General features: G+C 36.5%; 4 protein-coding genes across 5 annotated transcripts in view; all 4 read right to left on the bottom strand.

Annotated features, from left to right (window-relative positions):
* Positions 1-5,463, bottom strand: part of LOC128856168 (facilitated trehalose transporter Tret1-like) — a 12,788-nt gene extending 7,325 nt beyond the window's left edge. The window contains exons 1-3 of one of the 2 annotated variants that reach the window (XM_054091540.1): positions 5,229-5,463; positions 3,511-3,740; positions 437-567 (exon numbers count right to left, since the gene is read on the bottom strand). In XM_054091540.1, the coding sequence (XP_053947515.1) occupies positions 437-567; positions 3,511-3,740; positions 5,229-5,298 (431 nt within the window). In that variant the 5' untranslated portion in view covers positions 5,299-5,463. The remainder of the gene's footprint in view (positions 1-436; positions 568-3,510; positions 3,741-5,228) is intronic. The other variant, XM_054091541.1, reaches the window with a different exon arrangement.
* A 32,532-nt stretch (positions 5,464-37,995) lies between these two features.
* Positions 37,996-53,101, bottom strand: LOC128861157 (uncharacterized). The gene is made up of 12 exons (XM_054099080.1): positions 52,892-53,101; positions 50,891-51,120; positions 50,700-50,830; positions 50,246-50,613; positions 49,771-50,183; positions 48,925-49,113; positions 45,930-46,047; positions 42,251-42,480; positions 42,058-42,188; positions 40,189-40,550; positions 38,384-38,796; positions 37,996-38,327 (listed from the first exon to the last, which is right to left on the bottom strand). The coding sequence occupies exons 1-12, from the start codon at positions 52,953-52,955 to the stop codon at positions 38,127-38,129; spliced, it is 2,850 nt and encodes a 949-aa protein (XP_053955055.1). The 5' UTR covers positions 52,956-53,101; the 3' UTR covers positions 37,996-38,126.
* Positions 53,102-61,528: 8,427 nt separating this feature from the next.
* LOC128861511 (facilitated trehalose transporter Tret1-like) lies at positions 61,529-65,653 on the bottom strand. The gene is made up of 6 exons (XM_054099691.1): positions 65,376-65,653; positions 64,652-64,881; positions 64,457-64,587; positions 63,940-64,292; positions 63,474-63,874; positions 61,529-61,846 (listed from the first exon to the last, which is right to left on the bottom strand). The coding sequence occupies exons 1-6, from the start codon at positions 65,443-65,445 to the stop codon at positions 61,646-61,648; spliced, it is 1,386 nt and encodes a 461-aa protein (XP_053955666.1). The 5' UTR covers positions 65,446-65,653; the 3' UTR covers positions 61,529-61,645.
* A 5,315-nt stretch (positions 65,654-70,968) lies between these two features.
* The window catches only part of LOC128861504 (facilitated trehalose transporter Tret1-like), a 6,409-nt gene continuing 5,288 nt past the window's right edge, over positions 70,969-72,089 (bottom strand). Inside the window, exon 6 of the mRNA XM_054099677.1 lies at positions 70,969-72,089. This exon is cut by the window's right edge and continues 479 nt beyond it. The gene's annotated coding sequence lies outside the window, so the exon portion shown is untranslated.

Genomic DNA, 72,089 nt, shown 5'->3' with positions numbered 1-72,089 from the left:
GCACTGTGCTATCGCAATGGATTGGCAGTGGTCTAAGTGAGTTCGTTTAGAGATCGACAGCCACTTCTTCCTGCCTACCTACATAATTATAAATCTATGTTTTTTTTCGTTTATATAACTTATAAAGGTCCTTTTTTTGATTAAATCAAAACAAATCTTGAGTTATACATGCATTAGGGGTGCCCATACATTTATTAATTTTTGCAATATGTTTGGCATATATTTTCACAATTTTTTTTTATGGAAATAGTAATTTGAAATTTGTTGCTTTATATCAGTGTAAAAAAATAAGCTTTTATTTTCATTTTTTTAAATTAATGAATTTTTGTACTTTTCTTTTAAGATTTATGCGATTTTTTGTTGGGTCTTAATGAATAATCCTCGATTCACATCTTATTTTTACTTAGTCTTCTATTATTTTCGCTTGCATACTTACTCTTTATCTGAGAACTCGCTTATGAATATTGGAATAACCACATAGAGGCCGCTGCTCGTAAATCCAGCAAAGAAACGTGACGCATACAAATAGTCGATGCTCTGTGCCGCATAGCTTAAGACCCAGAAGAGCTATATGGATTTGAGTGATTAAGAATTATTATTTCGTTATTCAACTATATTATTCTTATTATTAAATTAACCTATTAGAGAGAGAGAGAAAAAATAGAGAGAATAAAATGCTCGAGAGACCTACCAGAAAATTATAACTGGCTTGAATTGGGGTTCAGGATGAAGATGATTTCCTGTTGGTTTAGGGATGGTAGTATGGTGAATGACACTCAAAATAGGCCTAAATTATAGAGGGAACACTTTTTTAAGCTGCAAAATTGTGATAACGGAGGAAATCACCGACAAGATGAGTACATCAGTCCGTTCAGGACACACTAAGTCTGTCAGCTTAAGTGCCGCTGTCGACCGTCGCGTGAGAACTGTGAAAGATTTCTATGAGCTCTTTTAAGAGCTTTTCTAAGGTAACTTCCTATCCTGGATGAATATCCATCTTTTTTCTGACCATAGAATTATTAGCCGAAAATACTGATACCATCAGTCGCAACAACTTCACTGCCAGTTCAAAGCTTTCTACACTTGCAAAAGAAACGATACGATTAAACTTGGTTCTAGAACAAAACGAAGTATCTCCTATCATCAAACAAATAGTCAGCGCATTTCCATCTTAGTGTTAAGTTCACTGTAGGAAGTTATAATTTTCATGTAGAAGTGGACTTCATATACTTGGGTAGACGCCCTAATAGCATAAGCAGCGTCAGGGTAGAAAGAACTGCAAACTCATATTGCCAGGATAATCGCAGCATATAATTGGGGCTGCCCCTGAAGTGTTCGAGAGAAAGATGTATAGAACTGTGTGCTTCGGAAAGAGCGAGTCTCGCAGATGGTGAAGAAGAAGAAAATTATTTACTATTAACACTTTGCCTCATGAATCGAGCGACGATTGTGTGTGCCCCTTTCGATGAAAGCTTTTCTAGTGTGTTGATACGAGTTTTTCACTTTTAGTCAGAAAAAGTCATTACGTGTCTGATACGAAGTTCTCATTTTAGGCACGGAAGTAGATTCACGTCTCCCACACCTTGCTTTAAGGTAAAGGGTTTAAGATATAAATAATAATTAATAATTAAAGATAACAATAAAACAAAATCCATTCTAGATTTTTTTGAACATAGTTGGAATAATCATTTTGAAGAAAATTCCACTAACCCTCTCTCATATAAAGCCTCGCTTGGTCTACTCGTTTGAACTATGTAGAAGGTTGTATAAAAGGCTCTTAACAAAGCTTCCGAAACTTTTGTCAAGGAGATTATCGTTATATGCGGTCCAAGCCTGATCCACTCCTATTGGCTAAAATTGGCTACACCTGGATGATCACAGGCCCGAATGAAAAGTTTGCCTATAAGGAAAAAGTTTATGTTATAGTAAACGATGCCCTGACAAGCCCACCGAGCTCCAAGCAATACTTTTCTGCACGTCAATCCCAAATTGGCCGCTGTTTGCGCCAGCGCAACCGACCACAACTGGTTTAGCTTGACCTTGTCCTAAGTGGCCCGCTTTTTATTAACATTCACCCTCCGCTTCAAAATTCAGGAAAATTTTGTTGAGATTTAGTAGTAGCTCACAAATGGAAATTCAATTCGTGACGGGTTTTTCGATAATTCGTCGGACCCTCATATATCGAGCTTCTTTTTGTATTCAGCCTTATACAAATAGTTCCAAATAAATTTTTGTGCAATTTTTATCCTCAGGCCACTTGGGCACTCTGCACAATTTTAGCTGCCTGGTTTGTCGCTCTGTTTTCGAAGAAAAATTATGTAATGTGCCGGATTTTCTATTTGTGTGTTCATTTTTGATGCGCCCCGAAACAATATTCAGTCAAGAAATCCACGAACCGAATCGAATCGTTAAAGCAAAAGGCGCTAGGTGAGTTAAAATAAAGTTTGGTATTCGAAGCAGCTGATAAGAAAAACTAAGCTGAGTCTTTTCAACACAAAACACAAATGTTTATGAGCCACTGTTTTCGTCGAATTCTATGTGTCTGGTGGATCAAAAACTGGGTCTCAATGCGGATCTACTCAGTAAATGTACCCAAAGTCAGCAGAGCTGCTTTGTGCTGTAATCCATAGGGAGCACGAAATAAGGGGCTCATGGTAACGTTGCAAAATAGATGACGTTGATCGAATAGATGGAAACCTGACATGGGTTTAACCTGTGCAAAAGCTGATAACCGAAATCAATGTGTCTCATTTGTGCTAAAACTATGAGCCCAGTGATCGGCGCGATTGCAATAAATCATCATCAAATGAATTATATCTCTTTACTACTCTTTATACCAAACTTTTTACGCGATGAAAAATTTAAGAGGCCAGACAAACCAATTTCAGTTCAGTCTTAAATTTCGTTTGGAATGAAAACTTGATTTCGATATGGAATTAATTTTATTAAACAAATTTAAATCGACTATGGTCGTCTATAATTTATGGATCTTATTTTAAACTGTGAGTACAGCTTTCTTGGGCCAAAATGTTGCTTGTTAAGTGCGGAGAAATAAAAAAGCAGGGACTTCACAGACATGAAAAAGAATTGATAAATGTTTGTGTAAGGATGAAGAATTATGTCTCAACATGTAATGTTCTTTTTTTTGCGAAATTATTTTACGACACTAAGATCCCAGCTGAGGTGTCCTTTCAACCATTCTAATATTCTTAAAAGGCTTGGGTTTTGTGTGCTATTACTTTTCAACTAACCTAGACATTTCAAGTACATCTTTACCGGAAAGATTTTTTGGATTTACTTAAGGGTCGAGTTGGCTCACAGCTTATTAAGATTTTTTCCGAGTAATAAAATACAGTTCTAATGGATTCTAAAAATATTGCAGTTTTGAGCATTTTTTAGTCTTCACACATTTTTTTGTTACACAGTAACATCTATCGTGGGATCTGGGTTTTCATGTTAAAAAAAAATAGTTCCACTTATTTCACTAAATTAAATTTACACCAAACTCACTATATGGGGAATCGCCAATAAGTACATGTTGAGCTTCCTACCCAAACGGTCCAAAGTTAGTCCAAAGAAAATATTACCAACCAGAAAGCCAATACCAAAAAGTGAACCAATCCAAGAGACTTGTTCTGTGGTAATCGTAAAATTTAGCGGTGATTCAGACGATTGCAGTACCTGAATGATGGGTGAGAGCCAACCCAGGCTAATGCCATGTGTGAAGGTCATAATATGAGCTGGAAAGAGACGAACACATTACACGAAAATATCAAATATGTAAGTATTTATATAATAAATATGAAAAATTGTTTATTCTAAAATCTTAAATATTCAAACTAAACTGGAAGTATTTTTTTAGTCGATTTTTTTAAATGGTAGCGAATTCCTAGCACATATCCTATTTTATTTATTCTTTCCTAAAGTTTTAACAATGTGAAGCTTACTTTAGCCCCCGTTGAAGACCTTTTTTAAAACCTTTGGTTGGGCACTCGGGTCTAGCCTTTTTTAGTCCTGTTCGAATACCCTTTTTAAAAGGATAAAGCGATAGAAACTTAAATTTTAAGAAGCTACCTGAAAGCTCGAGACATTATGTTAAATTGACGTCCAAAGTCTAAAAAGTCTGGCCAGACCCGAATGCCCAACGCAGGGTTAACTGATTTTGTTAGTCGATGGAAATTAGGAACATCAACGACGTTCCCACGGCAGCCGGTTCTTCGTTACTGGGACGACCAGAATGTAACTCCTCCAAAGTCTGCCGCTCCAGTAGTATTCTCCGTACATGTATGGGGAATGTTTATGCTGCTACAAAAACAACAAGTATAGTAGTGAAGTAAAGGCCGCTGCTCGCGCTGCCATGGCCACCATTTCAAGGCAGTTATTAGCTATTTCACAGACACAATGAACAAAAGTCGAAAATTTTGACTCGCGCAATAAAAAAAAAATATATTTTTAGCACAGACCTCCAGCACATACCTCCAGTACATAATTGAAAGTCTATTACCCAAACGCTGGTAAGATTCGTAAAATTCTTGAGGCAGTAAATAACAAAACTTTAATAGCAGCGGCCGCCGTGACCGAATGGATTTGTTCGTGATTAACATTCGGTAGCGGCTGTGGGCACGAAATCCCAAAGCGATAAAAAATAATAATTGACGCGTTTCCCGAGCTCCTCCTCCTATTTATGGTGTGTGTTGATGTTGTTTCACAAATGGAGGGGCCTACAGACCTACCATTGCCTGCCGAGGGGTGATCGCTATTAGACACAACTTTTTCTATTATTCAAAGTTCATGCACGGAGATTCGCACCCTCGAATGGTAGTCACACATCAAAGCAATAAAAAAGGTTTCTTTCTAATTCTGTACAAACCTTTGAGTATATGGTTGCTATCAAAAATCTCTTCATAAAAATCTATCTTCCATTTGTGGCGAAAATGTCAAGATGCACACCCGAAATTGGAGTAGGAGCTCCGCCCAACAACCAACAATGGGTGCAATAATATAATATAAATATCACCCCTTCGCTGGCAAAAAATTTCTTCGGCAATTTAAGAAAACTTGACTGGTTGAAAAGCGAACGAAGCTGTCAAAGTAAAGTCTTATAGGCGACTTTTCACAGGACTTTTTTCTACAGGCGTTTTTTTTTTACATTTTCCTCTACTTTCAGCGTCTCTTAATTTTTAGCTTTTAACTTCACTAATAGCGTATTTTTTTTTAATTTTGCTTACCAACAGTTGCTACCAAAATTTGCATACGATACCGTTTACTCCACATCGAGATGTTCGCTGAGCTGGACATATTTATTCTATTTCTTTGATTATTATTTGGTTTTAGAAACAAAATCTCAGTCTTCGCTTCGGCTCACTTTCAAATCAAAGTAAGTACTTCGGTAATTAACTGCTCTAACTATGCTTCTGTCTGTTTTCAGCTTCTACTTTCGTACATCTGCCACATATCAATCACGGCGACTGACAGCTGACGCGGCCTTCCATCGCTCGTTTTTATATCGAAGTTTATCTGTGTGCTTAAAATTTCAATTTTTTAATTATAACATTTGCATAAGCGGCAAGCTGGCAGGTCAATTACACATACATACATACAAGTAGACGTGCGGATGAATCTAGATTTGGCTGGAGTTATATTGGAATCTGATTAGATAAGTTTATACCGGAGTATATAAAACTTCTTCGAAAACATATTTAACTCTTTGATTGGCAGCAAAATTTGTAAAAATTATTCAAAAATACACACAAACCAAAACAGATTACTTCAATTTAATTTTGTTAATAGGACATTTGTGTATTAAAATACAGAAATACAGTCAGAGATTTGCCATTGCTATCATGTATCAGGCTTAATAACTAACAAATACTTGAGATTGAACCAACCGAAATTCTATTTAAGGTTCATATTTGCCATCATCGCCCCTCAATGAGTTAAGCTGTTAAATATAATACATATATTAATTTTTTATATCTCCTTTACAGTAAACACATCTATACATACACACAGCCCCAGAAAATGTTGCTAAGCTCGTTAACTCACCAGAATCCTATCGCAATAGAATTAACAGTATAGGAGTAAGCTATGTGTGTACAAATAAACAAATAAAAACTTTCACATTTAAATGCGTGAAGATCTCCTAAAACAAACAAACTTTGTAAACACTAAAAAGAAAGTAAAAAGAAATAGTAGTATAAAAGTTGTATAATTTTACATGGAGTATATGCTTGAAAATTATATATATATATTGTATATAATATATAATTGGCGCGTATTCCCTTTTTGGTTGTTTGGCCGAGCTTCTCCTCCTATTTGTGGCGTGCGACTTGATGTTGTTCCAAAAATGGAGGGATCTACAGTGTGAAGCCGGCTCCGGTATCCATGCGTTGAGACGTGGGTTTGCCTGAAGTCCTTACTGCCTGTAGGATGACGTGGAATCATCTCAGCACCTTTTTCTCAGCTATCCTGGTCTCGTCGAGCTAAGATTCAGATATCTGGGATCTAACTTTTTTCCTACACCTGCGGATATTGCAGGTTTAATCATTACACACATAGTGAATTTTCTAACCAGCTTGAAGGGGTTATCTAAATGGAATTAGCCATCGTTTGTTTGTCGTACTCCAATCTAAAGTCCCTTCTTCCTTTATGTCCTGTTTGGTTTTTCACCCCACTGTTTTACACAATTTACCCAAGTAGCTAGAGGTCGCGTGATTAGAGCTCTACGCACGACAAAGGTAATAGAGAAATTATCGCAATAGCTTCGGAATGAGATTTTTTGCCTCATGCCTTTATCCACTTGGCATTTCCTGCATAAAGCGGACATTTCATTTTCTATATTTAATGATTCAGTATTAAATATTTTAAGAGCTGGCGCCTTAGAATAAATACGCTCATGACCTTGGCAACATAGCTCCTGAATCTTTATTCTCCGCGCTTGGCCCAGACTTGTCATCACCAAAAGGTAAATTAGAGGTACCTTAACCGAAGTCTTAACCATAACGATATTTACTGAGACCATATTTATTTGATATTGTTTGTTTGGCATATTATCATTTATTTGTTCATTTCGAAAGTGCAAAAACTAAAAGAAGATAAAAATATGAGCAGTGACAAGGAAGTTGGTAATTTATTCATTAATACAAGGAGCAAATGCAGCAAATCAACAATCAGCTGCTTATTGTTACGGCGAAAAACCAAAATTCAATTGGCCTGTACAGTTACGGTTATGACTACGGCATTATGGCATGCCATCTCTAATCGATTACAGTGTTACACAAAGGTTGGATCGATCAGCAAGCATCGGTGGCTATCGTTATGGCACCTCTAATTCAACCTTAACAAGCAAAATAATGAATAAATATTGGTAGAATATTTCTCTCTAATACTTAAAGGCCACTTCATCAGTGTTGCCAGCTTTTGAGTTTCAAGAAGCACCAGTACTTGGAAAGAAAAGAACTAAATTATTTTCAAATCAAATAATACTTTTTTCTATTAAAAAAAAAAGTAAAAAATAAACATTAAACACAAAATATATTCGTTAATAACGATTGCGTAAAAAAAATGTGGACATTTTGACTGAATTTCGTATTCATAATAACAAAATTTGCTTTTATAATAATATTCATTTATAATAATATAAATATTATCTATGCCAAACAGGCGCTCAACTTGCGAACTTGAGTATGGCAATGACAAAAGCCGAATCGTCAAATTTTCCTCAATCTCAAATGATCATTCAGATCAGTGATCCTATTCTACAAGTCGATTCGAAAGTTGATTCTATTTGAATTTTGTTTCGACTCGAATTTGTGTAAGCGTTCTATAAAAGTTTCGCTAACTCCATGCGAAAGTTGAACCACCCTGTTGCAAGAGCTTCTTCTTCGAACCAGTTCTTGGCCACCTCTGGAGTACCTCAGAGTAGTATTTTAAGACCTTTATGTATTATTTGTATTCTGTTTATTAATGATAACTGTTCGCGTTTTTCCTGTGTAAAATTTCTTCTCTACGCGGATGATCTATAAGTTTATGTTGAAATAAGAATGTTTAGTGACTCTGCCGTCCTACAGTCTGAACTGAGTAATTAATTTTCGTGCTGCATTATGAATCGTCTATTTCTTGATAATGAAAAATGTAATGAAATCACATTTTCGAAGCTTCAAAAACCCCTTAATACCTCTTATCATATTAACTACACATATCTTGCTTCCTCTGGTGGGATTAAAGATTTAGGGTTTTTTGTAATATGTCACTCTTCGCACTTTACTGACCCATATACTTTTAAATTATTATACCTTACCTTTGTTCCAAATTAGATTTCGCTGCTTTTATTTGGGTACCTTATTATGCAGTCCCATGATTCAATTATACAAGGTTAGGTAAGTAAGCAGCTTTCTCGCTTCCTCTTGACAAATCGGCTCCCTTATTTGAAAACATGTTGCTTCTTTACAAATATACGTTCATGACTTATGAAAAAACTTTTAAATTGTAGTAAAAATTAAACTTTTGGTGCAAATTATTATGTCGGCAACACCGTTTCCATTTTGACGCTTCGCCTTATTCATTATTCGTTGAAAATCGTAAACATTCAAACTGTAAACATTTGAGTAAGTATCATATTACGATAAAATTGAATTAATTTTCAAATTAATAACGTTTTTAATTATTTGGGTCGATGGTGGTCTTGCTTCTGAAATAGTCGGATAGACAAGCAGTTATCAAGGTCACCTCGGATATATGGGAAACCTTGAAAATAAAGTGCGAGGACATATACAGACTGAACGAGCTGGCGAGTACAACCACTACAATATTCCAATTATGTGGGTGCCATGAAAGAACGTAAAAAATAAAGAAATATTTAAAAGAAGTACTTTGGTGAAGAAAATCATTCATTTCAAAATCTTCGGCAGTCTAAAATGTTCATTGACGTCCCACTTAGACCAAACTTCAAATTTCTTTTTACTATTGACGAACTGTTTTAACAGTTGCTCTCTAGATCCTAAAAGCTCAAGTGGAACTTAAGCTAGGGGGCATTTGGGGCTATTGTTGATATAATCACACGATCCATTCCTTTGAACAATTATGCTTTGGTAAGACAATCTTCATGAAGGTAGTCCTATCGAGTTCAGCCCTAAGAACATTACTCGCTGTATTTATGCGATGGTCCACCTGCTTGAGCTTCAGAGACTTTAGGGATCATGGGACAATATGGACTGTTTGGAACATTGCTGTGATACAATAAAAAAAATATTCGCTATGATAAATGTAGCATTCACATGCAACGAGTGTATCCTAGCATTGGAGTTCCAGGTGGTACTCCCTAATAGATATATTTCAGACCAACAGTGTATCATTAAGTATAAAAGGGTATTTTATCCCTTAGCAGCACTCACAATATATGTACCTATACTAGCAAATTGTGCACTGAAATACGTAGATCCATAAATTGAGTCGGCGATTGTAAATGCTTTTTTCATAAGATAGCAAAATAATAAAATAAATTCCTAGTTACTGTAAAAGAAACGGACCCAGTTAGTTTCGTCGGCCTCAACATTACCACGATCAACTAATATTGAAGTATTTCGTGCTGTTAATAGAAAGCGTTAAGTTATTCAGAAATGAGTAATATATGCATTCATTCACCTAATAAATATCTTCGTAATCTAAATTTAAATTCCATAGGACTAGGATTGTCATACAACCCGCCTTTAGCACGCATCGCCCCGAAAAAATGCTCCAGTACATCCTGGTTTAATCGATAAGTCAGAATGTACTGAAAGCAGTACTTTTCCTGAACATAACGATATAAGTCCCTGAGGGACTTTTTGCTTAGTTGTATGCCTCTTTGAAAAGGCAACATTGAAATTCGTCCATAAGCGCGTGTTTCATCGTTCAAGGCGTCCATCTTACTTATAATTTCATCCTGCTGGCCCAAGTTCATCCCATACGGCTTTTTTGCAGCAGCAGTTTGAAAATTCGAAAACTTTGTATTGAAAATATCGAACCAATCAGTCACCGTATCAATGAACTCTGCTGTTTCCATGGGCTGATACATATCGAACCCCAACGCATAACACCTTCGGATTGCACTTGCTGTGGTGTGCGAAAACAACTGTGCTGCTAACTTCACCTTCTGGCGGCCTGTATGATGCACGGTTAGATGCAGCTCCGTCAGCTTGTGCGTTATTCGAGCATCGGACAATGACGTATACGCAAGAATCTGAGCGATAGGTCTTGCCGTTAAAAGCGTGCCTTTGTATAAATACCCGGTGTCGATGAAATGATTTCTTAACAGTTTCAGCAAATGTGGAACATCTGCGAACACGAAAACCTTTCCGTCTGTCGCTGGGTGGGCAAACCATGTTTGATCGAAATATGAATAAGTATCGACGATCTTAACCGGTGCAATAAACAAAAGAAGAGAACAATGAGCATTCGATAAGATAATTGTAAGTAAAGTATGCAATGCTTTGGGCGTCTACTTGTGTTTCTGCGTGTATATAAATTTATCTTTTTTTAACACAGATTTTATACTTGTAACTTTGCAGGTAATCTCATTAAAAAATCAAATCTATAATTAGCGGACGTGATGAAATAAAAGTGGTTTTTCCACGTTAAGAGTTTCCACTATTCTCAAGTTGTTTTATTTATTACTTCAGTGTAGGTTTACAAGTGTCACATATAGTTTCCAAACCGATGCATGGTCAAAATACATATACCTATATATGACACAAATCCATGGGAATATTTAAGTTAAAAATATAAATAATTAAGTACCACTTATAAAATAACATAAAATTATTCTATGGCTTACAACGACCTTTTTCAATGTTTTACTACATTTTCCGAAAGGGGATAAACTTATGCCCTTTTTTCCCTTGCTTCCAAATTGCATCAATGGATTAAGTAGCATCCGAAATCAGTTGTCAAACTTTACTTAACCTTGTATAATTGAATCATGATGCAGTCCTATAAATCGAGTGGAAAAGGTTCCAAAAAGTTTTTTGCGTTTTGAACTCCATTCACTCACACCATCATACGAATATCGCTGTCGATTGATTAGTATTTTACCATTAAGAGACAAAGGTAGACTTCAGGCGGCATATTTATCTTTGATCTTTGATCTCGTTAATGGAAAATTGACTGCCCGGCTCTTATAAAAATAATACAGTTTAATGTTCCGTTGGCTCTAGCAAGAAATTGTTTAAAGCTAATGCGCCTTTAGTTAGAACGTTGTCTGACTATGATTATCTCTCAAACTTTGTGGATTTATATCTTGTATCTAATGTGTTATTAATTCGTTAAACATCATTACTGAATAAATAAATATAAAAATAATGAAATAGGGCGAGGCAGGTTTGCAGAACCAGCACAATCACACCAAAGGTTACCTTTTCCCGTGATGATACATGCTGCGTGAGTGGTCCGCCTCCATCTAATCACCCCCAAAAACTTGTAAATGTTTGCTTAGCATAAGCTCACTTTATATAGCCTTTGGCCAAATTTTTATACGATTCCATAAATGCCACCATATTTACAAACTAGCTTTGTTCTGTGGGCTGGGGGTTGCTAGCTGAATCCATAAAAAGTATTAAAATACTTGAATTTTTCACATTGTTTTCCCTTTCTTCAACTCAAAAGCTAACGAATATTATTTGCGAAATTCGAATGAATTTGACGTAAAAATTCGAGTAACTTACAAGTTGTCAGTTTGCGTTTTTTTATATATTAACAAAAATATACGAAAATATAATTGAAAATGCGAAAGTACAGTTATGTCCCAAACAGAACTGCAGTAGACAGTGTGTAACGGGATTGACGGAATTCTTGCCGTGGGTTATTTTTAAGGCAAGAGAACTTAGATTAATTTCTATTTTCTCCACTGAGTTGAAGACACCTTGAAAAGCTACCATTTTGATCACTTGATGGCAATTTGTTTGTTTACAAGCAGAACCAGGCAAACAATAAGCAAAGAAGCAAGTTGCTTCACTAATATAGCAAACGATAGCAAATGTGTTCTCTTCAAAATTCATTTTATTGTAACCACAAAATGTGAGTTGAAATCCATCACGTCCCAATTGGAGTTCCACCGACCGAACTTTCTGCCAGGAGTGGAGCAGCTATCCACTGAAATTCTGTTTAAGGTATTACCAAGTATACAAATTTCGAACTCGCTTAAATTTTTGTTTTCGAATCGAGTTAGAGAATAAGGCGCCAGCTGAGTCTTTAAAAGTCTAAACTTGAATCCATTTTAGTGCAAATGTGTAGATTCTTGTAAATTCAATGCTGGCAATAAATATGAAATATTTCAATTTGTTGTTGTTCTTAAATATTCATCAGAAATTCACTTACATTGCATTTAAGTTCACAAAAAAGCCACTAAGTACTTAACAATTTTTTTGCCTTTCTAATTTTACAAAACCACCAAATCGAGTGCCTAAAGCACGAATTTATCAAGTAAAGGGAGGGGGCGAAAGTGGTGTAGTTTATCTTGGGCAGTAAAAGAGCTCTTTATGATTCTATGTACATTAGGGTGTCCCAAAAAAATTAAAGTGTTTTTTTTTTAACGCACACCCTCTTATTTTGTTTGAATGGTCTCAAAACATCTAAAAATAAAGTTTCGTCTATTTAGAATCACGGCAACCCGTGCCGAGTTGCGCGGAAACCTAACGGTACTTGTATAGTACGGCGCGCGCGAAGTGTCGGATTGATTGCGTGTAATTACTTGTTTGTTTTATTAGTAATCGCGTTTTCTTCTTGTGGTCAACATGTCAGTGGAGTTACGAAGTAACCAAAAAGGAGATATTTTTAATAGGGGACGTAAAACATCAAATCACCGGTTCTAAAATTCCCTCTAACGGGCAAGTACTGGCAGTTTTGTTCTATTATATTCGTGAAGTGAACTTAAGTGTCAATGAAAGTGCAAATCTCACAATTCGTGAGTGTATTATTTATTGGGAAAAGGCACGTATACCGACCAGATAAATATCTAACTGTGTTAAGAAACTAGTTAACTTATACCAAGTTTGGAGAGAATTGCAAAAAAATGCGAAAAAAACTGAAGAAGTGTTTGAACAGCGTCGACAGGAGTTTGTTTCAAACTTAAACAATTTGTTTGACATCGCACATGCCAATGCTCTTCAATCGATTAAAATAAATGAAGATAAGATCTTCTTGCAGCGCCAAAGAGAACCAGGTCGGCCCGGTCACTTAGCCGGAGTGGACAAAAAACTAACAAAAAAAGAGGAAAGGACGCGCCTTAGAATCATCGAGGAGGAAAAGCGTCGTGCTAAAAATTTTGCATCCTTGGCACCATCAACATCATCGTGCGAACCACCACTAGAAAAGTCATCTTCTGATTCTGAAATAATAGAATTAGAAGAAAATAGGCCCAGCGCAATAGAAGCCTCCTCTCAGCCCGATAAAACTTCTATGCGGAAAAATATCATAACTCCCAAGTTAGTTGCCGCATTAGACAGGTGTCAGTTAAGTGTGAGGGATTCTGTCTTTATAATTGAAGCTACTATTGAGGCTCTGGGGCACAATACGGATGAATTCTCAATAAGCAAGTCTTCCATCCAGAGAGTTCGTACGGAAATGCGAAAAGAACGGGTTGAAGCTATAAAAATTGATTTTCAAAACAAAGTCCCGGACACGGTAACTGTCCACTGGGACGGAAAACTGTTGCCAGCTCTAGATTCACGTAAAAGTAAAGAAGAACGCCTACCGGTAGTTATTACGTACGATAATAAAGAACAAATTATTGCTGTTCCTAAATTGGATAGCTCGATAGGAAGGGAACAGGCAGACGCAGTTTGGGATGCTATTACGAACTGGAACCTTGAAGACAAAGCGCAGATTCTCTGTTGTGATACTACTGCTTCTAACACAGGCCGCATAAATGAAGCATGTATACTTCTCGAGCAAAAACTGGGTGCTTATTTTTGCTTGCCGTCATCACGTTTACGAATTAATACTTAAAGGCGTATTTGAAGCGAAAATAAGTCAAGTAACTACAAGCCCAGATATCCCATTATTCAAGAAATTCCGAGAAAACTGGAAAAATATCGATCCCGATAGCTGTACAGGAAAGCTATCTTGTTTTAATGTTTCGGAAATTGACAAGCTGCTAGAATTCTACAAAACTGAATTAACCAAAGAAATTGTTAGAGATGACCATCGCGAATTAATTGAGCTTTCAATTATATTTCTTGGCGGAGATTCAGAGAAGAAATATAAGATTCGGCCTCCAGGTGCTATGCACCAGGCTCGATGGATGGCGAGAGCCATTTATTCATTAAAAATATCGTTACTTAGCTCTCAATTCAGAATTTCAAACAAGGATAAGGCAGCTCTGTTGGACGTATGTCTGTTCATCGTGACATCCTACGTAAAACCCTGGCTCCAATGTATTTTAGCAGTAAAGGCGCCGTATCAGGATTTGTGTTTTTTTAAGGCCATGAAAAATTACGAAACAATAGACAAAAGCATTTCAAAAGCAGCTTTCCAGAAGTTTTGCCAGCATTTGTGGTATTTGACAGATAAAGTATCTATTCTGGCTTTATTTAATGATGATGTCGATCTAGAAACTAAAGTAAAAATGATTGCTAACTTAACTAGAGAACACCCAACAGCCCACAATAAAAGTACATTGCATCCAAAGAAGAACTCTGTGGCCCACTTTTTGGTACGTTAATTAAGCTTTGATTTTGTTCTATGACTAAGTTTGCTAATAGGTATATTTGATAACTGATCTATCTGTTTTAATTTCAGAGAGAAACATTGATGACTTCGTCTCTGTCAAAAGCAAGTTCCTGTTTAATCGACTCCAAATTGTCGACAGTTTTCTGAACAAGTGCCCCTCTTCGTGGTCAAATGATGATTCGTTTCTACAGGCTAAAAAGAAGCTGCTAGGACTGAAAGCAGTTAATGATACGGCAGAAAGAGCGGTTAAGTTAATGCAAGACTTCCATGGTTTGATCACTGTTCAAGAGGAGCAAAAACAATTTTTATTACGTTGCGTACAAGAACACAGACAGGTATATCCCGACTGTAAAAAGCAAACTTTTAAAAGAAAATTCCATGATTGATGTCCCTTTTATAATAAAAAGAAAATAAATACGAAATATATGTTTTATTTTTATTTATTTAATTAATCTAAAAATTCAATTAAACTTTTCTCTATTGTGAGCCTATAGCTTTCCTACTAACTTTTAAACTTAAAGTTTGACATCAAGTCGGCACGGGTTAATGACATCCGATCTCAATAATATTTTATATTTAAGTTTTTAGAGTCAAATGGAAAAAATATAAAGGGTGTGCGTTTTGAAATTCCGAAAAAAAAAATTCCCCCTTGTAGCCTGGGACACCCTAATGTACATACATACGTATATGCCTGCATCTCATTATTGCTTTCTCTGATCAACTTTTACGAGTTCTAGTGAGCTGTGAAAAATATTTACCTTTCGAGTCACTCCCTTATATACCTATAAATTTGGCTTTGTAGATGGGGTGCAAATGTGGGTATGCAAATATTTGATCAAATCCACAGCAAACACGATGAAAATAATTTTAATAAAATATATTTCAAAACATTTTTCCTACACATAGTATTTATTTTCGTTTAATTATAACTGCCAATCTGGATGAAAATTAATTCAATATTGTTAATTGTTGAACTTGAATAAGTTCAAAGTAAATAGCTTGGAGTTCTCGGAATTTCCCTAAACCATTGCACAGTACTACGATTTTACTGAGATTTTAATAAAAAAAATGTCAAATCTACTCATCCACCTTATCATTTTTAGGGCTAATTTAAAATGACCCATTTAAAAAATAAACAAATTTAAAGAATAAACGAATTTAAAAAATAAATGAAATTATAAAATAAACAAATTTTTAGATGCGAATTTGACATAGAAAATCACCAGAATGTTTGCGCTATTTTATATTTGCTTTCTCTGTCTAAAATTAGGTATGTCAATACGGCAAAATATTTACCAGAACTGCGCTTATGATACTTAGGTAGAGTACTTCCATCTGGCTTTTCTTTGTCTAACATAGATTCATAAATAAAACTCTGAGTATTTTATGAGTGCAACAGTTTAAGTCAAAAAACCATAAATTCAATAAAAAGCGAAATTGCTGGGTTGAAATAAGCTACTCCGGCCTTTTCTGAGATTCTACTGAAGTAGAATAATTTCAACTGAATAGAGTAAATTTAAGGTATAACAAAATATTTCTAAATGTACCGGTATTTTGGGTAGCTTCCTGAATGATTATTTTTTATTAGCTCTTTTTCAGATAAATCATGAAGGATTACAACTTAACTCAAGAAACGAAGAGACATGCAATTGTCGTCCACATATGGATGCAAGTCACACCGATTTAGAAGCCTCAAATTTTCTTAAGTGCGCCTGCCCATTTTGTTTTCGAATCGAGTTAGAGAATAAGGCGCCAGCTGAGTCTTTAAAAGTCTAAACTTGAATCCATTTTAGTGCAAATGTGTAGATTCTTGTAAATTCAATGCTGGCAATAAATATGAAATATTTCAATTTGTTGTTGTTCTTAAATATTCATCAGAAATTCACTTACATTGCATTTAAGTTCACAAAAAAGCCACTAAGTACTTAACAATTTTTTTGCCTTTCTAATTTTACAAAACCACCAAATCGAGTGCCTAAAGCACGAATTTATCAAGTAAAGGGAGGGGGCGAAAGTGGTGTAGTTTATCTTGGGCAGTAAAAGAGCTCTTTATGATTCTATGTACATTAGGGTGTCCCAAAAAAATTAAAGTGTTTTTTTTTTAACGCACACCCTCTTATTTTGTTTGAATGGTCTCAAAACATCTAAAAATAAAGTTTCGTCTATTTAGAATCACGGCAACCCGTGCCGAGTTGCGCGGAAACCTAACGGTACTTGTATAGTACGGCGCGCGAAAACATCAAATCACCGGTTCTAAAATTCCCTCTAACGGGCAAGTACTGGCAGTTTTGTTCTATTATATTCGTGAAGTGAACTTAAGTGTCAATGAAAGTGCAAATCTCACAATTCGTGAGTGTATTATTTATTGGGAAAAGGCACGTATACCGACCAGATAAATATCTAACTGTGTTAAGAAACTAGTTAACTTATACCAAGTTTGGAGAGAATTGCAAAAAAATGCGAAAAAAACTGAAGAAGTGTTTGAACAGCGTCGACAGGAGTTTGTTTCAAACTTAAACAATTTGTTTGACATCGCACATGCCAATGCTCTTCAATCGATTAAAATAAATGAAGATAAGATCTTCTTGCAGCGCCAAAGAGAACCAGGTCGGCCCGGTCACTTAGCCGGAGTGGACAAAAAACTAACAAAAAAAGAGGAAAGGACGCGCCTTAGAATCATCGAGGAGGAAAAGCGTCGTGCTAAAAATTTTGCATCCTTAGCACCATCAACATCATCGTGCGAACCACCACTAGAAAAGTCATCTTCTGATTCTGAAATAATAGAATTAGAAGAAAATAGGCCCAGCGCAATAGAAGCCTCCTCTCAGCCCGATAAAACTTCTATGCGGAAAAATATCATAACTCCCAAGTTAGTTGCCGCATTAGACAGGTGTCAGTTAAGTGTGAGGGATTCTGTCTTTATAATTGAAGCTACTATTGAGGCTCTGGGGCACAATACGGATGAATTCTCAATAAGCAAGTCTTCCATCCAGAGAGTTCGTACGGAAATGCGAAAAGAACGGGTTGAAGCTATAAAAATTGATTTTCAAAACAAAGTCCCGGACACGGTAACTGTCCACTGGGACGGAAAACTGTTGCCAGCTCTAGATTCACGTAAAAGTAAAGAAGAACGCCTACCGGTAGTTATTACGTACGATAATAAAGAACAAATTATTGCTGTTCCTAAATTGGATAGCTCGATAGGAAGGGAACAGGCAGACGCAGTTTGGGATGCTATTACGAACTGGAACCTTGAAGACAAAGCGCAGATTCTCTGTTGTGATACTACTGCTTCTAACACAGGCCGCATAAATGAAGCATGTATACTTCTCGAGCAAAAACTGGGTGCTTATTTTTGCTTGCCGTCATCACGTTTACGAATTAATACTTAAAGGCGTATTTGAAGCGAAAATAAGTCAAGTAACTACAAGCCCAGATATCCCATTATTCAAGAAATTCCGAGAAAACTGGAAAAATATCGATCCCGATAGCTGTACAGGAAAGCTATCTTGTTTTAATGTTTCGGAAATTGACAAGCTGCTAGAATTCTACAAAACTGAATTAACCAAAGAAATTGTTAGAGATGACCATCGCGAATTAATTGAGCTTTCAATTATATTTCTTGGCGGAGATTCAGAGAAGAAATATAAGATTCGGCCTCCAGGTGCTATGCACCAGGCTCAATGGATGGCGAGAGCCATTTATTCATTAAAAATATCGTTACTTAGCTCTCAATTCAGAATTTCAAACAAGGATAAGGCAGCTCTGTTGGACGTATGTCTGTTCATCGTGACATCCTACGTAAAACCCTGGCTCCAATGTATTTTAGCAGTAAAGGCGCCGTATCAGGATTTGTGTTTTTTTAAGGCCATGAAAAATTACGAAACAATAGACAAAAGCATTTCAAAAGCAGCTTTCCAGAAGTTTTGCCAGCATTTGTGGTATTTGACAGATAAAGTATCTATTCTGGCTTTATTTAATGATGATGTCGATCTAGAAACTAAAGTAAAAATGATTGCTAACTTAACTAGAGAACACCCAACAGCCCACAATAAAAGTACATTGCATCCAAAGAAGAACTCTGTGGCCCACTTTTTGGTACGTTAATTAAGCTTTGATTTTGTTCTATGACTAAGTTTGCTAATAGGTATATTTGATAACTGATCTATCTGTTTTAATTTCAGAGAGAAACATTGATGACTTCGTCTCTGTCAAAAGCAAGTTCCTGTTTAATCGACTCCAGATTGTCGACAGTTTTCTGAACAAGTGCCCCTCTTCGTGGTCAAATGATGATTCGTTTCTACAGGCTAAAAAGAAGCTGCTAGGACTGAAAGCAGTTAATGATACGGCAGAAAGAGCGGTTAAGTTAATGCAAGACTTCCATGGTTTGATCACTGTTCAAGAGGAGCAAAAACAATTTTTATTACGTTGCGTACAAGAACACAGACAGGTATATCCCGACTGTAAAAAGCAAACTTTTAAAAGAAAATTCCATGATTGATGTCCCTTTTATAATAAAAAGAAAATAAATACGAAATATATGTTTTATTTTTATTTATTTAATTAATCTAAAAATTCAATTAAACTTTTCTCTATTGTGAGCCTATAGCTTTCCTACTAACTTTTAAACTTAAAGTTTGACATCAAGTCGGCACGGGTTAATGACATCCGATCTCAATAATATTTTATATTTAAGTTTTTAGAGTCAAATGGAAAAAATATAAAGGGTGTGCGTTTTGAAATTCCGAAAAAAAAAATTCCCCCTTGTAGCCTGGGACACCCTAATGTACATACATACGTATATGCCTGCATCTCATTATTGCTTTCTCTGATCAACTTTTACGAGTTCTAGTGAGCTGTGAAAAATATTTACCTTTCGAGTCACTCCCTTATATACCTATAAATTTGGCTTTGTAGATGGGGTGCAAATGTGGGTATGCAAATATTTGATCAAATCCACAGCAAACACGATGAAAATAATTTTAATAAAATATATTTCAAAACATTTTTCCTACACATAGTATTTATTTTCGTTTAATTATAACTGCCAATCTGGATGAAAATTAATTCAATATTGTTAATTGTTGAACTTGAATAAGTTCAAAGTAAATAGCTTGGAGTTCTCGGAATTTCCCTAAACCATTGCACAGTACTACGATTTTACTGAGATTTTAATAAAAAAAATGTCAAATCTACTCATCCACCTTATCATTTTTAGGGCTAATTTAAAATGACCCATTTAAAAAATAAACAAATTTAAAGAATAAACGAATTTAAAAAATAAATGAAATTATAAAATAAACAAATTTTTAGATGCGAATTTGACATAGAAAATCACCAGAATGTTTGCGCTATTTTATATTTGCTTTCTCTGTCTAAAATTAGGTATGTCAATACGGCAAAATATTTACCAGAACTGCGCTTATGATACTTAGGTAGAGTACTTCCATCTGGCTTTTCTTTGTCTAACATAGATTCATAAATAAAACTCTGAGTATTTTATGAGTGCAACAGTTTAAGTCAAAAAACCATAAATTCAATAAAAAGCGAAATTGCTGGGTTGAAATAAGCTACTCCGGCCTTTTCTGAGATTCTACTGAAGTAGAATAATTTCAACTGAATAGAGTAAATTTAAGGTATAACAAAATATTTCTAAATGTACCGGTATTTTGGGTAGCTTCCTGAATGATTATTTTTTATTAGCTCTTTTTCAGATAAATCATGAAGGATTACAACTTAACTCAAGAAACGAAGAGACATGCAATTGTCGTCCACATATGGATGCAAGTCACACCGATTTAGAAGCCTCAAATTTTCTTAAGTGCGCCTGCCCATTTTGTTTTCGAATCGAGTTAGAGAATAAGGCGCCAGCTGAGTCTTTAAAAGTCTAAACTTGAATCCATTTTAGTGCAAATGTGTAGATTCTTGTAAATTCAATGCTGGCAATAAATATGAAATATTTCAATTTGTTGTTGTTCTTAAATATTCATCAGAAATTCACTTACATTGCATTTAAGTTCACAAAAAAGCCACTAAGTACTTAACAATTTTTTTGCCTTTCTAATTTTACAAAACCACCAAATCGAGTGCCTAAAGCACGAATTTATCAAGTAAAGGGAGGGGGCGAAAGTGGTGTAGTTTATCTTGGGCAGTAAAAGAGCTCTTTATGATTCTATGTACATTAGGGTGTCCCAAAAAAATTAAAGTGTTTTTTTTTTAACGCACACCCTCTTATTTTGTTTGAATGGTCTCAAAACATCTAAAAATAAAGTTTCGTCTATTTAGAATCACGGCAACCCGTGCCGAGTTGCGCGGAAACCTAACGGTACTTGTATAGTACGGCGCGCGAAAACATCAAATCACCGGTTCTAAAATTCCCTCTAACGGGCAAGTACTGGCAGTTTTGTTCTATTATATTCGTGAAGTGAACTTAAGTGTCAATGAAAGTGCAAATCTCACAATTCGTGAGTGTATTATTTATTGGGAAAAGGCACGTATACCGACCAGATAAATATCTAACTGTGTTAAGAAACTAGTTAACTTATACCAAGTTTGGAGAGAATTGCAAAAAAATGCGAAAAAAACTGAAGAAGTGTTTGAACAGCGTCGACAGGAGTTTGTTTCAAACTTAAACAATTTGTTTGACATCGCACATGCCAATGCTCTTCAATCGATTAAAATAAATGAAGATAAGATCTTCTTGCAGCGCCAAAGAGAACCAGGTCGGCCCGGTCACTTAGCCGGAGTGGACAAAAAACTAACAAAAAAAGAGGAAAGGACGCGCCTTAGAATCATCGAGGAGGAAAAGCGTCGTGCTAAAAATTTTGCATCCTTAGCACCATCAACATCATCGTGCGAACCACCACTAGAAAAGTCATCTTCTGATTCTGAAATAATAGAATTAGAAGAAAATAGGCCCAGCGCAATAGAAGCCTCCTCTCAGCCCGATAAAACTTCTATGCGGAAAAATATCATAACTCCCAAGTTAGTTGCCGCATTAGACAGGTGTCAGTTAAGTGTGAGGGATTCTGTCTTTATAATTGAAGCTACTATTGAGGCTCTGGGGCACAATACGGATGAATTCTCAATAAGCAAGTCTTCCATCCAGAGAGTTCGTACGGAAATGCGAAAAGAACGGGTTGAAGCTATAAAAATTGATTTTCAAAACAAAGTCCCGGACACGGTAACTGTCCACTGGGACGGAAAACTGTTGCCAGCTCTAGATTCACGTAAAAGTAAAGAAGAACGCCTACCGGTAGTTATTACGTACGATAATAAAGAACAAATTATTGCTGTTCCTAAATTGGATAGCTCGATAGGAAGGGAACAGGCAGACGCAGTTTGGGATGCTATTACGAACTGGAACCTTGAAGACAAAGCGCAGATTCTCTGTTGTGATACTACTGCTTCTAACACAGGCCGCATAAATGAAGCATGTATACTTCTCGAGCAAAAACTGGGTGCTTATTTTTGCTTGCCGTCATCACGTTTACGAATTAATACTTAAAGGCGTATTTGAAGCGAAAATAAGTCAAGTAACTACAAGCCCAGATATCCCATTATTCAAGAAATTCCGAGAAAACTGGAAAAATATCGATCCCGATAGCTGTACAGGAAAGCTATCTTGTTTTAATGTTTCGGAAATTGACAAGCTGCTAGAATTCTACAAAACTGAATTAACCAAAGAAATTGTTAGAGATGACCATCGCGAATTAATTGAGCTTTCAATTATATTTCTTGGCGGAGATTCAGAGAAGAAATATAAGATTCGGCCTCCAGGTGCTATGCACCAGGCTCAATGGATGGCGAGAGCCATTTATTCATTAAAAATATCGTTACTTAGCTCTCAATTCAGAATTTCAAACAAGGATAAGGCAGCTCTGTTGGACGTATGTCTGTTCATCGTGACATCCTACGTAAAACCCTGGCTCCAATGTATTTTAGCAGTAAAGGCGCCGTATCAGGATTTGTGTTTTTTTAAGGCCATGAAAAATTACGAAACAATAGACAAAAGCATTTCAAAAGCAGCTTTCCAGAAGTTTTGCCAGCATTTGTGGTATTTGACAGATAAAGTATCTATTCTGGCTTTATTTAATGATGATGTCGATCTAGAAACTAAAGTAAAAATGATTGCTAACTTAACTAGAGAACACCCAACAGCCCACAATAAAAGTACATTGCATCCAAAGAAGAACTCTGTGGCCCACTTTTTGGTACGTTAATTAAGCTTTGATTTTGTTCTATGACTAAGTTTGCTAATAGGTATATTTGATAACTGATCTATCTGTTTTAATTTCAGAGAGAAACATTGATGACTTCGTCTCTGTCAAAAGCAAGTTCCTGTTTAATCGACTCCAGATTGTCGACAGTTTTCTGAACAAGTGCCCCTCTTCGTGGTCAAATGATGATTCGTTTCTACAGGCTAAAAAGAAGCTGCTAGGACTGAAAGCAGTTAATGATACGGCAGAAAGAGCGGTTAAGTTAATGCAAGACTTCCATGGTTTGATCACTGTTCAAGAGGAGCAAAAACAATTTTTATTACGTTGCGTACAAGAACACAGACAGGTATATCCCGACTGTAAAAAGCAAACTTTTAAAAGAAAATTCCATGATTGATGTCCCTTTTATAATAAAAAGAAAATAAATACGAAATATATGTTTTATTTTTATTTATTTAATTAATCTAAAAATTCAATTAAACTTTTCTCTATTGTGAGCCTATAGCTTTCCTACTAACTTTTAAACTTAAAGTTTGACATCAAGTCGGCACGGGTTAATGACATCCGATCTCAATAATATTTTATATTTAAGTTTTTAGAGTCAAATGGAAAAAATATAAAGGGTGTGCGTTTTGAAATTCCGAAAAAAAAAATTCCCCCTTGTAGCCTGGGACACCCTAATGTACATACATACGTATATGCCTGCATCTCATTATTGCTTTCTCTGATCAACTTTTACGAGTTCTAGTGAGCTGTGAAAAATATTTACCTTTCGAGTCACTCCCTTATATACCTATAAATTTGGCTTTGTAGATGGGGTGCAAATGTGGGTATGCAAATATTTGATCAAATCCACAGCAAACACGATGGAAATAATTTTAATAAAATATATTTCAAAACATTTTTCCTACACATAGTATTTATTTTCGTTTAATTATAACTGCCAATCTGGATGAAAATTAACTTCAATATTGTTAATTGTTGAACTTGAATAAGTTCAAAGTAAATAGCTTGGAGTTCTCGGAATTTCCCTAAACCATTGCACAGTACTACGATTTTACTGAGATTTTAATAAAAAAAATGTCAAATCTACTCATCCACCTTATCATTTTTAGGGCTAATTTAAAATGACCCATTTAAAAAATAAACAAATTTAAAGAATAAACGAATTTAAAAAATAAATGAAATTATAAAATAAACAAATTTTTAGATGCGAATTTGACATAGAAAATCACCAGAATGTTTGCGCTATTTTATATTTGCTTTCTCTGTCTAAAATTAGGTATGTCAATACGGCAAAATATTTACCAGAACTGCGCTTATGATACTTAGGTAGAGTACTTCCATCTGGCTTTTCTTTGTCTAACATAGATTCATAAATAAAACTCTGAGTATTTTATGAGTGCAACAGTTTAAGTCAAAAAACCATAAATTCAATAAAAAGCGAAATTGCTGGGTTGAAATAAGCTACTCCGGCCTTTTCTGAGATTCTACTGAAGTAGAATAATTTCAACTGAATAGAGTAAATTTAAGGTATAACAAAATATTTCTAAATGTACCGGTATTTTGGGTAGCTTCCTGAATGATTATTTTTTATTAGCTCTTTTTCAGATAAATCATGAAGGATTACAACTTAACTCAAGAAACGAAGAGACATGCAATTGTCGTCCACATATGGATGCAAGTCACACCGATTTAGAAGCCTCAAATTTTCTTAAGTGCGCCTGCCCATTTTGTTTTCGAATCGAGTTAGAGAATAAGGCGCCAGCTGAGTCTTTAAAAGTCTAAACTTGAATCCATTTTAGTGCAAATGTGTAGATTCTTGTAAATTCAATGCTGGCAATAAATATGAAATATTTCAATTTGTTGTTGTTCTTAAATATTCATCAGAAATTCACTTACATTGCATTTAAGTTCACAAAAAAGCCACTAAGTACTTAACAATTTTTTTGCCTTTCTAATTTTACAAAACCACCAAATCGAGTGCCTAAAGCACGAATTTATCAAGTAAAGGGAGGGGGCGAAAGTGGTGTAGTTTATCTTGGGCAGTAAAAGAGCTCTTTATGATTCTATGTACATTAGGGTGTCCCAAAAAAATTAAAGTGTTTTTTTTTTAACGCACACCCTCTTATTTTGTTTGAATGGTCTCAAAACATCTAAAAATAAAGTTTCGTCTATTTAGAATCACGGCAACCCGTGCCGAGTTGCGCGGAAACCTAACGGTACTTGTATAGTACGGCGCGCGAAAACATCAAATCACCGGTTCTAAAATTCCTTCTAACGGGCAAGTACTGGCAGTTTTGTTCTATTATATTCGTGAAGTGAACTTAAGTGTCAATGAAAGTGCAAATCTCACAATTCGTGAGTGTATTATTTATTGGGAAAAGGCACGTATACCGACCAGATAAATATCTAACTGTGTTAAGAAACTAGTTAACTTATACCAAGTTTGGAGAGAATTGCAAAAAAATGCGAAAAAAACTGAAGAAGTGTTTGAACAGCGTCGACAGGAGTTTGTTTCAAACTTAAACAATTTGTTTGACATCGCACATGCCAATGCTCTTCAATCGATTAAAATAAATGAAGATAAGATCTTCTTGCAGCGCCAAAGAGAACCAGGTCGGCCCGGTCACTTAGCCGGAGTGGACAAAAAACTAACAAAAAAAGAGGAAAGGACGCGCCTTAGAATCATCGAGGAGGAAAAGCGTCGTGCTAAAAATTTTGCATCCTTAGCACCATCAACATCATCGTGCGAACCACCACTAGAAAAGTCATCTTCTGATTCTGAAATAATAGAATTAGAAGAAAATAGGCCCAGCGCAATAGAAGCCTCCTCTCAGCCCGATAAAACTTCTATGCGGAAAAATATCATAACCCCCAAGTTAGTTGCCGCATTAGACAGGTGTCAGTTAAGTGTGAGGGATTCTGTCTTTATAATTGAAGCTACTATTGAGGCTCTGGGGCACAATACGGATGAATTCTCAATAAGCAAGTCTTCCATCCAGAGAGTTCGTACGGAAATGCGAAAAGAACGGGTTGAAGCTATAAAAATTGATTTTCAAAACAAAGTCCCGGACACGGTAACTGTCCACTGGGACGGAAAACTGTTGCCAGCTCTAGATTCACGTAAAAGTAAAGAAGAACGCCTACCGGTAGTTATTACGTACGATAATAAAGAACAAATTATTGCTGTTCCTAAATTGGATAGCTCGATAGGAAGGGAACAGGCAGACGCAGTTTGGGATGCTATTACGAACTGGAACCTTGAAGACAAAGCGCAGATTCTCTGTTGTGATACTACTGCTTCTAACACAGGCCGCATAAATGAAGCATGTATACTTCTCGAGCAAAAACTGGGTGCTTATTTTTGCTTGCCGTCATCACGTTTACGAATTAATACTTAAAGGCGTATTTGAAGCGAAAATAAGTCAAGTAACTACAAGCCCAGATATCCCATTATTCAAGAAATTCCGAGAAAACTGGAAAAATATCGATCCCGATAGCTGTACAGGAAAGCTATCTTGTTTTAATGTTTCGGAAATTGACAAGCTGCTAGAATTCTACAAAACTGAATTAACCAAAGAAATTGTTAGAGATGACCATCGCGAATTAATTGAGCTTTCAATTATATTTCTTGGCGGAGATTCAGAGAAGAAATATAAGATTCGGCCTCCAGGTGCTATGCACCAGGCTCGATGGATGGCGAGAGCCATTTATTCATTAAAAATATCGTTACTTAGCTCTCAATTCAGAATTTCAAACAAGGATAAGGCAGCTCTGTTGGACGTATGTCTGTTCATCGTGACATCCTACGTAAAACCCTGGCTCCAATGTATTTTAGCAGTAAAGGCGCCGTATCAGGATTTGTGTTTTTTTAAGGCCATGAAAAATTACGAAACAATAGACAAAAGCATTTCAAAAGCAGCTTTCCAGAAGTTTTGCCAGCATTTGTGGTATTTGACAGATAAAGTATCTATTCTGGCTTTATTTAATGATGATGTCGATCTAGAAACTAAAGTAAAAATGATTGCTAACTTAACTAGAGAACACCCAACAGCCCACAATAAAAGTACATTGCATACAAAGAAGAACTCTGTGGCCCACTTTTTGGTACGTTAATTAAGCTTTGATTTTGTTCTATGACTAAGTTTGCTAATAGGTATATTTGATAACTGATCTATCTGTTTTAATTTCAGAGAGAAACATTGATGACTTCGTCTCTGTCAAAAGCAAGTTCCTGTTTAATCGACTCCAGATTGTCGACAGTTTTCTGAACAAGTGCCCCTCTTCGTGGTCAAATGATGATTCGTTTCTACAGGCTAAAAAGAAGCTGCTAGGACTGAAAGCAGTTAATGATACGGCAGAAAGAGCGGTTAAGTTAATGCAAGACTTCCATGGTTTGATCACTGTTCAAGAGGAGCAAAAACAATTTTTATTACGTTGCGTACAAGAACACAGACAGGTATATCCCGACTGTAAAAAGCAAACTTTTAAAAGAAAATTCCATGATTGATGTCCCTTTTATAATAAAAAGAAAATAAATACGAAATATATGTTTTATTTTTATTTATTTAATTAATCTAAAAATTCAATTAAACTTTTCTCTATTGTGAGCCTATAGCTTTCCTACTAACTTTTAAACTTAAAGTTTGACATCAAGTCGGCACGGGTTAATGACATCCGATCTCAATAATATTTTATATTTAAGTTTTTAGAGTCAAATGGAAAAAATATAAAGGGTGTGCGTTTTGAAATTCCGAAAAAAAAAATTCCCCCTTGTAGCCTGGGACACCCTAATGTACATACATACGTATATGCCTGCATCTCATTATTGCTTTCTCTGATCAACTTTTACGAGTTCTAGTGAGCTGTGAAAAATATTTACCTTTCGAGTCACTCCCTTATATACCTATAAATTTGGCTTTGTAGATGGGGTGCAAATGTGGGTATGCAAATATTTGATCAAATCCACAGCAAACACGATGAAAATAATTTTAATAAAATATATTTCAAAACATTTTTCCTACACATAGTATTTATTTTCGTTTAATTATAACTGCCAATCTGGATGAAAATTAACTTCAATATTGTTAATTGTTGAACTTGAATAAGTTCAAAGTAAATAGCTTGGAGTTCTCGGAATTTCCCTAAACCATTGCACAGTACTACGATTTTACTGAGATTTTAATAAAAAAAATGTCAAATCTACTCATCCACCTTATCATTTTTAGGGCTAATTTAAAATGACCCATTTAAAAAATAAACAAATTTAAAGAATAAACGAATTTAAAAAATAAATGAAATTATAAAATAAACAAATTTTTAGATGCGAATTTGACATAGAAAATCACCAGAATGTTTGCGCTATTTTATATTTGCTTTCTCTGTCTAAAATTAGGTATGTCAATACGGCAAAATATTTACCAGAACTGCGCTTATGATACTTAGGTAGAGTACTTCCATCTGGCTTTTCTTTGTCTAACATAGATTCATAAATAAAACTCTGAGTATTTTATGAGTGCAACAGTTTAAGTCAAAAAACCATAAATTCAATAAAAAGCGAAATTGCTGGGTTGAAATAAGCTACTCCGGCCTTTTCTGAGATTCTACTGAAGTAGAATAATTTCAACTGAATAGAGTAAATTTAAGGTATAACAAAATATTTCTAAATGTACCGGTATTTTGGGTAGCTTCCTGAATGATTATTTTTTATTAGCTCTTTTTCAGATAAATCATGAAGGATTACAACTTAACTCAAGAAACGAAGAGACATGCAATTGTCGTCCACATATGGATGCAAGTCACACCGATTTAGAAGCCTCAAATTTTCTTAAGTGCGCCTGCCCATTTTGTTTTCGAATCGAGTTAGAGAATAAGGCGCCAGCTGAGTCTTTAAAAGTCTAAACTTGAATCCATTTTAGTGCAAATGTGTAGATTCTTGTAAATTCAATGCTGGCAATAAATATGAAATATTTCAATTTGTTGTTGTTCTTAAATATTCATCAGAAATTCACTTACATTGCATTTAAGTTCACAAAAAAGCCACTAAGTACTTAACAATTTTTTTGCCTTTCTAATTTTACAAAACCACCAAATCGAGTGCCTAAAGCACGAATTTATCAAGTAAAGGGAGGGGGCGAAAGTGGTGTAGTTTATCTTGGGCAGTAAAAGAGCTCTTTATGATTCTATGTACATTAGGGTGTCCCAAAAAAATTAAAGTGTTTTTTTTTAACGCACACCCTCTTATTTTGTTTGAATGGTCTCAAAACATCTAAAAATAAAGTTTCGTCTATTTAGAATCACGGCAACCCGTGCCGAGTTGCGCGGAAACCTAACGGTACTTGTATAGTACGGCGCGCGAAAACATCAAATCACCGGTTCTAAAATTCCCTCTAACGGGCAAGTACTGGCAGTTTTGTTCTATTATATTCGTGAAGTGAACTTAAGTGTCAATGAAAGTGCAAATCTCACAATTCGTGAGTGTATTATTTATTGGGAAAAGGCACGTATACCGACCCCCCCCCCCCCCAGATAAATATCTAACTGTGTTAAGAAACTAGTTAACTTATACCAAGTTTGGAGAGAATTGCAAAAAAATGCGAAAAAAACTGAAGAAGTGTTTGAACAGCGTCGACAGGAGTTTGTTTCAAACTTAAACAATTTGTTTGACATCGCACATGCCAATGCTCTTCAATCGATTAAAATAAATGAAGATAAGATCTTCTTGCAGCGCCAAAGAGAACCAGGTCGGCCCGGTCACTTAGCCGGAGTGGACAAAAAACTAACAAAAAAAGAGGAAAGGACGCGCCTTAGAATCATCGAGGAGGAAAAGCGTCGTGCTAAAAATTTTGCATCCTTAGCACCATCAACATCATCGTGCGAACCACCACTAGAAAAGTCATCTTCTGATTCTGAAATAATAGAATTAGAAGAAAATAGGCCCAGCGCAATAGAAGCCTCCTCTCAGCCCGATAAAACTTCTATGCGGAAAAATATCATAACTCCCAAGTTAGTTGCCGCATTAGACAGGTGTCAGTTAAGTGTGAGGGATTCTGTCTTTATAATTGAAGCTACTATTGAGGCTCTGGGGCACAATACGGATGAATTCTCAATAAGCAAGTCTTCCATCCAGAGAGTTCGTACGGAAATGCGAAAAGAACGGGTTGAAGCTATAAAAATTGATTTTCAAAACAAAGTCCCGGACACGGTAACTGTCCACTGGGACGGAAAACTGTTGCCAGCTCTAGATTCACGTAAAAGTAAAGAAGAACGCCTACCGGTAGTTATTACGTACGATAATAAAGAACAAATTATTGCTGTTCCTAAATTGGATAGCTCGATAGGAAGGGAACAGGCAGACGCAGTTTGGGATGCTATTACGAACTGGAACCTTGAAGACAAAGCGCAGATTCTCTGTTGTGATACTACTGCTTCTAACACAGGCCGCATAAATGAAGCATGTATACTTCTCGAGCAAAAACTGGGTGCTTATTTTTGCTTGCCGTCATCACGTTTACGAATTAATACTTAAAGGCGTATTTGAAGCGAAAATAAGTCAAGTAACTACAAGCCCAGATATCCCATTATTCAAGAAATTCCGAGAAAACTGGAAAAATATCGATCCCGATAGCTGTACAGGAAAGCTATCTTGTTTTAATGTTTCGGAAATTGACAAGCTGCTAGAATTCTACAAAACTGAATTAACCAAAGAAATTGTTAGAGATGACCATCGCGAATTAATTGAGCTTTCAATTATATTTCTTGGCGGAGATTCAGAGAAGAAATATAAGATTCGGCCTCCAGGTGCTATGCACCAGGCTCGATGGATGGCGAGAGCCATTTATTCATTAAAAATATCGTTACTTAGCTCTCAATTCAGAATTTCAAACAAGGATAAGGCAGCTCTGTTGGACGTATGTCTGTTCATCGTGACATCCTACGTAAAACCCTGGCTCCAATGTATTTTAGCAGTAAAGGCGCCGTATCAGGATTTGTGTTTTTTTAAGGCCATGAAAAATTACGAAACAATAGACAAAAGCATTTCAAAAGCAGCTTTCCAGAAGTTTTGCCAGCATTTGTGGTATTTGACAGATAAAGTATCTATTCTGGCTTTATTTAATGATGATGTCGATCTAGAAACTAAAGTAAAAATGATTGCTAACTTAACTAGAGAACACCCAACAGCCCACAATAAAAGTACATTGCATCCAAAGAAGAACTCTGTGGCCCACTTTTTGGTACGTTAATTAAGCTTTGATTTTGTTCTATGACTAAGTTTGCTAATAGGTATATTTGATAACTGATATTTCAGAGAGAAACATTGATGACTTCGTCTCTGTCAAAAGCAAGTTCCTGTTTAATCGACTCCAGATTGTCGACAGTTTTCTGAACAAGTGCCCCACTTCGTGGTCAAATGATGATTCGTTTCTACAGGCTAAAAAGAAGCTGCTAGGACTGAAAGCAGTTAATGATACGGCAGAAAGAGCGGTTAAGTTAATGCAAGACTTCCATGGTTTGATCACTGTTCAAGAGGAGCAAAAACAATTTTTATTACGTTGCGTACAAGAACACAGACAGGTATATCCCGACTGTAAAAAGCAAACTTTTAAAAGAAAATTCCATGATTGATGTCCCTTTTATAATAAAAAGAAAATAAATACGAAATATATGTTTTATTTTTATTTATTTAATTAATCTAAAAATTCAATTAAACTTTTCTCTATTGTGAGCCTATAGCTTTCCTACTAACTTTTAAACTTAAAGTTTGACATCAAGTCGGCACGGGTTAATGACATCCGATCTCAATAATATTTTATATTTAAGTTTTTAGAGTCAAATGGAAAAAATATAAAGGGTGTGCGTTTTGAAATTCCGAAAAAAAAAATTCCCCCTTGTAGCCTGGGACACCCTAATGTACATACATACGTATATGCCTGCATCTCATTATTGCTTTCTCTGATCAACTTTTACGAGTTCTAGTGAGCTGTGAAAAATATTTACCTTTCGAGTCACTCCCTTATATACCTATAAATTTGGCTTTGTAGATGGGGTGCAAATGTGGGTATGCAAATATTTGATCAAATCCACAGCAAACACGATGAAAATAATTTTAATAAAATATATTTCAAAACATTTTTCCTACACATAGTATTTATTTTCGTTTAATTATAACTGCCAATCTGGATGAAAATTAACTTCAATATTGTTAATTGTTGAACTTGAATAAGTTCAAAGTAAATAGCTTGGAGTTCTCGGAATTTCCCTAAACCATTGCACAGTACTACGATTTTACTGAGATTTTAATAAAAAAAATGTCAAATCTACTCATCCACCTTATCATTTTTAGGGCTAATTTAAAATGACCCATTTAAAAAATAAACAAATTTAAAGAATAAACGAATTTAAAAAATAAATGAAATTATAAAATAAACAAATTTTTAGATGCGAATTTGACATAGAAAATCACCAGAATGTTTGCGCTATTTTATATTTGCTTTCTCTGTCTAAAATTAGGTATGTCAATACGGCAAAATATTTACCAGAACTGCGCTTATGATACTTAGGTAGAGTACTTCCATCTGGCTTTTCTTTGTCTAACATAGATTCATAAATAAAACTCTGAGTATTTTATGAGTGCAACAGTTTAAGTCAAAAAACCATAAATTCAATAAAAAGCGAAATTGCTGGGTTGAAATAAGCTACTCCGGCCTTTTCTGAGATTCTACTGAAGTAGAATAATTTCAACTGAATAGAGTAAATTTAAGGTATAACAAAATATTTCTAAATGTACCGGTATTTTGGGTAGCTTCCTGAATGATTATTTTTTATTAGCTCTTTTTCAGATAAATCATGAAGGATTACAACTTAACTCAAGAAACGAAGAGACATGCAATTGTCGTCCACATATGGATGCAAGTCACACCGATTTAGAAGCCTCAAATTTTCTTAAGTGCGCCTGCCCATTTGTTTTTAAGTTTCGCCGGGAATTTGAAGCACAGGCGGTAATGCGGAATCTGTTCCAAAACGAAAAAAAAACGAGGAACGCTTTGATACTCTCTGATCTGCAGAATTTATTCAACAAGTGCAAGCGATCATTGACGAGAACTCTTCAAAATCAATGAGTGAGCCTTGCAAGGGAGATTAATGTTTCTGTGGGTCTTCCCCGAATACCTCCCTCACAAAGATTTATGGTTTCTATTTTATATATAGTTAAACTTTGATAAGAACTTAATAGACTTTAAGTTAGCAAAATTAATTAATTTAATTTAAAAGAAACTTCTTAAACCAAACTAATAACTAATTATGCAGTTTGACAAATTTAATTTTTTTGATTGGAACAAAACAGGAACCCAACATGCTAAAAGTAGATCAAGGTAAGAGAAGAAACAAAAGTCTTAACTACAAGCGATTATTCGAAATTGACAAAGACAGACATAAAAAATCGATTTTTTAAGATAAATATCGGTACTTTATTATTTGCTCGTGAATACAAGAGCAAAAGAAAAGTCTGTGTGGTTCAACAACTTGTTATATTATTGTATATAAACGAGGTGTGTTCAAAAATTATTTATTTATTCATTAATAGCTATTTTTCCCCCTACAAAGTAATCCCCATGAGATATTATCCACTTGTGCTTATCTTGTTCAGCTCCTCCTTCGATGCCGTCTTTACCTCGTCAATCGTAGCGTAGCATCATCCTTTCATGACCTTTTCATGGCCTTCAGGGCCTTTCGGGAACAAGAAAAAGTCACAGGAGTCCAGATCTGGGGAATACGGTGGCATCATTAGTGTGTTTTTTTGGCCAAAATGTCGCGCCTAAGCAACGAAGCAGGAACCAATTTTTGTTCTTCCACAAATGCGGGCGTTTCTGGCGGATTGCTTAGCGCAAATTGCGCAAAACTTGCTGGTAAAATTCCTTATAGACCGTTTCACCGTGTGGCAAGAACTCATGATGCACAACGCCCCTGCAATCGAAGGAAACGGAAAGCAAAACTTCTACATTCGACCGAACTTGGCGCGCTTTTCGGTCTTGGTTAGTGCGGCAGCTTCCATTGAAATGATTGAGTTTTGGTTTCCACGTCATAACCATAAACCCACGATTCGTCACCAGCTATGACCCTCTGGAGCAAATTTGGGTCGTCGCGGACAGAGTCCAATATCTCATTAGTAATGTTCCTGCGATGCTGCTTTTGGTCGAAATTGAGTAGTTTTGGAACGAATTTTGCGGCGACCCGTCTCATGCCAATCGATATTTCTAGGTCCTCAGCAACTTTTCTAACGGTGATTCGACGATTAGCCAATACCATTTTCTTCACAACATCAATTTTTTCATCTGTTGTTGAAGTGCTCGGGCGTCCGGCACGCTTTCGTCGTTAGCATCTTGTCGGCCTTCTGATAACGTTTTGTACCACCGATAAACGTTGCTTTGGTCCAATGTAGCTTCTCCGTGTGACACCGCATTGAGTCAACATTCGGAATGCATCCGCGCACTTAATTTCGTTTTTCACACAAAATTTGATAAAGGTTCTTTGATCCATCTTTTTGAATGTCAACAATTAACTGAACATTAAAAATGGCCGAACTCGTTGGCATGAGTGAGAGATATGAGTACCAACATATCGCAAAAAAAAATCGAAATTCGAATATACGTAACCTGCGAAAATTCAAAATTCGCGATACTTTTTGAACACACCTCGTGTATGTATATACTGGCGTTTACACCCTATTTGGGTATTTGGCCAAGCTCTTTCTCCTATTTGTGGTGTGCGTCTTGATGTTCTTCAACAACCTACAGTTTTAAGCCGACTCCGTACGGCAAATATTACGCAGAAATACACTCGGAGGCTTGCCATTGCCTGCCGAGGGGGGACCGCTCTTAGAAAAAGCTTTATCTTCGTTTTGGTGTTTCGCCGAGATTCCAACCCACATTCTCTCTGGTTTCCAAATGGTAGTCATGTGAAAGCAACAACAAAGTTATCGAGCAAGATTCGCCTCTAACAAGTGGGTGGTGCCTCATAAAACTGGTTTCACAAACAAATGTAATTTTTGGCAGGCCTTTTCCAGTGCTGCTAATACGTGTTAATTTATACCGGTTGCTTCATCTATTCACCACTTGCTAACGCTTGGCGAAAGTCTTGTTGTTATCGAAATAAAATACATATATATATTTATGCTGCATACTAAGAAAACTGATCTGTGGTTTTACTTTATTTAAGGTTCTTTTTCTCTGCCTTTTTGAGCTGATTTTTGGGAGATGTGAGTCTTCATCTTCATTATTTCCGCTGCTGATTTATTCTTTCAGTGGAAGTGGCCTTCATCTTGAACCAATGCGTTAGCTGTATGTGTTAGATGGATGAAACACTATTTCCCTGTTTTTTTATTGCCCAGCAATTGATCTTATCTCTACTCGCATTTGAGCTTTCTGGGCACAATGCTTTTTCTATTTTGTTCTGCTTATCGTTAATTTCCGTGCTATAAAGTTATGGCGTACTATCTCAGCCACACGAGCTTTGGAAGTAGTGATGATACAAAATGAAAATCTCGGAATCCCTCAAGATTTGGTTATGCCTTTTGAAAAAAACGGTATGAAGGTGAATGTTTTGTGGCATCAGCAAAATTGTTATGAAAATATTGGTAAAGAAAACTTACTGTACTATAAATCATAAACATTCAAGCTATAGCTCCAGATAGAAGGCTATCGAGTAGCTCGATACTCGTTCGAAACTTGTTCTTGCTCGACTGCTCAAATGTTTGTTCGAAATTTTCGAGCACTTTTATTTGAGCAGCTAAACGAAAATTGTTAAATTTATTTGTCAGCTTCCTTTAGTTTTTTGACGACGTCAGCGCTGTGTATAAAGAGTTTGTAAAACTTCTCAATTCTCTGTGTATAAATAATTTGCATAAAACTAAAAGAAGTCAAAATAACCAAAACTATTGCGGCCGAGTTGGCCGAATGGGTTGGTGCGCGACTACCATTCGGAATTCACAGAGAGAACGTCGGTTCGAATCTCAGTGAAAACACCAAAATTAAGAAAAACATTTTTCTAATAGCGGTCGCCCCTCGGCAGGCAATGGCAAGCCTCCGAGTGTATTTCTGCCATGAAAAAGCTCCTCATAAAAATATCTGCCGTTCGGAGTCGGCTTGAAACTGTAGGTCCCTCCATTTGTGGAACAACATCAAGGCGCACACCACAAATACAAGGAGGAGCTCGGCCAAACACCCAAGAAGGGTGTACGCGCCAACTCACATTGCTCGAATTACTCGATATACTCGAGGTCGCGCTCGAAAATTTTCATGTAATGAGCATTGAACAGATGCCAGACCCGTTCGAAAATGTGCTACCGTTCGGAAGCTCCAACTCTGCTTTCAGTTTTAGAGCTAAGACTTCCAAAAAAGTGCATGAATTGTCTAATACAGTTTTGGAACACTATATAGAAGAGATACCCTTAGACTGATATTATTATTAGTCGAGGAACTTTTTCATAACCCAGAAGTTGTGCTCCTTATACGTCAAAAAAAAACCAAAATGTCTTTAACGTATTCTGAAATTATCAAATCAATTTTTAAAACATGTAATTTCGAAAATCTAGTCACAATTCGTTGAATAAATCAGTTTGAAAATTTGATGGCCAGTTCTAAAGCAAAATCAAAGAAATTTTAAATAATATTGAACTATACCAGGGCAGCCAAGTGAAAACTAGTCTACTGATGATTCGCGAACTAAATTGTTCCAGCCTTAGTCCGGGGATCGGAACACAGCTGAAAATAATTACTCAGATGATTTCTCCTTATCGTCTTCCAATTAATGGGAATTCTAAACGAGGTTGAGTCTTACGGCTTTAACATCCAATCCGGCAATGCCAAAAGTTGTGGTTGAGTTAGCTCAATTGGCTGCGAAGTTCCATGGGCCAACAAAAACTTGTCATTTGGTATAATAGGGCGGGGTATTTAAAGCACCCGCACACTCTCCTGGCTCTCAAGATGATAAGCGAGTATTCAAGAGCTACCAAGTGGAACATCCAATCCCTTCCTGTAGTAATCTAGAAGCATACATTTAAGATTGGCGGAGAGCTCCTAAGACCTATGACTATTCTAGTGGACTTCGTACCATCTGTGAAATACATTGGATTTACAATGAATGTTTCTGGGGAGTTTATGAAAAACAAAACACAATGCGCAAATACTTACTAGGTTGTTCAATAAGTTTTGTGGTTCGATTAGAAAAACACAATTTTATGGTTTCAAATACACATTACTGAAAATCAAAACACTTGTTCCAAAGAGATTCTAACCCCTTCATTTAACCTAAATGCGCTAATGGTTGTCATCTTCTTGATATGTAGATCTATCGGAATAATGTGTGTCAGTGCATTAAGAGCCTCCCTAGGACATGCTGACTGCATCGACAGGCTGATCTTTGTATTCTACCAAATAATTTGATGCTGTAATCCCTCCCTAGAGCTTTCCACCAAACTACAGATCTATATGATAAAACCGTTCACATAACCGCCTTAAACAGCCATAAAGTATACTTAAGTTGAAGACCCCATCTTCCTAGCATACATTTACAGGCATATACAATAATTTCTGCTTCCTTAACCCGTTCTTCTGTGTTTAATTTCCAGCTAAGATTGGAGTTCAGAATTATCCCTAAGTACTTTGTACTGGGTGAAAGTGAGAGAGTTTGTCCATGAGAGTTTGTAAAAATTGGTACCTTGTATCTGGTGGTAAATAGCATAAGTTCTGTTTTACGCCTATTAAAACTAAGGCCACAGCAAGTGGTCGAAGAGTTAAGCTCTTTGAATGATCTCATCGTATTGGGGTCGTATTAGGACATAGTCCTGATGCCATTAGCACCAGATCATCAGCGTATGCCACCACTTTTACTCCCCTTCTATAAAGTGCTATTAAGATTTTGCTAATTAGGTACTTACACTTCATGATTCTACGGCCACATATTTAATTTTAATGAACTAGGTTTTCGCTGTAAAAAATCATAGGTAAGATAAGAATAAACCCTGGATTAGATATGGCTGATAATATTAAAAAAATCGCACTTTAATTTACCAAAAGCGAATTATATTTATATAGCTAACAATTAACTTCCTACACATCACTTTTACATTTGTAAATATCTTGAACTTTGTTAAATAAAAATTCAATAACTTTAGTAAAATTTCTGTAAATACTACATCAACACGTCTTAATCGTTCACCATCGATTTGCCCTTCGTCTCCGGCAAAAATATGAGCAAATAAATTCCAGTAACCACACAGGAGCCAGCACACGAGTACATTGTGATTGATATGCCGAAATTGTAGAGGAAATAGGGGTACAACTTTAGTGTGATGAAAACCATAATACTGCAAAACATCATAGCAATTGATTGAGCTTGAGGACGAATCTAAAAAATAAAAATACTTTAAAACGAACACACCCAAGGATAGCGCACCAACTCACCTTTGCCGGCAAGATTTCTACTATTATCGTAAATGTTAATGAGATTACACCAAAAGCGGCGGTAGCTGTGACAAAGGCCATCGCCACCAGAGGAACCCAATTGAACTCAGCTTTGGTCGATTCTCCGGTAAATTGTACAAAAGCGCCAAAGAAAAACATTCCCAAGGCCATGCCAGCGGTCGAGAGTAACATTAGCGTTCTACGACCAAAACGTTCGACCAGAATGGAAGCCAATAAGGTGCCTATAATTTGTACTACACCCACAATCAAGGTACACTTATTTGGATCCATTGTTGATCCAGATTCAGAGAAAATGTGAGACATATAATTGACAAAAGCGAAGCTGCTGGAAAATTGTGCCTGAATACAGATGACAAAAGCAAGAGCAAATTTTTTTAAAGCTGATTTATTGTCTGCGAAATGGGAAGTGGAAAGAAACAGTGTTAGGAACATAAGATAACAGAGAATAGATATAGAGATAGAAATAGAATTGGAGATAGAAATGGAGATAGATATAGAAATAGAGATAGAATTGGAGATAGGAATGGGGATTGAGATAGAAATAGACAGTTTTGTTTTCGAAAAGCGCGCACGACAGTGGATGCCATAAGCATGGTAATGAGCATTGTTGCACAGGAAGCCACAAAGCACAGGAGTTAGGGATCTGGCAACTATTGTGCGATGGTGCCACTATGATTAAAAACTGTTAAAGTTCCGGCGTACATACAGCGCTTTATTGGCGACTATTTCAACAATAGGCTGCTGCTCTACGGCACTTAGGGTGGCGATTGACCGGCGGTGTGCCGCAAGGCTCGGTACTTGGTCCGACGCTACGTACGATGGCGTGCTTAACATGGCCCTTCCCGCAGGAGCGACACTTTTTTAATTCGCTGATGATATCGCGCTGGCGGTAGTAGATAAACGTCCTGAGCCACTGACGGCCATATGAAATGACGCAATTTCGCATACATGAAAATGGTTGATAGCAACAAAACTGCAACTTGCAGCGCAAGAAGACGGATGCCGTCTTGTTAAGCACAAGGAGGGCACGCGAAAAGATCCCGATCACGATAGGCGAGCACTCCATGAAGTTTCAGTCGTACTTGAAGTGCCTAGGAGTTATCATTGATTCTAGAATAACGTTCAAGGATCATTGTGAGGCAGTCACCAAAAAAGGGCAGCGAGTACACGGTGTGCTTTCAAGGCTTATGGCAAATATAGGAGGACCTCGAGGAAAAAAATGATAGCTGCTTTAACTTGTCACTACATTCGTGATTACGTTGGCGCCGCCGATCTGGGCAATGCGAAAAAATCGCATATGAAAGATATAAGAACCACATACAGACTAACCTTCGCATGTTTTTTGGCGAGCATAAACCTGCAAAATGGTGAACATTAAGTGGTACAGCAGCGCGTACCATGAAAACGCTAAAAGGTGAACCTATGCCAATAAGGGCTGATGGAAGTGCTGAAGAGTCAATGCAAGACGAACACGTACTAACATGGACCGACTGATTTGAGTTAACATACTAAATAACGGCTTCCCGACGTAATATTTAACGGCAAGATTCCGGGAGGAGCAACCATTCGGGCAAGACAAGGTTTTAGTTCGGGTTAAAGTTCCACGCTAACGGCCACAATGGCCATCTAGGCTTTTGCTGCTTTCTTCCTACTGAAAAAACAAACAAAACAAAGTTGAGATAGATATAGAAGTAGAGGTAGAGGTAGAGATGAAGATAGCAAAGGTAATCAATGTATGGATAAAGATTATTTTTTCTAGAAGACATAAAATAGTAGCAACTCACAAAAGTCATGCAAAGCAATGGAAGGGGTCTTGCCTCCTTGCAATTTAGATGCCTTCAACTCTTCAAATTCACTTATGGTTGCCGGTGATTCCAACTTATTCACGGATAGCTCAGGAACATTTTTCTTAGTTTTTGCATTTCGATAGAAATTAAAAGACAATTCAGCTTCTTTCAGCTGTTTTCGCAGCAAGAGGCTTGTCGGTGTCTCTGGGAAGAATGATAATATGATCAAATAAATTAGGGAGAGAAAAATTATAATGCACGGTATAAGGTGATAGTCGAGATAGGAGGGCAATGTGAAGCCGATAAGGATTCCACAGCTGAGAAACATCATCGCCAATGAAGTGAGTGCGCCACGAATTCTGAAAAAAGAGTTATGCATAAAAAAGAGAACAATAGTAAACAAAAAAAATTATATACAATATATTGTACATATATAAAAAATAATATTTGACTAAAAAAAAATCCAAATACAAAGAAAATCTGTTTGTCATCAAACTGAAAAAAAAATTAATCTAATATAATAGGTCTATTAATAAGTTCGTGCGGTTTTACAACAGATGGCGTAACTTGATTATTATTCCATCGATCCACATTTCCAAACATTCATTGGAGAGCTACTGTCGTAAGGCACAAACGTCAGTATAAGTTTTTTATTTGAAGCGTAAACAACAATATTTTTACCACACTTGAAAATGTCGAATTTCGTGCCAAATAATGTGTTTTTGCGGGGAATTCTTCTTCATTATTTTAATATGAAGAAAAAAGCAGCCGAAAGTCATCGTATCTTGGTGGAAGTTTATGGTGAGCATGCTCTATCTGAGCGAACGTGCCAGAAGTGGTTTGCACGCTTTAAAAGTGGTGATTTTGGCTTGGAAGACGAAGAACGCGAGGGTGCGCCGCCAAAGTTCATGGATACCGAATTGGAGGAATTGCTCGATCAAGATCCGGCTCAAACGCAAGAAGAGGTTGCAAAAACTTTGGGAGTTGATCAATCAACCATTTCCAAACGTTTAAAAGCCATGGGAATGATCCGAAAGGTAGGCCATTGGGTGCCGTATGAATTGAAGCCAAGAGACGTTGAACGCCGTTTTATGGCATGCGAACAACTGCTTCAACGGCACAAAAGAAAGGGTTTTTTGCATCGAATTGTGACTGGCGATGAAAAGTGGGTCCATTACGACAATCCAAAACGTCGGGCAACGTATGGATACCCTGGCCATGCTTCAACATCGACGTCGGCGCAGAATATTCATGGCCTGAAGGTTATGCTGTGTATCTGGTGGGACCAGCTGGGTGTTGTGTATTATGAGCTACTGAAACCGAATGAAACGATTACGGGGGATGTCTACCGACGACAATTGATGCGTTTGAGCCGAGCACTGCGAGAAAAACGGCCGCAATACGCCGATAGACACGACAAAGTTATTTTGCAACATGACAATGCTCGGCCACATGTTGCACAAGTGGTCAAAACATACTTAGAAACGCTCAAATGGGATGTCCTACCCCACCCGCCGTATAGTCCAGACCTTGCGCCATCCGATTACTATCTCTTCCGATCGATGCAACATGGCCTGGCTGACCAGCACTTCCGTAATTACGATGAAGTCAAAAAATGGATCGATTCGTGGATTGCGGCAAAACCGACCGAATTTTTCACAAAGGGAATCCGTGAATTGCCAGAAAGATGGGAAAAAGTAGTAGTAAGCGATGGACAATATTTTGAATATTAAATTTGTAACCATTTTACGTCAATAAAGTTTCAAATTTCGAAAAAAAACCGCACGAACTTATTCATAGTCCTATTATATATAATATAAACAAGTAAGACAAACGAATTCGCATGTTTATTTACATTACACTTACTCTTTATCTGAAATCTCACTTATAAAGATAGTCCCAATCACATAGAGCCCGCCGCTGGTTAGGCCCGCACAGAAGCGCGCTACATACAGATATTCGACGCTTTGTGCAAAATAGTTGAAAATCCAAAAAAACTGTGTATGAATTAAAACGAGAATTTTTTTTTTATTTTGATCACTTCATTACACTCACTCACCATATGTGGAAGGCCCAAGAGGTACATATTCGTCTTTCTGCCCAAACGATCGGCAGTGAGTCCAAAGAATATATTGCTGCATAACGAACCTAAGCCGAAAATTGAGCCAATCCATGATACGTCGTCAACAGTGACTTTGAAATTTAAAGGTGTTTGCGGGGATTGCAATATCAACAGTGTAGGTGAGAGCCAACCTATGCCGATGCCGTGAGAGAGGGTCATAATGTGAGCTGATGTGTAAATAGAGAATGGAGAATAAAACGAGAAAATTTACTATTACATAGATATTATTATTTATCCGTTATTTTCAGAGGTAGATAAATCAATATTTTTAAGGCAGAGGATAATTATTTATCACTTAACATTTAACATCCACAGTTAGCATTGAACCAAAATCACCTCATTGGGAACCAAAAATAAACTCGACCAGCTGTAGCTTCCAACTTTTAGGCATAAGCACTGTAAACTTCATAATTTTTTCGTCAATTTTACAATTTTCTATAAGTGTTTGTTTTTGTGACTATTCCCTCATTCTTTGCTTTGAGGGCTTGTGCAACATGGGGCCTGGCGTTGTCGAGAAGGAGTACGGTTTGACCATGTGGATCAGGTGTTTTCAGTCAAATAGCCTCATTCACGCGGTGTATCTGGGCAATGCAGAGAACCTCTGGACCCTGGCATTCATTTCAAGCATTTCCCAGTGCACCACGCGCTCCCAAAAAGCACTGTTTATAACCGCATGTTGCTCGATGGCAGGCGAGATGCTGAGAATCAATTTGAAGGCGACTTTATTTGATTTTGTTTTTCAAAATTGAATGGAGGTTTATAAAGATTGAGAATCGTTTTATGGTCGCAGCTAATTTTTTCTCCTTCAAAATAGATTTGAGACGTTCATCGAGTTCAGAAGTCCTTCTGCACCATGTCTGATGTGTCACCGGAACTTTGCAAACCTGTTCCGTGCTGTAGACTAGCCTATGACACCTTCTCCATTCCCGTCGCAAAAATCCCGGGTTCACCTCGATAAAAAGCAAAGAAAAAACTGGTGTCGATTTGTGAATTCTAGGTATTCCTTTTCTAAGCCTCAAAATTAATACAAAATTAAATAACTCAAAAATGCAATTAACAAAGCCTTTTAGAGCAGAAAGAGTTCTATTCTATCTTTGCCAAACAGCAAACAAATCGACAAAGAAAATATAAAAATGCTATGAACTTATTCCTCTATTTAATATAATATTATCAAGGAATACTCGTACAAAAACAAAAACATAATCGCTGCAATAGTTAGCAATAAATTACCTGCGTTGCCTAATTAACTCTTTTATCTTAGTGATATGTCAAAACTGTTCAGACTACTTGTCTGTTTATTTTATAAATTCTCTAAAAATTATTTTAAACACAGTAATACAGACAAACGCAGCTTTTTATTTGTTATGGATTAAGAATTAATCCGACTGATGATTCGCATAAAAGCCATGAATTCTTCCTTTTTTACTTGTATTTGATGGTTGGGAAAAAAATTGCGCGGAGATGGTGCTATTTACCAGAAAATATAAAGCTCCACACTTTAGACTCCTCAAATTAAACAACCACGTTCTCCCGTTTTCTTCGGAAGTTAGGTATCTTGGAGTGATACGTGAAAAGAAGGCCAGTGTAGCTTTCCATTCCTGCAAATTTATGTTCGGCAAAAAATTGGGGCTTAAGCCACAGGTCGTGCTTTTGATGTACAAAGTAGTGGCTTTGCCAATTTTAAAATTAGGATGCCTGGTTTGGTGGGAAGCTCTTCGGAAGGGCTACAATATCACCAAACTGAAAAGGGTGCAAAGCACCCTGAGCATCTAAAACTTGCCCCAGAGCTGAACTAACTCGTTTACACGAACTTCCCATCGACTTTTATGTTATTTCCACCGCTGCTCCAAGTAAAATGAGGTCAAACGAGGTTGGCCTCTGGAGATAATCTCTCAAGGGATATGTGAGCATTTTTGGGCAGTTAACACTGTATTTCTCTGAACTTCTGACAGATTTCTCTATCCGCAAACTGGATCTTGTGGGTCGCGCCAGAGCAATCTTTCCAAGTAGTCAGGATTGGAACGAGGGGAAAATCTGCACCAAAGCTGGTAGCTCTTTCTTCACTGACGGTTCCAAGTTGATATCGGGAGTCGGAGCAGAGATTTTCGCTAAATCAACCAATTTATTTATTTACTTAAAATTGCCGAATACTGCTAGTGTTTTTCAGACAGAAGTCTATACGATTCTGTAGGCATGCAGATTGCTTAGGGAACTAAGTCAACTCCTCAAATCTCTGGACTTTATTTTGGCTGAAAATTCATCATACGAGGTTGAATGTTCCCGTATCGACTGCGTTTCCAGAGCTGGTCCCTCAAATAGTTTCATTTTCATAGGATATCAAATTGCTTAGAAAAGACAGCCGCTCCTCCTTCTGCCATTTTGGGCCCAATTGTAAATCCATTGTATGAATGGTTTGTGGATTCTATACCTTTCTGCTATCTATTTCGCAGTTGTTTTCACAAAACACTACAACCAATTCGTGTGAAAGTCAGAAAGTCATACTTTCTCTACGTAAGAGCTACAATGTTTCAATACAAAGATGACATATTAGTGGTTTGGCCAACCGAAGAAAAATTGTGAGAATAACCTCAGCTACCTCATAATGAGGATTCAACCGCAGAGTTTTGCACGTATGCACACACTCGTCCAATCATAAGTGAATGCAGTGTTGATATGTTCCGTATACCAACAATACAATATCAGCTTTCGCTGTCATGGCCGCGGTTGCTGAAAGTCGGTTAAGGGTCTGCCGTTGGCCACACCTATGCATTCTGTACATCGTGCAATAGAGATTTGAGAGGAAAAAGAGCGTATTTTTAGTATTACCTGAGTATAAATGATGTTACATACATAACTACGAAGAGAGCGCCCAAAGATTAACTATTTTTAATAATCTACGATGACGTCATATGTAAGCGCTTACACCCTTTATTGGGTATTCAGGCGAGCTCCTCCTTCTAATACAAATCAAAGGGCCTATAACTTTAAACCGATTCCGAACGGGAAATGGTTTTTTTTTGGTATGAGAAGCTTTTTCATGGCAGAAATACAAACGGTGAATTGCCATTACCTGCTATAAAAAAACTTGTTTTTATTATTTGGTGTTTCATGCACAGAGATTCTAACCTATGCACCTCCGAATGGTAGGCACGCTTCAACTCATTCGGCTACGGCGGCTTATCCTGCTAAATTAACTGAGCGCCCTGCAGCTGTACGTCGAGATAGGCATAAACTTCTGGAGGAAGTCTGTTCGTCGCAATAGGCCGGGACCGTGAGTAAACAACCCATGACTTCTTCACCACTTCAATGTACTGGCTCATGTAGCTCACCTCTTCCGCAAGCATATGTATGCATGTATATCCAAACCAACGTTAACAACGTTTTGCAAACTGCGTATTCAACTAGCATGACTCGACTAAAATTACCACCCGGCGAAAAAAATTCTAAGTAACTGAGGCGCTTAATGAAAAAATGGAAAATTTGTATTGCTTACCATGGAGATTAGTTGGAATATTATATCAATAATTTGTTGACAAATTTCGGGTACTTTTTTGACATAAATACTGTGGCACTCCTTGCAAACCAAATAAAAATTGTCTATCATTTCGGCACTCACCTGTAAGTGTCACTAAAATCTGCATGCGATAACGTTTATTAAAAATCGCCAATCTTTGATTGTTTACCATTATTGTTTTGTAATTAACTAATTTATGGAGAATTATTATTATACCTTTTAATTATTTATGTAATATTTTATATTACTAAATATTTAAGAAATGTGCAAAACTTCTTTGAACTACGTTGCTATGAACTTTCAATTTGACTCTCACGCAACACACTGCTCAGTGCTGTCATGCCTTTCTTTGTTATTCCCCAAATTGTGAGTCCTTCGCTTTGCCTCCTGTACCTGCAATCCGTCCCTATGTGTGCGCTCGTCAGCTGTGAAATCGCGCAACTGGCCCAAAGAAAACGATTTCAAAAACATTTGAATTAATTTAATTGCTATTTGTTCAGTATGAAGGAAAATGACTTATGAGTATTATTTATTTATTTGAAAAAAAAAACGCGATAAGATAAATGGATGCTTTTGTTTCCAAAAACCCGCAGCGTCATATATTAGATGTGCGTGCAATCTCTGTTTTGGGAAAATAGATTATTATTATTATTATTATTAATACTAATTACTCCTTATGAGTTTTTACGATTTTACACTTCTCAATTCTATTACAATTTTAACTTAAATGTTTTTCCCTTATGCAGATTGGATAGTGTGATTTACACGTTTTTATTATAGTCTGCGGAATGTCTTCTGAATGTAAACAATAGAATTTTTTTCTTGTGCAAACTGGGTCTTTTTTCACAAATTTTTTCCGTCAACTCGTCTAAAAGGTTGCAATAACATTCAGAATTTATTTTTTTACCAGTTTGCAAATAGTCCACAAATAAAATTCCTTTCACTTCCCAGAAAACTAATGCTTCTTGGCCGATATTGCTGACACTGCCCAATGAGATGCCTAAGACTTCTATTAAATCTCTTTCAGCCACTCAAATACGATATCTTGCATTTTCTACGACTTCTGGCGTTGTTTTGTTTTGTTTCCTTGCAAAAATAAAATTTGATGTTTTCCATTGTAGAAAATACTATGACAAAGAATGATAGACAGATTGAAATGGAACTTCAAAATACTTTCATATGAATATTGTACCAGCATAGCAAAAGAATTTTAGGGTAGTAGCAACGCCCTCTCTTATTGAACTGCGAAACTTAGTGAACAACCTGCTCATTGTTCTGACGAATACACAAATTTTCACAATGTCCGTCCGAGCATGGTATTGAAGATCAAACAGTTATTGCACTGAAATCGTTGGCGTGGCAGAAAATACTTACCTCCATACGCCAATGAGAACGAAGGAAATATTTGCTGGCTGTTTATTTCTGAAAAGCTAAATTTTTTTGTTTGCTGTTCGGTACCATACAAGGTGGCGCAAAATTATTCATCCTATCGTAAGATTTATAATTTTTGCGAATGGAGTCGTACATCAATCATATTTTACACTTTTAAACGAGAACAAATCGAAGTACCTCCTGCCACCAAACAAACAGTCGGCGGACTCGCGTATCGGCATCCATGTCACTGTTGACAGTTATTCGAGGATTCGAGGTTGTAAGAGATTTCGTTTATCTAGGAACCAGCATTAACACCGATAATAATGTGAGCCTAGAAATTCAAGGGAGAATCTCTCTTACCGAAATCGCTTAAGTGGTTATTGCGCCAATAAAAAAAACAAGAAGAACTTGACAGCTGCGGTATACAAACAAACAAGCAATGGAGTGTGTAGAGGTCAAAATAGAGATATCTATGATTCAAAGACCTTTTTTTATTTCGTAAAAAAAATTATTCAAAAACAAAATTAGATAATTAATTTTGCGCCACATTGTACAAGACATAGTATTTTTTATTTGAGATTTGTTTCGCATACATTTTATACGTAATACTACTGTATCAAATATTCCTAGCCCCTATGGTTTTTTTATCATTTTGTATTTGCTTTGTATTTACATCTGTATGCACAAAGATGACTCAAATATACATACAAGCTTAACTCATCACTTATAAAATACATTAGGGATACTCACACTAATTTCGTTTGTTCGTTTAGCAAGAAAATTTCATGCCAAAGCAACAACAAAGTTATCGTGCGAGATTTGCTGCTGGCGAGTGTGGTTATAACTCATAAAACTGGTATAACTCACTATTTTCAATGCTGCCAACTCCATTTTAGGAGAGTTCCATTAGACCGCGCGCACACTGGCAGCCTTTTGTTGCTTCAACATTGCGAATTCTGCAATTATTAGTGTTTAGTCTAAAGTCAACAACAACATTGAGAAAAACGAGAACACAAAGGGTGTTGACAGAGCAAGAGTATAACAAGTCATGAGTTGAGGCAACAAATTTTGGCCTATGTGGACGGTTCTGAATGGTTCAACTCAGAAAAAAGAAGTAAAGATTGCCCAATCAATTTCAATTTGTATTGTTTTATTTCAATTTAAAATCTGATACCTCTAAGGTGATTATCCTTTACCTTATGCCAAGCTAGTTTACTGGGCCAGCAGCCCTTGGTCGGAAAAAACTCGAGTCATTCCAGTATGTAGAACCGACAGACACCTAACCTAGACCACTAACCTTCTCCCTATGGACCCAAACTGTGAAAACAGCACGTTTCCTGGGCTTACCGATGGCGATCGGTGACTACACCTCACCGGCAGGGCCTAGCGAACTGTAACAACAACAACAAGAGGCAGACTAAATCGTCGTAATTATGTTTGGCCCAGGCGCTCATACACTGCTTTGGCTTTTAGCGGCCAGTTTCACAAGCACCTTCACATACCTATCACATATCCCCGCAATATTCATGGTCGTACTCATACATACGTATATTCAAATTCACCGTCATACTCATGCTCATACTCGTAAGCATACTTATACACAGTCGTATTCATAACATTTTTATTCATAGCAAGTACTTATATTTATAAAAATAGATTCATCAAAAACTACACTTATGAAATAAAATCTGAAATTAACACTGAAGTTACTTTAATCCTTGACCATTGATTTTCCTTTCGTTTCCGGTAGAAATATATACAAATATATGCTGCTCACTACACTTATTCCCGCTGTAGTGTACATTGTGGTGGGAATGCCCAAATTCAATAAAAAGTACGGATAAAGCTTCATGATGATGATCAATAATATACTATTGAACCCCATTAATATAGGCAAGGCTTGAGATCGGGTCTGGAAAGAAAATTTAGAAAAAAATTAATTAAAGAGTAGCACACAAAAATGGAAAAAAACGTTTGTTTGAGGTTAATAAATAAAAAAAAAAAAAAATCTGAATGATAAATCTAAGTGAGCCCAATCAGCAAAACCACGACGCAAACACATTTGAGAATGACGATGAATCTATCTTTGGCGACTTTTTCAACACTTCGCTCTATGAACTTTGCGAACAGATTTATGTCTTTTATTTTCAAATTAAATTTCCACAGTTTGAAAGCGGTTTTGTTGCGTTAGACGATTTATGATGACTTGCCAAACCTTATATATAATGGCTCTTGCACCCTTGTTTAGGTGTTTGGCCGAGCTCCTCCTCCTTTTTGTGGCGTGCGTTTTAATATGGTTCCACAAATGGGGGCACCTACAATTTTAAGCCAAAGGAAGTTTGCCATTCTCAGCTTCAAGCCATAGTTATCGATATCGATCGTTCTCATCATGCAAATCGATGTCTTGAACTAAGGATATGTCACGGTCAAAGTCAAAGCCAAAATCAAATCCAAAGTATAATTCAAAAGGAAAAGACAAATTATAAAGATAATTTAAATTCAAAAGTAAAATTTAACTCAAAAACGTACAAAAAAAATATATTTCTAAGTCTAAGCCAAAACCTCTCACCTTTTCTGGCAAAGTTTCAACCACTATGGTGAAACCGTTGCCAAAAAGTCCACAGGCTGACGTAAAGACCACAGCTACCATGAAAGCAAGCGGTACCCAATCAAATTGTGCCATCGTCCTAGCATCTATGAATTGGACAAAGGCGCCTAATCCAAACATGCCCGTTGTCATACCCGCTACAGACGAGAAGAGCAGCACTCGCCGACCAAGTCGCTCCACCAATAGGCTAGCAAGGGTGGTTCCAATAATATGCGATACACCCACAATGGTAGTGGAGGTATATGGATCCATCGTTGAACCAGTAGCAGCAAATATTGTAGCCATGTAATTAAGAATTACGAAACAACCCGACAATTGATACAAAATGCACAGCACAATTGCGTCAGCAAATGCCTTAAGCGCAGACTTTTCAACTGCAAAAAATTAGCGCATCGAAGAAACGATTGAATGCGGGAAGGATAAAGAAAACACTTACAGAAGTCATGCAGGGTTACGGGTTGACACGAGTCTGCACTCAAAACAATTGCTTTGAATTCTTCAAATTCGCTAGGTATCCTTGATTCGCTCTTTGATGCTTCCACGGTTGAGATGAACTCCTTTTGGCTGCGGTTATCAATGCCTTTGTAAAAACTAAATGCTGCCTCCGCCTCAACCAGACGTTCATGCTTTAGTAAACTTTGTGGGGTCTCCGGAAAGAAGCACAGTCCTATATAGTACAATATTGGAAACACCAAAGCGATGCAAGGCGTTATGTAATAGTTGAGTTTTGTTGGCAAAATGAAGCCAACTAGAACACCGCAGCTGAGGAGCATCATGCTCATGGACATGAGAGCGCCACGAATACTGCAATGGGAATGAAAAGAATTAGTTATTTAGCGTTGCGTTAAATTCAAACTGGCGTGAAGACCAATCCTTCCAATTGCACTCACTCCTTGTCTAAAATTTCACTGAGAAAAAGCGGCGACATCACAAACAATCCACTGCTGGTCAAGCCAGCAAAAAATCGCCCTGCGTATAGGTAGTTTACATTTTGTACGAAAAAAATCAGTATCCAAAAGAGCTTAAAAAGAAGAATAATACTGCGGGTGAAAGTGAAACATTGCGATTTTTTTTCACTCACCATGTGGGGCAAAGCCAGTAAGTACATATTAATTCTATGACTCAGTCGATTTACTGTTAGAAAAAACAGTATATTTCCAATCAAAAAACCAAAACCAAACGTCGAACCAATCCAAGAAACCTGACCGATGGACACAGGAAAATCCAATGGTGTCTCAGGTGATTGTAATATTTCCACAGTGGGTGACATCCAACCAACGCCAAGTCCATGCGAGAAGCTCATAATGTGACCTAAAAAGCAGATTGTGAAGAGCTGATTGTGTAATGGTTTTGGGGAAGCGTTTAAAACCCAAGTATTTTTACAGATCTGCTTATTTATGAACTCAATGCAAATAATAAAGGAGTCAAACTTTGTACATAATGGAAAACTTAAGGAGATTTTACAAATATCTATTTGTGGAAAAAATTTACTAAATAAAAGTATTATATTTTACATGTTTTATTTCCGCGGATCGTTGGAAAAGTTCGTACAAAATCCGAGAGATGGCATATCGAGGTTATGTTTAGGTGGTAGTATCTTTTGTAAGAACACACCAAGTTTCAGCCATCGGTAGACCAGCTCCGTACAGTTCTTTTTGTTAGACATTCCTTTGAATTGAGGAAGTCAAGTGATTTTGAAAAAAGTCCTTTTCCATCACGACAATGCACCAGCTCACACCTCAGCAGTTGTGGTCGCAAAACTAATGGAAATGGGATTCCAACTCGTTACACATCCCCTTATTATCTAGACTTGGCTCCCTCGGATCCTTCGGACTATCATTTGATCCCCAATTTGAAGAAACGACTGGCGGTAGAAAGATTTTATTCAAACGAGGAGGTTATTGCAGAAACGAATGGCTTGTTTTTAGACTTAAAAAGTCCTCGGTACAGTATTTCATCGCTAACTGTTGTATATTGATAAGAGTTACGTAGGAAACAGTCTTAGGCTGGCTTTCCCAACATTTCTCTCTATCTCTCTCTATACCTATCTTTCCTTCCTAATATCTATCTTTCGTTCGGCTAATATCTTCCACGGGGAAGTAAAATTCATTGAGTTAATTATTAGAGTGCTAAGAAATAATTTAAGAAAGCCTAGCAGATCTTTTGTTCCTGGCATCAGCAGCGACAAATTCCTAAATATTTAATCAGGGAACGCAAATCGATGTTGAGTTCGATGTCTGTATCAATGAGCGATGCACGCGCTTGGATTTCCGTCCATGAGAATAGTAAAGATGAGGCTGGAAAATTGGCTAGACGCGAAGCTTTTCTTGATGAATCTAAAGCAGAGGTGCAGTGGCTCCTATTTAAATTAATCTTTAGGTAACTGCACTTGCAATCCAACAAATAGCTGGAGCTAAATATAGGTTATAGATTTGAGAGTTCGCTAAGCAGATATGGCTCAGCTACGCGAACACAAAAAACGGAACAATTTTCTAGTAGACTTAGCTGGACTATTTTTAGCTTTACAATCACGTTCTCGGCAAATTGGTATTTTGGCGAAAATGTGACCAAAATACTTTTCTCACCAGCCACCATGACTGTAAACTCAAATAAGAGTTTGAGAAAATGATTGCTCACCTCTTTCACAAGTCACAAGGCTACATCACACTGGAAATATTGTATATTTGGCTACTTTTCAATGTCAAATCTAAAGGAGGGCACTGTGACTGACCTATATCGACTCACTGATGGGTTCGAGTGAAAGGAAGTAACACAGGAAAAGTGCATAAAAATCACTCTGAAGACATCTAGTGGAAAATTAGCTGAATTTTTACTTCACTTCAACAGTAAAGATCGCCCTTCTGTCGACGTTCTTTTTTTCATATAATTGGAGCTTACACCCTTTTTGGGTGATTTACCAATCACCTCCTCCACAAATGCTGTCCCCAGCGGCAGCTGATTTTTGAATGAGGATCTGCCCCTCTTCCCATGCTTAGTGATGCTTAAATTCGAAGACATCCTGTGTATATAAGAAACAATTCTGACCGTATTTGGGCATTAATTTCACCATCTCAAAACTCACATGTCAGCGCCGCTAATAGCTGCATGCGAAACTGTTTACGGAAGAGTAATATATTCATTTTCATTTGTTGATGAGCATTTTTTTTTGTTTTTGCCTTCAAAATGAATTTTAGCTGAGAATTTTCCTTTTGGTTCAATTCAATGTATCCTAAAAAATTATCACTAAACTTGCACTTGTCACCGGTTAAGAGTACACTAATCGAGACTTCAATTGCCTTTGGAGAGGTTTTTGAAATTTGATTAAATTTGACGAAGCTTATCTGTGGGATAGTAAATGTGCACAGACATTTTATATTATTTGCATAAAGCGAACGAAATATAGAGATAACTTAGTTTTAATAAAACTTTAGTTTTTTTATTTTTCAACTATAAATTTTAAAATCATCATTTATCTAATGCTTATTCATGCAGCAGCTTCAACCCATGCGCCTGAAATGAAGCAACTGCTTGCAATCTCTTTGTGCAAAATTTTCTTTAAAATCAAATGATATTAATTTTGTACCATAACATGATACACATGTTTTGCCTCAGTTCTACTATCTGTGGAACACTTACAGAAAGGATTGATAGACCAGAGTCATATCAAATGACAGTGGTTACCATATTTATACTGACGGCTAAAAGAGGGACAATGTCACTGGATGTCATTGGGAACAACTATCCTTAAATGGCTTCTTTAGCGTCCAAACCGGTGTAGACACAGACAAATCAGCAAAAACGGCAATTACACAATTAAGCATAAGGAAAAGAAGAATACTGGGTCCAGTACGAGAAGAAAATGGTCTCTATCGCAACAGATATAAAAACGAGCAATGGCTAAGCTAAGGCTATGTCATGAAGTTACTAATAATAATGAGAAAAAATTGTAGAAGATTGAAGAGAAATGCATGTTCTTGACGACGACCAAAGCAATCAATTAAAAATCTATGTTTAGAGGACAATCATCTGAGATTTTGGAACATTTAATGAGGAAGTTGGCTCTTTACAAGACAGCAAAGGCTTAAGGGGGTCCTCTAGTTTCTTGGGTCGAAAATATCGAATTTTTTTTTTTTTCATAAATCACATTTACAACATGTGTTAAAAGTATGTGCTGAAGGATTTTTCGATATTCGAAGTGGCTCACAAGTTACGGCCTTGAACGGAGCAGGTATACTTTACTATAAATCACATGCGCGAACTTTGAAACGCGTTTTTCTCGAAACACTATTTTTCAAAATAGTGACCACGATATTTCAAAAACTACTGAACCGATCTTGTTCAAATATATACCTCATCTTTAATATATTATAAGCCAGCGATTGAACTAGGATTATCATGATTGCTTCGATAGTTTTTTTCCTATGAGCGAAAAAATTAAGAAAAAATAAGTAAAAAATAGAATTTAATTTTCAAAAGTGTATACAAAAATTATTTTTTGTAATTAAGAATTCATTCTAGTTCAATCGCTAGTCTTAAATATGAAGATTAAAATGTCGTTTGGTTTTTCGATTTCAGATAAGCCAAACAGCCGCAATCTTGGTCACCGTCAAGCACCTCTTTTACTTTATGTCTTCTTGTCGGCCACTATAACTTTTATTCTATTATATATTTTGTCTTCAAAAAATTTGTAAAGCTCATTTAAATGTTACTAAAGATTATGTGAACACAATGAGATTTATTATTTTGATCGTTTGCCCGTTAAAAATTATTGAAAAACCCGAAAAAAAACAGACGAGAAACTAGAGGACCCCCTTAAGCAAAAATAACTGCCTCTCAAGGCAGAATCGTCGTACCTTGAGTGGTCTACCATAGCTTCCATTGCAAAAGAGCACAAAACCAAGTAGGTTTAATAGTGGAAGAGAGATTTCGTCAACTGAATCGAAATTAAACAAAGTTAAAGTCGTGTCCTCAACTCTAGAGCATAGCAAGGAAGCGGTCGTGGATACGGCAGTCGAAAAATTCAATGTGGTACCCGCTATTGGCGGGTAAGTGGTATATGAAGGCCTCCATTCCGTTGGCAGGACCAAATGGAGGAGACTTTGTCTCACTAAATATTTATAATTGGATTTCTTTTAGTCTGGCGCACAAGAAAGCAAAGACTCTGGTGTGCCTTTTGAATCTGGATGCAAATCGGTTAATCAACTGCCTTGACTTTCACAGTCGCCTGATGTCAACTCGTTTGAACATTTTTGAGTAGTAGGTAATTAAACCCCAAAGGAAATCAAATATGGACGCCCAAACAATTATCAAGGCAATACGCCTGATTTGGAGCCGATTACCTCCACAACTTCCGCAGAAATTAACACAAAGTATGTCTTGAAGGTGTAAAGACATTACAGCTAATTATGGTGTCTAAAGATTTAATTGAAATACTAGCAAACCCGGCCCGCTTCGCTGGGCAAAGACACGGTGGATCCACGTTTTGGCATATATTTCGAGACCCTAGTCATCAATAAGTATGAAAATTACCCCGTATTAAAGCACTTATCAACAGCTTTCATTTGATACCCATATTGAACATACACAACCAAAGGTTACCCGGGTCCACGTTTTTACTTATATCTCGAGACCCCAGTCACGGAGCGGCATGAAAAATACTCTGTACTAAAGCATTCACCAACAGCTTCCATTTGATTTCCATATTGTATAAACACATTCTAGGGTCCACGTTTTGGTCTCTATCTCTAGACCCTAGTCACGGAGTGGCATGAAAAATACTCTGAACTGAAGCATTCACCAACAGCTTCCATTTGATACCCATATTGTACATACACATCCGAAGGTTACCCGGGTCCACGTTTTGACCTATATCTCGAGACCCTGTCCACCAATAGGTATCCAAACTATACGGGAGCCATCTTCAATACCTACTTAACAATGTATGTAAGTTTGGTTTAATTCGGTGCAAAGACACGGCGGGTCCACGTTTTGGCATATGTTTCGAGACCATCAATAGGTATGAAAATTACCCCGTATTAAAGCACTTGTCAACAGCTTTCATTTGATACTCATATTGTACATACACAACAAAAGGTTACCCGGGTCCACGTTTTGACCTATATCTCGAGCTCTATCCACCAATAGGTATCCAAACTACACGTAAACCATCTTCAATACCTACTTAACAATGTGTGTAAGTTTGGTTTAATTCGGTGCAAAGACACGGCCGGTTAGCGAACACACACAAAAAGTTGACTTTATTTTATATATAAGATTGCTTATAATAAATATTATAAGACCATACACTCCATTTTGTTAAAATCAAATAGTTTCATACCTTCTTGGTTTATGGCGGTCTCGCTTCTACTAAACAACTCAACAACCGACAAATTCAATTGATGCATCAAGGCTTGCAAGGGCAAGCATTTGCTCCTTTCGCATTAATAGCTTTTTGTTCGAGGATCCTTTTTAAAAGGATAAATCGATAGAAAACTAAATTTTAGGAAGGTATCTGTCAGCTATAGTTGTTAGCTACAATAGAAATATGTTAAGTTTACGTCCAAAGTCGAAAAAGGCAGTCTGGCCAGACCCGAATGCCCAACGGAGGGTTAATTGCCATTAAATCAGTACGCCATACAAAACGTAGTCTTATGGATTAACGACTTCCATCCAACTTCGCATGATGGGCCTTCCAGTAGCCATATCTTTTTCCCCTTGCGACACACAGGAAAGTGACTCATTGAGAGTTCAGTCATCATTCTTCAATTATTATTTGTTCAGTTTTCATTTGAAAAGTGATGCAATTCATCAGAGTTGAAGTCAACTAAATGAGGAACATTTGTTTTCTATATTAACATTCCAATTATAATTATGAATTGATATTCACAAATGAAATACCAAAATCGATGAATTCCAATGCTTGACTATAAATACTGGGATTACCGAAGTAATTCAAAATAATTATGCGTGCCCTGGTCACCCTAGATAGAAAACAGTTGAAAAACTTATATGGATTTGCTCAGTGGTGTAAATTAATTTAAGTTCGATAAAAAGTATTCGTCTGTAAGTGTTAGGGCCGTTTATGGTGACAAACATACTTACTACTATCTGTGTGCCATAAAACTGCACTGAATAAATACGCGTACCTACTCAGCAGGTTTCCTAAATACATTATTTCTGTTATCTTAAATGCATGAAATGAATCCCAGTTGCATATGGGACTGCCTATATGTACAACAAAAAACAACCAACATGCACCAAAGCTCCCACTAAGTCATTCGAATGCGAACCAGACAACAGTTTTGATAATAGACCTCTCCACGTACTTTTCAAGTAATTTTGTAACAGCAAAAATAAAAGTCTAAGTGATATCTATGAGTAAGATAAGTAACAATTTGCAATTCAATAATGACATTGGCTTGTGCACTACGAGGGCAGTGTAGTAATTATCTTAACTGATCTTTTAGGGGTGCAAATAATATACTCGTATGACATGTTTTTTTGGCTGCATGCAAACTATCGATACCGATAACTATGATTTCCCAGCTCAGAATGGCAAACTGGGTTCACATTTCTCGGCAGTAAGGTTTGGTAAGCCATCGTGAATCATTTAATTTAATTTAATTTGAAAAAAACTAAATAAATAAATATGTTCGAGAAGTTCATAGAACACTGGCGGCATCATCGGTTCTTATTTATTTCGAAATGAGAAAGGAGCTGCCGTTGCGGTGAATGGAGAGCGCTATCGAGCCATGCTGACTGAATTTTTATTTTCAAAACTTAATCAGCTAAACAGCGACGACCCTTGAATCCAAAAGAATGGCGTAACTTGCTACAAAACGGCCTTAGAATCGATTTATTGACGCAATGCGGCCAGAGTTATTGGAAAGAATAGTCAAAAATTGGACTGATCGATAGTGCATTCGACCGTAGGCGCGCCGGGCATATTCCAAATGTCATATTCAAAAAATAAGTTCCATGAAATTATCTACCAGATTATAATAAAATAAAATAATTCCCAAAACATATCTGTTTTGGATATCATTTAAGCTCTCAACTTCTAAAAAAACGTACGGCACATTTATACGTACACTGCGACACGTGTTTGTTGTAATACTCGTGGTATTAAGAAAATCACTTTTTGACGTGATAACGTCTTATAATTCGATTTAACAGGCTGCACGCACGAAAAAATGTGTCGTTACCTTACTCATTAGTGTTACCTTGCTCTTTAGTGTTACCTTGCTCATATGTAGTTACCTTGCTCATTAGTGTTACCTTGCTCTTTAGTGTTACCTTGCTCATTAGTGTTACCTTGCTCTTTAGTGTTACCTTGCTCTTTAGTGTTACCTTGCTCATTAGTGTTACCTTGCTCTTTAGTGTTACCTTGCTCATTAGTGTTACCTTGCTCTTTAGTGTTACCTTGCTCATTAGTGTTACCTTGCTCTTTAGTGTTACCTTGCTCATTAGTGTTACCTTGCTCATTAGTGTTACCTTGCTCATAGGTAGTTACCTTGCTCATTGCATTGCATGAACTGCAAGCGAAAGCGCGGAACGAACGACAAAGCAAACAAAGCAAACGAACGGCAACGTTCGACATCTTGCTCTCTCCTACTTAAGTGAGCGTATATATGTATGTATATGCGCATATGTAATTACATATATAAATTCACGTATTTGTATTTGCATATGCCTTCTTATTGATTATTATTAATTTGATTCACTTGAAGAATTTAAAATAAAACCAAGTTTGTTAATAATACCTGTTGTTTTAATGTTATAATTATTAATTTTTTTATTATATATGAAGGAAAAAATGTATTTTAATATTTACCATATACCTTATAAGATATGTTGTCTATACTAATATTATAAAGAGGAAAACTTTGTTTGTTTGTAATGAATAGGCTCAAAACTACTGGACCGATTTTAAAAATTCTTTCACCATTCGAAAGCTACATCCTCCACGAGTAACATGGATTATATTTTATTTTGGAAATAGGGCTCGAGATATAGGTCAAAACGTGGACCCGGGTAACCTTAGGATGTGTATGTACAATATGGGTATCAAATGGAAGCTGTTGGTGAATGCTTTAGTCCAGAGTATTTTTCATGCCGCTCCGTAACTAGGGTCTCGAGATAGAGACCAAAACGTGGACCCTAGAATGTGTTTGTACAATATGGATATCAAATTGAAGCTGTTGGTGAATGCTTTAGTACAGAGTATTTTTCATGCCGCTCCGTGACTGGGGTCTCGAGATATAGGTCAAAACGTGGACCCGGGTAACCTTTGGCTGTGTATGTACAATATGGGTATCAAATGAAAGCTGTTGATAAGTGCTTTAATACGGGGTAATTTTCATACCTATTGATGACTAGGGTCTGGAAATATATGCCAAAACGTGGACCCGCCGTGTCTTTGCACCGAATTAAACCAAACTTACACACATTGTTAAGGAGGTATTGAATATGGTTTCAGTATAGTTTGGATACCTATTGGTAGATAGGGTCTCGAGATATAGGTCAAAACGTGGACCCGGGTAACCTTCGGATGTGTATGTACAATATGGGTATCAAATGGAAGCTGTTGGTGAATGCTTTAGTTCAGAGTATTTCCATCCGCTCCGTGACTAGGGTCTCGAGATAGAGACCAAAACGTGGACCCTAGAATGTGTTTGTACAATATGGATATCAAATGAAAGCTGTTGATAAGTGCTTTAATACGGGGTAATTTTCATACCTATTGATGACTAGGGTCTCGATATATATGCCAAAACGTGGACCCGCCGTGTCTTTGAACCGAATTAAACCAAACTTACACACATTGTTAAGTAGGTATTGAAGATGATTTCCGTATAGTTTGAATACCTATTGGTAGATAGGGTCTCGAGATATAGGTCAAAACGTGGACCCGGGTAACCTTCGGACGTGTATGTACAATATGGGTATCAAATGAAAGCTGTTGGTGAATGCTTTATGTTATGTTATGTTATGTTATGTTATGTTATGTTATGTTATGTTATGTTATGTTATGTTATGTTATGTTATGTTATGTTATGTTATGTTATGTTATGTTATAGTATGTTATGTTATGTTATGTTATGTTATGTTATGTTATGTTATGTTATGTTATGTTATGTTATGTTAGGTTATGTTATGTTATGTTATGTTATGTTATGTTATGTTATGTTATGTTATGTTATGTTATGTTATGTTATGTTATGTTATGTTATGTTATGTTGTGTTATGTTATGTTATGTTATGTTATGTTATGTTATGTTATGTTATGTTATGTTATGTTATGTTATGTTATGTTATGTTATGTTATGCTATGTTATGTTATGTTATGTTATGTTATGTTATGTTATGTTATATTATGTTATGTTAATGTTAACTCATTCTCTATATCCATACAAAATATCTATCAAACAAATAAAATTAAAATTTTCTTTTGAAAAATGCAACCATTCAATCAGTATTTTCTTATGACGTTATCACGTTAAACTATCGTCAGTAAACCGACTTTACAGACAACCTCTTTTTTCTCTATAAAAGTTTTGGAAATTTATTGGAAATTTCGCACTCAACCACTTTTATATAAAGAGAAAACATCGAAGGAAATCAAATATGTGTCGAATGAAGTTCATGGCATCGTTGCACCATCGTTTGCGCTCGTATTTATTTATCAACATTTTGACTGTTATAAAAGCAATTTCTTCTTTTCCTAAACTGCATTAGTTAGCGATTTATATAGTTTTTGTTGCTTTTGGGTAAGTTAATTGAAAGTGAATCAGATTCTGGTTGCCCAATACACTTTCTTAATGAAAAATCGAAAAATCAAATCATAATGTTGTTGTTGTTGTTCGAAGAGTGAAAGTTCGCTAAATAGCAGTAATGGATCTCAAGGGAATGTGTAGAACATGCATTGTAGGCAAAATGGAATACGAAAGTACCAATAGTAAAGTGAGTCCCAATGACCAAAGTAAATGACGTATGTGATGAACTATTTTGCATGCCCTTCAGTCGCCACCCTCCCCTATTTGGTGTCACTCGATGATTATCTGCTTCCAAATAAGAGAATTATTTCACCGTGTACATTATAATGGCAGCACAAAATGAAAGGAAGAAAAGCCGTTCCATTCGCACCATCGTCGTATGCCTGTAATTCTAACTGCATGTCGGCTGTTCAATGCAATTCGTCCTCTTCTTTCTATGTACTTTCATCCGTCATGGCATTCCAATGTACGAAACGTTGTTGTAGTGCTACCATTTTTAATGAATACTCTTTGGTATTTGCTTTTCTAACTTTTATTGTTTTCAACTTCAAATAATTCAAATGGAGTTTCATATATTCCTAAATCCCAATTAGTAAGAAGTTTGGTTTGTTTGCTTGCCGAAAGCAAAAGAATTTATTAGATTGCATTTTGCTTAGCGTTATATAGTACGGGAACAGACCTGAAGCCATTTACAGCGGCCTAGATAACTCTTACCTCTTTCTGTTACGAAAAATGCGGACTCTGTTATGAAAAATGCGTTTTCAGATGACTCAAACGTTTGCCCACGCAAATATGTCTATGGCGCAATTTGTCAAAAGCTACACATTTCCTTCTCTCGTTGGACATTAAGTCTGATATGATCATCGGTGCTGGTACTACTCGCTTCAAAATTACCATGTAACTACGAGGCTTGAAACCAAGGGGGTCTATAACTAAAAACAAATACTGTCTTATTTTAAAATTTTCCCTTTATCTCTTGATTTTATTGCTTCGCTCGACAATCAGACATTCACACGGGATATCATTTTTGATCAGTAAAAACAATATTTGTTCGGTTTCTTTTAATCCTTCTCCATTGATTTGCCTTTTGCCTCTGGTAGGAAGAAAAATAGATATATGCCAGTAACCACACAAACAGTGGCACACGAATACATAGTAACGGGGATGCCTAATTCGAATAGGAAATACGGAAAAAGCTTCAAGGCTATGAACAGCAGTACACCGATAAATAGCATAGAAATCGATAGAGCTTGTGAACGAATCTAGAAGAGAATATTACAGGACGATTAAATAATTATTTATGTGCGAGTAATAAATAAATAGTATTGTGATGCATGGAATGAGACGGAGGTGATGTAAAAGTAAGTACTTCCAATAAAACGTTGGGCTTGAACATGGGATATGTTTGACAAAACGGCCAACGGGTATTCGTTGCTGGCTACTCATGCATGTAAAATTAGTTTAGTTTAATTTCTACGCGCATCTTAAAACAAAATATCGCAATTTTTGTGAAAAGACCTAAAATGTCGAATATTTCGTACTGCTCAAAATTAAAAATAATTTATATTGACCGAATTTTAAAAGGATAATAATACCCGTATTAAAAATGAAATTGTGTTTTTATTTTCCAACATAATCCCCTTTTAGAAAGATATACGTCTCCCAACGCTCCGACCATTTTTAACCACTACAAAAAATTGGATTTGTCAAATTCTCTAAAATACGCCGCGATGATTTCCTCGTTTGAACAAACATTTTTCTCGCGAGCCATTTCTTCATCTTAGGGAGCAAGATAAAGTCGCCGGGAGCCAGATCGGGTGATATGATGACGCCGTATCCAAAAAAATCGTCGCCATTATCCTTCCGGCTGATAGGACTTTCTTCGCCTTCTTTGGAGCAGATTCGCCGGGAGAAGTCCGTTGTGTTGATTGTCGCTTAGTTTTTGGTGTGTAAAGATGAATCCAGGTTTCATCAACGGTGACAATTCGACGCAAAAAATCCTTCGGATTTCGCTTAAATTCCTCCAAACACTGCTTCGAAGTTAATAGCCGCATCCGCATGTTGTTCACCGTGAGCAATCGGGCCATCCATCGCTCCGGCAATGGCCTCTGTTACGTCGTTCGTCGATCAGCGAGAATAATGGCCAGGACTTTTTGAATGATTTCCTAGGTAACCACGTCTGCTGGATGTCCTGGTCGCTCTTTATCGCAAATGGATGTTCGCCCACGTTTAAATTCGTTGAACCAATATCTAACTGTGGTCATAGATGGCGAAGTATTTCCATATACAGCATCCAACTTTGCTTTTATCTCCTCGCATTTTTTTCCATCCAAAAACAAAAAGCGTATTACCGAACCATACTGAACTAATTCTGATGTATGCAATTGCTAAATATGTCGATCAGGCCTATCCAACAATTACCCTCAAGTGAAGAAAGGAAGAAGAAGCGTGCGTTATAAAGCTTCTGTAATTGAGACCACACAAGAGTACAGGCGGTTCTAAATCAACTGCTTTTTTGAACCCGAAAAAGACGGGCCCTATTCAGTTTACAGCTAAAGGATTAGTTGATTTCCGAGTGTCCGCTCACGCATCATCAAACCTCATAGAAAAGTGTAGCAAAAAATAATAACAAATATTCGACATTTGCGGGGTTTTCACAAAAATTTAGATATTTTGAGTTTAGATGATGGTAGAACTTTTAACAAAACTGATTTCACATACATATAGCCATTGTCCGTTTTGTATGACATTTTTGTCAAACCTACCACAGATATGAGACCAATAAATGAATAAATGAGTAAGTGAGTAGACTGCAATCATGTGAACGTAAATGTCGTATTAAATTCACTAAAGTTGAGCAGTTAATTTTTTATCGCTCTTTGCGCTCACCTTCGCTGGATGTATCTCAACCACGAGGGCATAGAAACATCCAAAGACTCCATAAGCCGAGTTGAAAACCACGAACGTCATGAGAACGATAGGAACCCAATTGTATTCAGCCTTCGTTTCCGCGGCTGTAAATTGTACGAATGCTCCAAACCCACACATACCAGCCATCATGCCGACCACCGAGCACAAAAGCAAAGGCCGACGACCAAAACGTTCCACCAAAACAATAACCGTTACTGCTCCCAACATCTGCACGCATCCCATAAGAATAGAGCTGACATTCGGATTTAAGGTTGAGCCAGATTCGGCAAAGATATTCATGATGGCAAAACTACCAGAAAACTGGTTGAGCACACACAAATTGGCTGCAGTGAAAAAACTGAAGAGTGTAGACTTGTTTACTGAAAAGAGCAAGTGAAATTAATTGAGGAATATTAATATAAAACCACATGGCGCCCAAACTTACGAAAATCTTTGAGCGTGACCGGCGTGTCAAAGCCACCGTTCACGATGGCCGCCTTCAATTCATCGAATTCGCTCACTACTATTGACGTATTTTGCTCAGAGTGCTCAACATTATCATTAAATTCAATTCCTTTGCAGAAGATGAACGACATCTTAGCTTGCTGCGCACAGCCACGTTTCAGTAGGCATTGAGGTGCCTCCGGAAGGAATATATTACCGAAGAGATAAATAATGGGTAGTGCAAAGATTATACAACATATTAGGTGGTAATTGAGATAGGTGGCCATTATGTAACCAATTAGCAAGCCAGAACTGAAGGACATCATAACCATGGAAGTGAGCGCCCCGCGAATTCTGGGAAATAGAAGAAGAAGGAATTCAAAGAAAAAGTAAGAAAAGGGTAATGAATTTGAAAAATCAACAGGCGCTTGAAAAGCACAAAAGAGAACTATAAATCAATTAAAATCAATAAAGCTAAACAGGTTCCAAAATTAACGATTTAGTTGAAAATATCTTACTCTTTATCGGATATTTCACTTATAAAAAGCGGTACAGCCAAAAAGATTCCAGCGCTAGTGACGCCAGCACAAAAACGACCCACATACAGATATTCGACACTTTGCGCCAGATAGTTGAGCGTCCAAAACATCTGTAAGAAATTTCTCATTTTAGTTGCTTTTCAAAGTGCTTAGGATTCTAATCCTCCCCCTTACCATTAGTGGAATGGCCAAAATGTACAAATTAAATTTACGATCGAATCGATTGATTGTGAGTCCAAAGAAAATATTTCCCGGTATGTAACCCAATCCAAAGGCTGAACCAATCCAGGAGGCCTCTTCAGTTGTGATCGGAAAATGGAGCGGCGAAGCAGGCGACTGGAGTTTATTCAATGTCGGTGAAAGCCAACCTATGCCGGCGGCATGAGCGAAGGTCATAATGTGTACTGGAAAAGGTAACAAAACAATTTTTTAGAAAAATATTTACCGGAGCAGTAATTATAATAGGGTTTGCATGGGGTGTTTTTGTAGCTCCATGAGAACCAACATCCTACGTACAAAAAAGGCATTCAACAAAACAATAACGAACTGATCTTAGTAATATGTAGCTATGGGAGCAGTAGCAGAGCAACAGAAGCGTGAGCGGTTGCGGTATCTGGAGCACCCAAGAATAGCTCCCCAAGTAGCGTTTCGGCCGACTCCAAGTTATTTTATGCTACTCCAGCTACAGAGAAATCTTAAATTTTTTTGCTCTACTACTCATCTGTTCAAGTTCAGGGTAGTAGCGAGATCAGAGTTAATGCAAGCACTGAACTTATTCACTATTCGCTTTTCTCTGCTCTACTTAATTCGGGCAAAAATTTCCACATTTTTCTTTTTATTCTCAAAAATTACACTTTTTCCGTTCAAACCGAATATTAAAAATTTTTTGATTTTGTACCTGTTAAAGTGGCGAGTATTTGCATGCGATAGCGTTTATTGAGGATACTTATTTCCGGTTTTGTATGCATTTTGTGGCCTTTAGTTTTTATGCACTTATTTTCCAAAATAACTACGTAATTATAACTGCAATTAATTATACCAACAAGTCAATCTTCCACACCGCTGATGTAAACCCATAAACGTTTTGAATTTAATTCGCTAATTCAAATATTCCATTCTAATAGACGTATTTTCAGTAACGCACTGGAATGACAATTCCCTTCATACTGACGAAGCAAGAAAAAGTGTCTCTACAAAAGTACTTCTGTGAAAGAAATTTGTTGCTTTGCTTAACCCCTTGCGTTACGATTTCGATTTTGATATTTCATTTTAATGCAACTCAGTGCGGCTGTTCATCAGAAAATACAGCTAAAATATTTTAATTTTAATATTTAATTTAATATATTGGATTTTATTTCATCCCTAGAAAAACATGTTTATAAAATATTGACAAAAATTAACAACAGACAAATTTGAAAATATCGTCTTCCAGCAACAACTAAAATAAAACACTCCTGAACAAAATATAAATTATAATATCAGAAGTAAAAAAATTTACAAGTAAAATATTTTTTTGTAAAATCGTATTCCAAATCGAGCTCTTTCAGATAGATGTAATTGAATGTAAACTGTGTTTTAGATGTAACTCAAACCTCCTCTATATTCCATGAAGGAATCATCAACAGCTACATCACATTTTGGTGTATACAGGTCGGAATCTATTTTATTCCAATAAGTTAGTACTGTCCGTACTTTCTTTATTCTGACACTCTCTATGCACACAATGGCAAATACCTACAAATCTTTTGAAAGACATAGTTTGGGCAAACATTGAAGTTTGTACGATGTCTCTTTTCTTCTCTTACGCGATTTGGGCCGAGTTTAACAAAATTTCTTTCTCATGCTAACCGGCGCAAATTGGACACACCAAGTGAAGTGAAGTTCTTTTCCTCCTGATCTTTAATGTATTGAGGTCTTTCTCTTCCTCTGCTACCAACAGCTAGTACCGCATTGAATACTTTCAGAGCCGGAGCTTTTGTATCCATTCAGAGGGTATTCGCTGCAGTATGTCTATGTAGTCATAAAGCTCATTGTTCCATCTCCTACGATACTCGCTGTTCATAGCATGCAACGGTCCAAAAACATCGGTAGAATCTTTCTCTCACACACTCTAAGGGACGCCTTGTCGGATATTGTCATCGTCCAAGCTTCTGCGCCTTACGATAGAACGAGCATGATGAGAACCTTGTAGAATGTCTGTTTTACTCGTTGTCTATTTAGTCCAAAGTAGCACTTGTTGATAAGAGCGATTCTACTGGTTCTAATACTGGTTCCTAGATAAACGATATATTAATATCATGTGCTCTATATTTGTTACCTTTGGTTATATAAACTTAATAAAACAACTTCCCAAAAATAAATAAATATCTAAGTTTAATAATTTACTACTACTACTTTTGAAGCAATAAATAAGCAGTGGACATAGCTCGGCAATGTCTAATTTGGCATATTAAATGTTTGCGGGCGAAACTCGTCATTCCCACTTAAGGGGTTAAAGATAATTTTCTCATGTTCCGTGAAGAAGAAATCATCTTCTCTGTTGTTTTGCGACTTTGATAACATTTGCAAAATCCCGTGTGATTTGTTCACCAAAGCCTAATATTAATCAAGACTATTTAATCAGTTAATTCCAGTTGCTAATATAGTTGAGCAAAAATGCGCATACATACGTAGCTAAAGCGATGACCGGGAACGTCTCATTTGTATATAAACATATGTAAGTTGTTATCATTTTACTCGGTTGCCATCCGAAGCAAAATTGTGAGAGTAACTTCGGCTTTTCCAATTAGTCGGTGTTCAGACCATAGATGTCTAGATGCGAAACTCTTTTTCTTGTGAGAGCGCTGGAAAATGGGAAATTGGGAATTTTTAGTTTCCACACCGCCATTGAGGTTAGTATGATATAGAGGTGTAAAAGTAACGAAAAAAAGCAAACCCGTATATGTTCGTTAGTATAACGATGAGTACTCGTTACTATCGTATCGTTACGTTACTCGTTACTTTTGATACCTTATCCATAACGCAACGAATCGAATATGTTGTATCGTATGGTACGCGTACAGTATGACGTTGCGACGTCACAAGAAAGTGTAGAACTGCAAATGAAGTATTGGCTGAATCTCCCAAATTATAATGAAAAAGCAACAAATAGGTGTAAAATTTTTGACAATAATATTTAAACAACAAAAATCTTTCGTTCCTGATCTAAAATCTTTTCCATTCCCTTTGGCTGAATAGAGCTGCGTTTCTCGCTTAATATTTGGCTCGATTTGGAAAAAGTCCTTTCAGATGGTACAGAAGAAGCCATAACTGATAAATATTTATCAGCCAAGCTCAAGAACTCCGGGTATAGAATTGCCCGTGCTTGCCACCATTTCAAAGGACAGTCATTTCGAGATATAATTCTTTCCTCTAAATATTGCCTCATAGTAATAATACTGCTGCTAACTACAGAGTTTGAAGCTGACACTGACGGCGTCACAGCATCAAAATCTTTCCAAATTGAATCGTTATCAGCGTCAGTGTTGCTAGTTTTGCAGCTCAGTTTTCAATGCATCTTTCGCAGACTCATAACTTGATAAATCAAACCTAAATGCCAGCTTCTTAAAACGCGGGTCTAATAGTGCTGATTTAGATAACACAGGGTGCCTGTAAAAATTCTGTAACTTTTATATTCCGTTAGTATTTTATTTGCCAGTTGCTTTCCTGTATCTGTTATTATATTCGTAGTTAAACTGACCAAAATTCTGGCCATACTTTCCGTCGAAGCCATGACCATTGAAACAGTCCCCTTTTTTTCTGAAGTCATTTCTTCAGTGAGTTCTTTGAATGGCTTCAGAATTTTTATTATTTCTGGCAGTGTCTGCCATTCGCCTTCTGAAAGATTTTCTACTGGATTGAGTAAGATTGCAAGAGACGCTTCTAAAGGGTACTGTTCCATCTGGTCACTGCGTCCATTTTAAGCTTTAATGGTTTTTGATTAGGCCTCAGTTGCTCCTGCATGGCAATTAGTTTTCTGGTAGCTATTGGACTCTTGTGGAAATGTTCCACTATAGTTTTTTTTTTGTTGGTAATCGATACATATTTAGCATTCTCCAATTCTACTTTTAATTTTTTTTGGACTTCGGAGTAGTGAGAATCCAACAAAGTATTGAATATATATCTTGAAGGTATTTTATAAATTGGTTCTAAGCAAATAATAAGATCTTTAAAACCCGCGTCTTCAACTACAAAAAAAGGCTGAATGTCTTTAACTATCATTTTAAAAATTAAATCAAATTTTTTCTCTTACTGCACCTATTGGACGTTTATTAAAGGCATTTAAATTAGTCTGCTTCGAATTGGTTTCATTTGTTTAAATCACAAGATTAGTTTCAGGATTAGACTCTGCGCTTGTTGAAGTTGGTGGTATAGCACCTTCCAGGGCTAGCGCATTTGGTCTGTGTTTCTTCATGAGATGTCTTTTCAAATTTGTAGTCGAGCCACCTTTTACGGAATGTAAGGAATTGCAAAAATCACATTTTACCTTATCGTCTTTAGCGTCCGTGAAAAAACCCCATAGTTTACTCCTTTTCTTATCCATTGTACCAGTAAAATTATGCTCTAAAATAATAACAATAATAAGTGTAAACAATTTATAAACAATATTTTCTTATTCCTTATTCCAATTTCAAACTTTGTCTACGTACACAAAACTTGAAGCACCAAAAGCACTGAAAAACTTTTACGGACGATTAACTTCCAAATTTTAATATAGGTACTATAATAACAAAAAAACATCAGTCTTTGTAACGAATGTTTTTAAATTCACCGAATGAGCGCGCGCTATACGCGCATGCGCAAACAAACGTACATCAGCAAACGTTTTTATACACGTATAAACTTATTACCCATGATTCAATAATAAAGGCTTGCTCAGTAAGCAGCTTTCTCTTTCTCTCTTGACAAATCGGCTCCCTTAGCAAGACACTGGGTTGCTAGCTCTAGAAATTTTGAGTAAAAGTGGAGGAAAAGTAAAATTTGTAGAAAATACATTTCATTTTCAAAATGGTCTTCTTACGAGCAACAACTCGCTAAAGAGTTCTCATCGGTATGTTCAGGACTATGGTAGTATGACATAGAATACATATCGCTTAAGTCTGGACATGATAGAGTAATTGTCACAATCCGAGATCGATGAGTGGTGAATTTATTTCTTATGATGTGGTGATTTAGACGCAATTTATGTTTTGCAAAGAGCTAGCATTTCCCAAAGAGTTCCGACAGGGAGAATAATTGGATAGTCCCGACCCGATCGATAACATTGCATGCCTCATTATAAAAAATTTGGAATTGACGGAACTTATTTCCAATGAGCTCACCTTTCCATAGAGGGATGAAGTGTCCAGAGGAGGCTTAGTAAAGCACAGTATTAGCATAAAAAAGCTTCTCATAAAAAACCATTTACCGGAATCGGTTTAAAACTGCAGAGCCTTCAATTTGTGGAACGTGCGCTACAAATAGGAGAAGGATCTCGGCCAAACACCTAACAGAATTGTACGTGCAAATTATTTATTTTTAACAACATAGTTTCTTAGTTTAAAATCTTCGATTAAGTGCAATAATTTCTTGTTTTAATATTAGACTTGGCATTTTCCGCTAATAAATTCTATTTGTACCATTATTTACATTCAAATTTTAATTAAAATTAATTTTTTAAATCGTTCACAGTTTGTTTCCATTTAAGTAAGAAAATACTTTTTTGCTACCATTTTTACCAAAAGGGATTTAATATTTTCCACTTTATTCACCTTCTTAAATGCAACCTTTTGTAAGGGAGTGTCAAAAATCGAATGTCACTAGTGAGCAAACCTTTTATAATTGAATCATGCTTATTACCTACGTGAACTGAACTCATACTACAAAAAATGCGAGTAACGAAATATATTCGTGTGTAACGTTTCGTTACTCGGTACTAGAGAGCGCACCCGTTACTCAGTACCGAATACATACAGTTTGCTTCAGCTCTAGTATGATATATAGTGCGCGGTTGCCCAGTAGCCTTATATCACCCGTATACACCTACATATTATAAAAATTAGCACAATCAGCATAAAATACAGAAAATCAAAAATATTTAAATAGGAATATTCTGAATTGATATACAAATGCTATATAATAATAATAAAGCAACGAACTCGAAAATGTATAAATAAATATATAAAATATTGCAATTTTTTAACATAAGAATAAAGCTAAAACAGATAACCTTTACATTTTTATTACCTAAAAATAGTTAAGTATGTTTGCAAAATATTTCAAACACAAATTCAATTCCCTCACCTACGCTTTTCAACCATCAAATATATATATATAAATTTACAGACATAAACCAACACACAGTTTTCAATAAAATTGTATAAATTCATGCATATAAAATGTATGTATGTCTACATTCAAGAGGAATGAAAAGTAAATGTCGAAAAGGATATAAAAGGCTTTGGAAAATTCTACAAACTCCTTTCAAATTACAATAAGTTATTATGTTTCAATTAAATTAATTTTAAGACAAATAATTATAAACATTTCTATCGCGTAATTTCTCCATTAAGCAAAAACGAACTGCTTTCGTTAGTTATTTTTGGCGCGTTTTCTCTGGCAGCCCGCCATTTCGCCTATCAGCTGTTCAAAATCACATAATGTGTCAATGCTGCCAAGTTTCGAAACGAGCTCATGGGCGCGCTATCACTCGAAATAAAAGAGTTTCGCATCTTATTATCTATGGTTCAGACGGCAGCGATGTAACTTGAGCGTAGGCTGTGTTGGGTTTTTACGTAAATATATCAGCAACACAGTCTGAGGTTTTTCGTAAACAAACCGCTATCATTAATGGTTGCGTCAGAAAATCAGCTGATTGGCTTAAATACGCTGAGAGCTGGTTAATGGTCTGATGTTGGCCACCAGCTCACTATATGCCAGGAGCCTCCATGAACCAAACCAAGAAATTACTCTGTGGTGAGAGAAGGCCCTAAATTGGAACTAAGGTGCACTAAATTTAAAAGGCGCAGTAATTTTTTTTTTGATAGGCATACCGAAGTGGAACAGGTGAAAAATATGAAAAATATCAATGGTATTAATTTAAACAAATCCTTTATTGCAATGCTTCCTTCGAAAGAAGAAGGGGTTAACGGCCTTATGGAAAATGAAATAACTATCTATACAGATGGCAGAAGGTGTTAGCATTGACTCCAGATTTTCTCGTTCTTCCCTTTAAAAGTTTCATTATTTTTCATTCACTATAAAATTAACTGTCGTCTTTCGGCAGTGCTGCCATCGAATAAAATTATGGGAATTAAGTTTAGTAATTGAGCTGGATTAAAAAAAAATAAATAAATAATTGGCGCGTACACTTCTGTTAGGTATTTGGCCGAGCTCCTCCTCCTATTTGTGGTGTGCGTCTTGATGTTGATTCGCAAATGGAGGGACCTACAGTTTCAAGCCGACTCCGAACGGCAGATATTTTTATGAGGAGCTTTTTCATGGCAGAAATACACTCGGAGGTTTGCCATTGCCTGGATTAGTTGCACCTAATTCCTTGGATAATTCCGATTGAAGTCGTTAGTCCCGATTAACG

Source organism: Anastrepha ludens, chromosome 2, assembly GCF_028408465.1.
Source record: "Anastrepha ludens isolate Willacy chromosome 2, idAnaLude1.1, whole genome shotgun sequence".
In the NCBI taxonomy this organism is placed as follows: domain Eukaryota; kingdom Metazoa; phylum Arthropoda; class Insecta; order Diptera; family Tephritidae; genus Anastrepha; species Anastrepha ludens.
Note: the sequence above shows the minus strand (reverse complement) of the source record. Positions and strands in the feature narration are given on the sequence as shown.

Coding starts and splice junctions, on each gene's coding strand:
- LOC128861157 (XM_054099080.1), bottom strand. CDS start 52,955: ATGAAAATGAATATATTACTCTTCCGTAAACAGTTTCGCATGCAGCTA. Junction 42,481..45,929: donor GATTTTAGTGACACTTACAG/GTGAGTGCCGAA, acceptor TTTACACATCAG/CTCACATTATGACCCTCTCT. Junction 40,551..42,057: donor AGTGAGATTTCAGATAAAGA/GTAAGTGTAATG, acceptor CTCTTTTTTCAG/AATTCGTGGCGCACTCACTT.
- LOC128861511 (XM_054099691.1), bottom strand. CDS start 65,445: ATGCATACAAAACCGGAAATAAGTATCCTCAATAAACGCTATCGCATG. Junction 64,588..64,651: donor TTTTGGCCATTCCACTAATG/GTAAGGGGGAGG, acceptor AATTTCTTACAG/ATGTTTTGGACGCTCAACTA. Junction 63,875..63,939: donor GGTCACGCTCAAAGATTTTC/GTAAGTTTGGGC, acceptor TGCTCTTTTCAG/TAAACAAGTCTACACTCTTC.